Source organism: Camellia sinensis, chromosome 6 (genome assembly GCF_055761805.1).
Source record: "Camellia sinensis isolate YWXY chromosome 6, ASM5576180v1, whole genome shotgun sequence".
NCBI classification, from domain to species: domain Eukaryota; kingdom Viridiplantae; phylum Streptophyta; class Magnoliopsida; order Ericales; family Theaceae; genus Camellia; species Camellia sinensis.
Window position 1 is genome coordinate 28,058,567 of NC_138966.1, and position 72,089 is coordinate 28,130,655.

Below are 72,089 nucleotides of genomic sequence, written 5' to 3' on the forward strand. Positions count from 1 at the left end.
TGGCCATCATAGAAGTATCGAATAAATTGATTTAAACAGATCCATATAGGCTGTAGCTCCCCAAATAGGGGATTTTTGTGGTTGGATGCCTCAGAAAATGAAAATGCTAAAGACTATATTGATAATTTTTTTGGAAGAGCCCCATCCTAGTTAATTTAGTTATGGGAATATCAAATTTCCAACGAATTCTTTTCAATTTGTAACTCAATTGGAGTTCTATTGCTTCAAATCAAAATACCCACTACACACAATTTCCATTAGAGTTCTTCAAATTTGATTTTAAATCTGAATTACATGAACACAGCACACAAAGGGCAGAGGAAGAGTAATTTAACTCACACAGAGATATGATCTAATCAATCACATATACAGATAGATAGATTATAGAGAGAGAGTACCAGGATCGAAGGGGGTCTGCACAACCGACTCGTTTTTCTTTGTCAGAGAGATGGGAGACGGAAAGCCCTTGCGAGATTTAGGGGCCAAAGAGCTGCCTCTGCAGATACCATTCTGCCTCTGTAGATTTAGAGGCGACAAACACTCACCTGAACCCAAATCACAGAGGGAGACAAGAAGACAGAGACACATAGAAAAGACCGAATAGAGAGAGAGAGAGAGAAACAGAGGGCGATGGCGAGTGTGGTCTGAGGATATGAGGATCAACGAGAGATCAGTGTGGTCGTCGGTTGAGTGTGGTCTGAGGATCTGTGTGAGAGAAAGACAGTTGGCGATGGCGATTTACGGCGGTGGCGATGGCGATTTACGGCGGTGGCGATGTGCGACGGACGTGAGCAACGGTGGTGAGGGACTTCGGTGAGCGAGAGAGTGGGCACCGATTGAGAGAGAGAACACAGAGAGGGAGAGAGCGGATGAACATACACAGAGGGAGAGTTGGAGACAAAGAGGAGATCAGGGTTTTTTTTTAATTTTTTTTTTTTTGTTTTCCAGGTACAAAACGACGTCGTTTTTACTTTGGCGACCAAATTTTTTTTGTCGCCAAAAAATTTCATTTCCCCCCTCCCTGTTTGAAATTTCCCTCCCAAACACTTTTGGCGACCAAAACACCATATTAGTCGCAAAAAAGGTACCTTCGGCAACAAATTTTTTTAGTTGCTAAATCTCAATCAATGCCGACTAAAATATTAGTCGCTAAAAGTACAAATTTGGCGACTAAATTTTTTTGGTCGCCAAAATGTAACCTTTGGCGACCAAATTTGTAGTTGGTCGCGAAAAGCATACCAATTTCTGCGACTAACTCATTTTTGGTCGCCAAAATGTGACCTTCTGCGACCAACTCATATTTGGTCGCCAAAAATATTGATCATTCGCGACTAATTAATATTTGGTCGCCAAATGTCATTTTTTTGCGACCAAAATTTTTTTGGTCGGCAAAAGTGGTCGCCAAATGTGTAAATTCTTGCAGTGATTGCATGACTTTGCTTTTGCCCATGTCTTGAATACACACATTGCTCACAATCTTCTTGCACTTTTGCCACTGTTCTTGGCCTTATAGCCTTGCACTAATTCTGGCAGAATGTTCTTGATAGTTCATCACTGTTCTTGATTTTGAAACACATTCTTGCTTTTATGTTTTCTGTGATTTTTCCATATTCGTGCCTTCAATCTTCGTTTCCATAGATTTAGGTTTGGGATTTGTTTATAAAACCGACGAATCTTAGGAAAAAACTGAAACGATTCTCCATAGATTCTGTGTATTTTTGGGTTTTAGCCGAGGTCCGTTAAATCCTCCAAAACACTCTCATCTGAAATCCAACTCCTCTAGCTAAGCCGATATCATGGGTATGTGGAAGTATAGGGTAGACACCCCGACCAAATTAGAGCACTTTAGGCGAGAGTTTGACATCCCAGTCGACGTTCATCTAAGGTTGGCTGGGGTGGATGACTCTATCATGCCCACCGCTGATTCTATGCCTTTCCCTGTTGTGGCCTTTATTGAGTGTGGTCTTAGGCTCCCACTCAACATCCTTTTTCGAGAAGTCCTCCACTACTATAAGTTGAACCCGATTCAGCTCGCCATCAATTCCTACCGAGTCATCAATGGCATAATAGCCTTAGCCTGACAAGAGAATGCTAGGGTTTCTTTAGCCGACATCCAGTACTGTTGTACTATGTGCGGCCTTTCACTGAAAGAGAAAGGTTATATCTATTACCTCAAGCCGAGGTCCACAGAGTATAAAATCGTGGCCGACCTCCCAGACTCCAACAAGGGAGCTAGGGATGATTACTTCATTACCTCGGGGAACTGGGAGTTCGCTCCAGACGAGGACCTCCACCTCTACCCTCTTCCTTAAATAGTTTTTGTAGAGGGTAATGGTAAGCGCCCAGTGTTTACATTTACTTGTTTTCTAAAGTCTCCAATACTTTGATCTAATGTTTGCGCCATTCTTTTTTTTTTTGCAGTTCTTCCTTAGCCGCCAAAGGGCTTTCGCCAGTCTTTCTTTCCCAGCAAAGACTTAAGGAAACTATTGGATCTGCCAGTCCACAACAGAAGAGCCCCTTTGGTACTCAATTTCATTCCTACGTACAAGTCTGTTCTTCCCGACGCTCCGAAGAAGAAGAAGAAGAAGAGGCTGTCTCCTCCTTCCGCCACAGCTCCTCAAGCTGCCTCTACATCTCGGCCAAATCAAGGATCGACTTCTGATCCCGCGAAGCAGCCGTCAACTTCGGCTCCATATCTGATCCCAATATCCCAGCGTAAACGCCGGCAACGAACTGTTTTTTCTGCCGAGATGGGCCGCCAGAAAATAGAAAGAGAAGATTCCGGCGGTGGTTCGTCCACCCAGGGGCACTTCGACGATCAAGTCATTTATCTCTCAATGATAAATCAAGTGCTTAACTCACTATTCAGAATACAAATTGCGTACCTTAGACCCATGGAGGTGCCTCTCTTTTATAGCCATCACTTACCTAATCCCAATAGAAGCCTAGCTCCAGTTGATTTATGATTACTGCTAATCTTGGACTCCTAGTAGGATTGGAATAAACTCTCTAAGAGTCTTATTTTTATCCAGACTGAAGTCCTTCCTCATTGTAGGACTCTTGTCCCTTATCCGCTTATCTCGGATTCCGATATCTTCGGAGATAACCTCGGTATCACGAACAGGACACGTGGCACCTCGACTGACACGTCGACGTCCCCTTCCACGTGTTAGTATCTCAGAAAATATATCCCCACATATTTTTTATTAACTAGCATAATTATGTAAGTAATATCACATAATACTATAGGATTATTTAATAATTTTGTATTCACATTTGAGTAACTTGAATGAAGATGTTATTCAATATTATAACTACTGAATGTTTTAATGGGATTGTCATTTGAAATTGTCAAATTTTAGCATTGGGATTCTTACTGCCAAAATAAGTTTTGACAGATTATCAAAATTTGGCGTTATTATCAATGAGTAGATGGATTTTATAGAGATCCAAAGTTAGTTAGATAGATCAAATGATGATTGTGTTAAAAAATAACACAAACATTGGAATAAGATAGCCAAATAATTCAAAAAATTCACAGAATTCAAATATAATAAATTCTAATTTCATTTTATTTAATCCGTCCAATCAAACGCACCCTTTATTTACTTAGATCATCAATATAGCTAAACCAAACTACCAATGACAGCAACGTATGAAGCAGAGGTCCCGCCCCCATTATTATTAGTTTTGTTTTCAGTTAGACTTATCAAATATTGTACAAAAATGTGAAGCAGGGGTCCCGCCCCTATTATTATTATTGTCTTCTTTTCTGTTTGACTTATCAAACATTGTACAAAAATGTAAAACACGAATTGCGCTAACGGTTATTACAATTTAAATTTTAATTCTTCATGTTTTAATTATGATATATTTAATTTTAAATTTTAAATTTTATTTTAAATAAAAATAATTAAAAATATTGTTACTTCATTTTAAAGATAAAATTATTAATTTGATAAAATATAAACTAGTTTGATAAAAATAAATATCAAAAAAATATTTTTGAATTTTTAAAAATTATTTCTAACCTAAAATTATATAAAAATGATAAATTTTTTTACATTTTTATTTATTTTTATTTTTTTACCAAATTAGTTTTTGGTATGTGCTTGGATGATGATCATATAATAAATGATTATTTTTGTTGATGTTTTTGGATGGTTATCATGTAATAGATGGTTGTATTTATTGTTAATAGATATTTTTTGATAGTTATCATGTAATAAATAGTTATTAGGCTTTAATGTGTAATTGATATATTTAATATATGAAATGTTTTCATTTTAATTTTTTTGATTTAGTGGATTGGTTTAATAATAATATCAAAATTGTCATCATGTTTGACTTTTGAAAAAATAAAAACTAATTTAACGAAAATAAATATAAAAAAAAATTATTTCTACCATTCCAAAACATAAAATTATATAAAAATAATGTGTTTTTAATTTATTTATTTTTCACTAATTTAATTTTTAGTTTCTTAGAAAAAAAATTTGAAAATAGATTTAGAAAACTAAACCAAACAGAACTTTAGAACCAAGAAAATTTTAACATTATTTATTAAAAAAAAGACCGTTACATTTCAAACAACATACAAGTTAACTAACACAAAATAAGTTGTACGAGGACTTTGCTCTTGAAATGGACCATTTGCAAATGAAATATATTTGATTGTCTTTATTTGAAATAAGATTCAAAATTTAAAATTAAATGTATCACAATTGAAAAGTTAATAATTAAACTGACACAAATTGTAAACTACAAAGATTGTTAGTACAATTTGCCAAATGTAAATGCCTTAGCCTAACCAAAATAAAAATAAATAATAATAATCTATTTGCATGAATAATTTGTGATCACTCATTTACACTTTCGTTTGAGGGGTCAAAAAATAATCCATGTGCATGAGTAATGTGCAATTATTTGGATTAGTACGCTTTTATTTTGAGGGTACATTATATAAATGATATTTATAATTTATATGATATGTCAATTTGATTTTTATTATTTTAATTATTTGATTTTATCATTTAATTTAATGGGTTATGTCATATTAACCCAATAAATAACGATTGTTACGTTTGGTAAACAAAAAGTCAAACGATGTGTCAATTTGGTCTCTATAGTTTACACGATATGTCAATTTAGTCCCTGTTAAAATTGAGTAAACTAAAATAACATGGATCAAATTGATACATTGTGTAAGATATATAGACTAAATTGACACATCGTTTGACATTTCGTCTACTAAATCTAGCAACTGTTATTTATTAGACTAATATGACACAATCCGTTAAATTAAGAGACAGAATCGAGCAAATTAAAACATGGACCAAATTGATATATTGTATAAATTACAGGGACAAGTTCCATAATTTACCCTTCTTTTTATGGGATGATCACAGTACAATGATTTTTGCAAAAATTGATTACTAATTAATGGAAAAACTTATGGCATTCTACTTTAATTTATGTAAAGTTTCTTATTATTTTGAAAATACTTTTATACATCTATCCCGAAATAATATTTTCCCTATTTTTATTGAGAGGTTAGGAAGTCAATCATTATTAAAATTAAAAATTTTGCTTGAATGTTTGCTATATACTTTTTTGTCATTATGGAGTTATTTGTTATAGTGGTTGCTGATGTTAGACTTTCTTATATAATTGATCGTCTACTTTAATATAATTATCTTGATTGTTGTATACATTCTCCAATCAATCAACCCTAAAAACTATGTAATTAGCAATTTCTTTTTATATTAAATTACATCTATAGTCTCTATACTCTACCTCTTATATTAATTTGATCATTGTAGTTTTAAATGTTTGAATTTTAATTTTGAATTTTTAATATTATTTCAATTCAATTCAATTGATAATGTCTTTAAAGAAATTAGACTAAAATGAATGGCCAAAACAATCAATAAAACAACACATTAATGTGATAAAAGGGGAGGCTCTATTTGCATTCCAAAAATTAAGAGGAAATTCTATTTCCACACACTAAGTTTCCTTACTCCACACATTTAATAAATTTTTTCAGAATCACAATTTTATCCTTTAACAAAATTACTATCTCACCAACTACCATCTCACCTACACATCTCACAATTTCTCCATACACATCTCACCCACCACCATCTCACCAGTCACTTCATCGCCAGCCACCAACGGCCATTGCCTCTCATGCCCAAACCTCAACCATACACAGCTTTATGAACCCCACAAATTTTTATTTATTTTTTTATTCTCATGGGAATATAATTGCGGCAATCCATGTTATACAATAACAAAACAGCATTTTAATTCTTCCTGTGAGTTCCTCATCATCAACAAAGCAAATTCAAGTTCAATTAGGTGCTCTGAAGCCAAACAAACACTAAAGAAATGCAAAGAAATCTTCAAAACTCAAACATAGACCCAAAAAAGCCCAAAAGACACTAAGCATGAGAAAACATATCAATGAAGTAAAAATTAAAAAAATTTCATATTTAAATCATCAATAGCAAGAAAAACGAGAGTAATACCCCATTCTTCGCCTCTACAATATGCTCATCATCGATATAACAACACAATCCAACGATATTGTAATACTCTGAAGAAAAAGGGCAAGGAAACTCTTCCATTATATCATCATCTCCAGCAATTTCCTCAAACCCCATGAACATATCTATACACAAAGCAAAGCAATCCCATTTCAATGAATTCAATAAACATAGCAGACAAATAACAAAGGGATTAGAGATTGAAGAATTTGGAGCTGACCAAATCGAGATTGAAAGGCTGATTTATAGCTCTTTGATGCAGAAGAGAGACGAGCACTGCGATGATCGCGATGGAGGTGACGGCAGCGTAAGGGGGTTGTGTGAGAATGACTGAGAGACTAGGAAAGGGCAGTGGTTGATGTCGTCGCTGCTGCCGTCACTGGTAGCTGGTGTAGTTAGGTTAAGGTTGTTGTTTTGTACACAACAGAATTTAATCGTTTTAAATACAGTGAAGATTTTCACTGTATTTAAAACGATTAAATTCTGTTGTGTACAAAACAACAACAAGAATATAAAGAAATAAAGAAAATGAGAGAATTTGTTTGATTACAAAAATCAAACTCGAAATAAAAATAAATAAATAAAACCACAGATTTTATTTTGTTACAAAAACAAAATAAAATTTGATTAAATAAACAAATAAAAAACAGAATAAAATTAAACAATTTACTTGGTTAATTTATTTGAATAACTTTTCTGATCAAGTCCAGTGTTTAACACTGTGTCCTTAAGACAGATTCGTCCTCTCCACGGTGCTTTCAGAATTTGAACGTCTATCTCCCAGGATGAAATGATCTTACCATAAACAATAGCAGCACTACCAATTGTTTGCCTTACGAACACACTAAGTGTTTACACTCTTTCTTTCAGAAATAAAATGCAGCAAAATGCAGAGATTTAAAGCAGATGATGGAGTATGAAAATTGGAGTTAAATCCAAATGGGAGGCTAGTCTATTTATAGATGTAAAGGTGACTCTTGGTTTTGAATTGAACAGGTATGAAACCTGTTAGTTTCAAATTTAAACAGATTTAAATCTGTTGGGTTAATAAATCAAACAGATAAAAAACGGGAAGGGCTCTGTTTGGATGAGCAATAAATCCAAACCAGTTTAATTCTGTTTGAAAATGGGAAGGGCCCTGTTTGGATGTACAGAAAATCCAAATCAGTTTAATTTGAATTCTGGATTTTATTTTACCAAAAAATAAAATTAAATTCAAATGTTTTTGGCCTAAAAAGATTAGAAGCCCAACCAAACCACGCACCTGCGCCCAAGCCCAGCCCGCCCGACCGGACGGACGGCGGCGGCGGCGGGCGCGCGCGTGTGTGGTGATTTTTGGGTCCAATGGGTCTAGCCCATTTTGCCCATAACCTCTCCCTCTAAACACTTGGGTACCCCTTGGGGCACACCCCAAGTATCTCACCCTAAGCCTTATAAACCCTTTCAAAACTTCCCACCAAATCAATGTGGGACAAGCCAATTTACAACCTTCAGGAATTTCCACCATAACTCCATTTTCATGGAGCACACTTTGGCTTCAATTTCCCATTCACTCGGTAATGGTTTTGAGCAACCAAATATACCACGTGAATCACAACGCGGCATAGAACGCGTTACCACTTTGACCCGAATAAATCGATGCTCGGGGCCTACCTAAAAAATAGACCAAACTTGAGAAAAAATTCTGGTTTTACCCATAATTTTTCTACCATTTCCAACAATCCCCCACATGAATGGAATTTGATGACAACGGAAATGCAACAATATGCAGACTTAACGAAAGAGTATAAGTCGAAAATATCTTGCATCAGGATAGGTAGTTTTCGGCCTTGAACCTTCCCTAGTGATAACCTATCGGACTTACTGGCTAACCAATGGACGCGATGCCTTGAATTGTTCAGCCGTTTATGTAAGCCAAGAAAATAGATTTCACACAAAATATCTTCTGACACATCGTGGTTCTCACTGTTGTGTTCATTTTTGGCCTTGAACGCGCCTGGTTTTCATAAGTGTTTCTAGAGAATTTAGCCTCTTCATTCTCATAGAACCGGCCCCAGTTCGACACTCATATAGGTGATTCTTATTGTGAGTATCTCCTTATACTCGTCTTGATTTTATACCTTAATCAAGATATAAGTAATCATTAAAAGCAAAGCTTATCCTTATAACCCTGCATACAACATATGTTGCAGATATCACTCTCACCATAGGAATGGGTAGGGAATTTTTAATCCCTTGGTGATTTCTGGTGAGCCATACATAACTTAGTTGTCCCTTTGAACTTAGTTCTTGGGATCTCCAGTCATATAAGTAGGGTTACCATTATGACGACTCTTATGTAATAGGCTTTAATCCCATCCCCTTCGATGAACTATACACTAGCTCTTTTGTCAAACCTTTTGTTAACGGATCCGCGATATTCTCTTTAGATTTTATATAATCTATTGAGATTATTCCGTTTGACAACAATTGCCTTACGGTATTATGTCGACGATGAATATGTCGTGACTTACCGTTATACATGTGATTCTGTGCCCTGCCTATTGCAGATTGACTATCACAATGAATGCAAATAGCTGGCACAGGTTTTGGCCACATTGGAATGTCTTCTAAGAAGTGACGAAGCCATTCTGCTTCTTCTCCTGCTTTGTCCAAAGCAATGAACTCGGATTCCATTGTGGATCGTGCGATGCATGTTTGTTTGGTGGATTTCCAAGAAACAGCAGCGCCTCCTAAAGTAAAGACATATCCACTTGTGGATTTTGAATCTTTAGTATCCGATATCCAATTTGCATCACAATAACCTTCAAGTACTGCTGGATATCGAATAAAGTTCAAACCATAATCACGGGTGAATCTTAGATATCTAAGAACTCGAATGATCGCTTTCCAATGGTCTTCTCCGGGGTTACTAGTGTACCTACTCAATTTACTGATAGCATAAGCTATATCAGGACGAGTACAATTCATTAGGTACATTAGGCTTCCAATGATTTGGGAGTATTTTAACTGAGACACTGCATCACCTTTATTTTTCGATAAATAAAGACTGATGTCTACAGGTGTTCTAGCTAAATTCAAATCATCCTTGATAAATTTATCAAGAATTTTCTCAATATAATGAGATTGAGATAATGCATATCCGTCAGATGTTTTAGTAATTTTCATTCCTAATATAACATCTGCGACCCCCATATCTTTCATATCAAATCTTTTGTTAAGCATTTGCTTAGTTGATTTGATCATGTTTTGACTGCTTCCAATGATAAGCATGTCATCCACATAAAGACAAACTATGACATATCCTTGGTCAGTGTTTTTAACATAGACGCATTTGTCACATTCGTTTATCTTAAACCCATTAGTAAGCATTGCATGATCAAATTTTTCATGCCATTGCTTAGGTGCTTGTTTTAATCCATAAAGGGATTTTACAAGTCGACAAACTTTCTTTTCTTGCCCTGATACTACAAACCCTTCGGGTTGTTCCATATAGATCTCTTCATTTAGATCACCGTTTAAGAAAGTTGTCTTAACATTCATTTGATGTATTTCTAAATTAAACAACGCTGCTATAGAAATAAGCATGCGAATGGATGTTATTCTTGTCACAGGGGAATATGTGTCAAAATAGTCCAGACCTTCCTTTTGTCTGTAACCTTTAACAACAAGTCTTGCTTTATACTTGTCAATTGAACTATCTGCTTTCATTTTTCTCTTGAATATCCATTTATATCCAAGAGGTTTAGAACCTGGTGGAAGATCCACCAATTCCCAAGTATGATTTTGCATAATGGATTTAATTTCATTATTAACAGCCTCTTTCCACAAAGGTGCTTCAGGACCTATCATTGCTGCCTTAAAGCTTTGAGGTTCATTTTCTAACAAGTATGTTAGAAAATCTGGACCAAAGGATTTTGATGTTCTTGCTCTCTTACTTCGTCTAGGTTCATCATTAGTTAAATCTTGTTGGTCGAGACTATTACTAGTCTCTTGTGTTTGATTGTCATTAGTCTCTTGACTTTGTGTACAATCATAAGTTCTTTTCTGTGAACTTAATTCCTGTCCTTTCTTGTAAGGAAAGACATGTTCAAAAAACACAGCATTCCTTGACTCTATAATAGTGTTCACATTTATATCAGGTATTTCTGATTTATAAGTCAGAAACCGATATGCACTACTATTCTGAGTATAACCAATAAACACACAGTCTATTGTTTTTGGTCCAATCTTAGTCTTTTTAGGAACAGGAACTTCAACTTTTGTCAAATACCCCCACACTTTTAAGTATTGTAGGAAGGTGGTCGACCTTTCCACAATTCATAAGGAGTGCTGTTGGTTTTCTTGTGGGGTATTCTATTAAGAACATAATTAGCAGACAATATTGCTTCCCCCCACAAGTTCTGTGGTAAACCTGAACTTAGTAACATGGCATTCATCATTTCTTTTAGGGTTCTATTCTTCCTTTCAGCAATTCCATTTTGCTGTGGAGAATAAGGGGCTGTAGTTTGGTGAATAATGCCATGTTGTGCACAAAATTCATTTAATGGTGCATCATATTCACCACCCCTATCACTTCTAACCATTTTAATGGTTTTACCAAGTTGATTTTCAACTTCTGTTTTGTAGAGTTTAAACATTTCTAAGGCTTCATCTTTACTTCTAAGTAAATAAACATAACAATATCTTGTGCAATCATCGATAAAAGTTATGAAATACTTTTTGCCTCCTCTAGTTTGAATAAATTTTAGATCACATACATCAGTATGAATTAATTCTAGAGGTTCGGTTTTCCTTTCAACCGATTTAAATGGAGCCTTAGTTAGTTTCGCTTCTACACAAATTTCACATTTATGATTAGGATTAATTTCAAACTTTGGTATATGATCTAAACCAATTAATCTACGCAAAGCATCAAAATTCACATGTCTTAATCTACCATGCCATAAATTTGACTCAAGAATATAAACAAAAGATGTGTTATTCTCATTTATAGCAACTTTCGGTACAACTGTCATTACATTCAACTTAAAGAGACCATCACTCATGTATCCCTTACCAACATACATACCACTCTTTGTTAATACAAATTTATCAGACTCAAATACAAGCCTAAAACCATTTTTACTTAACAAAGACCCAGAAACTAAATTCTTCCGGATGTCAGGTACATGCAGTACGTTGTTGAGGGTCAGTTCTTTCCCTGATGTCATCTTCAAGATAACTTTTCCTTGTCCAGCCACAGTAGAAGTAGAAGAATTTTCCATAAAAAGTTGTTCACCATTTGTAGCCTCATTGTAGGTAGTGAACATTTTCTTGTCCACACATATGTGACGAGTTGCTCCAGTGTCAACCCACCACTCTTTGGGATTTCCAACCAAGTTAGCCTCAGACACCACAGTAGAGAGGTTGATATCATTCACTCCGTCAGAGATGTAATCCAATTCTGTTACATTGGCCTGATTGGTGGTCTTCTTACTTGTACTTCCATGATCCTTCTTAGGCCGGCGGCAGTCAGAAGCTCGATGTCCAGTTTTGCCACAGTTATAGCATTTTCCTTTGAACTTCTTACTACTATTGCCTTGTTTAGGACCATCTCCAGTAAACTTTTTCTTTTTGTTATGTGGTTTATGAACTTGTTCTACCACATTAGCCTTGGACTCAATGGGATTTTTCCCATTCCTCTTTTCAGCCTTTCGGTTATCTTCTTCAATTCTTAATCTTACAATCAATTCATCCATAGTCATCTCTTTGCATTTATGTTTTAAATAATTTTTGAAATCTTTCCAAGCCGGTGGTAACTTTTCCACTAAAGCAGCGACTTGGAATGACTCGCTAAGAGACATACCTTCTGAATGAATATCATGCAAAATTATTTGAAAACTTTGAACTTGAGATATTACCGTTTGGGATTCTACCATAACAAAATCCAGAAATTTACCGACGACAAATTTCTTCGTGTCGGCATCTTCTGTCTTGTATTTCTTCTCCAAAGAATCCCACAATTCTTTTGTTGTTTTCAGAGGACTGTATACATTATACAGCATATTGTCAAAGCCATTTAGGATGTAGTTTCTGCACAGGAAATCTGAATGTTTCCAAGCATCTACAGCGGCAACAACTTGCCGATCACTTTCACCCTCTTTAAGTGCTAGAGCCTCTTCATGGAGAAACCGGGCCAAATTAAGAGTCGTAAGATAGAACAGCATCTTCTATTGCCATCTCTTAAACTCGGTACCGTTAAATTTTTCCGGTTTTTCTCCATGATTGATTGGCACATAAACATGGTTCTGGATAGGGACCGATGTAGGTGTAACAATAGGAATACCACTGCCAGATGCAGTTTCAGTTGTAGTGGCCATAATCTCTGATTACAAAAATCAAAAAAAAATAAAACACAAATTAATTTTCTAGTTACTAAAACCAGAAAATAAATTATAACAACAAAATAATTTTATTTTCCTTGTTACTAAAACTAGAAAAATAAAATATCACAAGAATTTTCTGTAATACCAAATAATATTCTGAATTGTTAATGACACCAGTATCGTACTACTAGTTGTTGTCAAAGAAAAGAGACAGTATATTACTACTATCTGTCAAATAGCATAAATCACTATTTGTTTTTCCAACCAGAATATTACTTTGAAAACACAGAAAATTAAATACAATGAAGATACCAAAAAAGGAATCTGTCTTAAGATTGTTGGACAATCTTCACTGTATTTAAAAAGATTAAATTCTGTTGTGTACAAAACAACAACAAGAATATAAAGAAATAAAGAAAATGAGAGAATTTGTTTGATTACAAAAATCAAACTCGAAATAAAAATAAATAAATAAAATCACAGATTTTATTTTGTTACAAAAACAAAATAAAATTTGATTAAATAAACAAATAAAAAACAGAATAAAATTAAACAACTTACTTGGTTAATTTATTTGAATAACTTTTATGATCAAGTCCAGTGTTTAACACTGTGTCCTTAAGACAGATTCGTCCTCTCCACGGTGCTTTCAGAATTTGAACGTCTATCTCCCAGGATGAAATGATCTTACCATAAACAATAGCAGCACTACCAATTGTTTGCCTTACGAACACACTAAGTGTTTACACTCTTTCTTTCAGAAATAAAATGCAGCAAAATGCAGAGATTTAAAGCAGAGGATGGAGTACGAAAATTGAGTTAAATCCAAATGGGAGGCTAGTCTATTTATAGATGTAAAGGTGACTCTTGGTTTTGAATTGAACAGGTATGAAACCTGTTAGTTTCAAATTTAAACAGATTTGAATCTGTTGGGTTAATAAATCAAACAGATAAAAAACGGGAAGGGCTCTGTTTGGATGAGCAATAAATCCAAACCAGTTTAATTCTGTTTGAAAACGGGAAGGGCCCTGTTTGGATATACAGAAAATCCAAATCAATTTAATTTGAATTCTGAATTTTATCCACGCACCCGCGCCCAAGGGCGCGGGTGCGTGTGTGGTGATTTTTAGGTCCAATGGGTCTAGCCCATTTTGCCCATAACCTCTCCCTGTAAAACACTTGGGTACCCCTTGGGAAACACCCCAAGTATTTCACCCTAAGCCTTATAAACCCTTTCAAAACTTCCCACCAAATCAATGTGGGACAAGCCAATTTACAACCTTAAGGAATTTCCACCATAACTCCATTTCCATGGAGCACACTTTGGCTTCAATTTCCCATTCACTCGGTAATGGTTTTGAGCAACCAAATATACCACGTGAATCACAACGCGGCATAGAACGCGTTACCACTTTGACCCGAGTAAATCGATGCTCGGGGCCCACCTAAAAAATAGACCAAACTTGAGAAAAAATTCTAGTTTTACCCAGAATTTTTCTACCATTTCCAACAAAGGTTTTTGGAGTGAGAAATGATAGAAGGAGAGGATGTGCACAGAGAATGTGAGGGTATATTTGGAATGTGAAGTGTGTGGACTGAGATAAAGTAGTAAAAATTAAATTACTAAATGTGTAGATTGAAAAAAGATGTACACAGAGATAATTTGGTGTGTAGAAATAGAATTTCCCGAAATTAAGTTGGGCACTCCAACTTTATGAAACTTTTTTTGTTACTAATATATTCGTATTTAAAATGACTAAAAGGTACCTAATATTGAAAAAAATATACAAATCAAAGTGTTTTGGACACCGCATTCATAATCAAACTCAAATGTTCTCTTCTCTTCTCCTCATTTTGTATTTTCATACTCAACCCTATTTTACTTGAATTCATCAATTTTCCATTCTATTTCATATAATATTGAAGTTAATAATGAACAATGAAGAAAACGTTTCAAAATAGTTTTTTATTTTTAATTTTTTATTATAGAGAAGTTAAGGTTGTGTTTGGTTTGCCTTTTGAATCATGATTCCAAAGGCAAAATTTTCAAATCACTTCAAAATTTATAACCAAACACACAACTCAATATTACTCAAAAATTCATTTTAAAACTTATAACAAAACACACAACTCAAAACTCAATTCAAAACTCTTTTCAAAACTTTTTTGATGATATAGTGTTGAAGAAGGTTAGTGATGAGATTGTTAAATTATTTTTATAAAAAATCTAAAAAAAATAATTTCTATATTTAAAAAATATCTAAATCAAATATATATATATATATATTTCAGATAACAGGTTGCAATTGCAAAAATAAAATAAAAAAATTGCATTGTTTCGGTCAACCAGCCGGACGTCCGGGAGGATGTTCAAGCAGATGACCGAGTAAATCCAATCTGCTCTTTTCAAAATTAAAATTCAAAAATTCCTTTCAAAACACTTTTCAAAACTCATAACCAAACAATTTTTCTCTTGTCAAAACTTAACTCACACTTCCATACTCAAATCAGAATTCCAAAAAGCGAATCACAAATCCAAAACTAAACCAAACGCAACCTAAATTTTCTATTCATCTTCATTGTTTTCGGCTGTTGGATTTATGAAATTTGTTTTGAAATTCAGCACCAAGCAAATTACATTTGTTCGGAAACTTGTTTCTAAATAAAATTCATATATTCGGTAGTGTGTTTCCAAACTAATGGTCAATATTGTTTAGTATTTAATATCTGAATATTTAATTTTTGAACTTATTTATATTCCAATTTTGAACAAAAAGAACTATATGATATTATATCAGGTATTAAATATGTTCTAATTTTCTATCGTTCGGACTTGAAGATCATTACATATTTAATTTGTTCGGTAGCAAATATTCGAAGCAATTTCATAATTTTGGGATTAAGTATCTAGGGATATTTAATTTGTTTGGCATTGAGTATTCAGATGGAATAACTGGAGCCAATTTTTTGTTGTTCGAAACTGAGTATCCGGATGAAAAAGATGGAACCAATTTTTTGTTGTTCGAAACTAAGTATCCCTGTCATATTTCATTTATTTGACATTGAGTATCCGAATCAAAAAGTTGGAACCAATTTTCTGTTGTTTGAAATTGAGTATCCATACGAATTTCATTTATTCAACATTGAGTATCCTAAAAAATTGTAGAACTCACTTTTTTCAAAGAATCAAAATCGAAAAATCCCCAAATTGATGGAATTCCAAAGTAGCTCAAAATGATAGGGGTTGGAGATGACGAGTTGGAGATGGCAGGTTAGTGACGAGGGTGTTGGAGATGATGGGGTTGACTCTACTGTAAAGGATGAGTTTGTTCATCTATTGTAACTATTAGATTAATGGGGTGTAGAAAGCAGGTTTCTAGTATATTTTTAAGGTTCTTAAGTTTTTTAGAGACATAATAGGTATTATTTGGAGTATTCAAAAAAATAAATAAATATTTAAATTTTCAATTGGGGTGTTCAACGTAATGAAGTGCCCAAGGATTAATCTTATATGGTAAAAAGGACATGTGTTGAAAAGTCACTGGAAAATTGGCCAGAAAAGTTCTTAGAGGACGTGGTCACTGGTGGTGGTTGACAGTAGTAGTTAGTGCAATGAGCTGAATATATATGTGATATTGAACAGATAGATAAATAGATAAGTCACACGTGTACACATAGACATTTGAATAGATAATTGTACATGTAGGTGACACATGTATACATTAGAACAGATAATTAGACATTTGAATAGATAATTAGACAGACAAAAAACACGTGTGCATATAGATTTATTTGAATAAACACTACTAGAGAATATACTTTTTGAGTTGGCAAAGTGCTGTCGCAAAAAGCATAATTGCCGTCGCAAAACTTTTGCCACGGCGTTTCGACGGCATGGTGAGAGACGATAGTACTGGGGTCACTAAAATTTTTTGAGTCAGCAACGATGTCGTCATAGCATATTTGCGACGGTAAAGAGTATTAATTGAGACGATCTCCTACCATTGCAAAAAAAAAAAAAAAAGAGATCAAATATCACTTAGGTTAGTGTCTGTAGATATGCTGTCTCTAATACTATTATTGTGTTAGTACATTATCGTCGCTATAACTTTTTTTGCGTCTGTAGGTGGCTGACTCAAAAAAAAAATCATCTCTAAACATTTTTTTTTCTGTATAGGTTTTTGAGACTGTTAGTTGCCGTCGAAAAAAAAAATTTTAAAAAAATAATAATAAAAATAAATAAATATTTATTTTTCATAAAAAAGTTATTTCGTTTTTGTAATTAATACCTGTATTATATTTATTGAAATCCAGTTAAAAAATTGCATTCAATCAATAGACATTCATTCATTCATTCAAAAACCAAAAATGTTTATACAAATTAAGTCATCATCTTAGCTTCATTGACATCAAAATATTAAAAAAAATTTGTTTAATCAATACAAATCATAATATAGCAATATGTTGTAAATATTAAGTACAAAAAGCTCGACATCTAAAATCATAATATAATATGTCCAAAAATAAAATTAGCTTCCATGCCACCATTAATTCATCAATTCATCAGTCATTAATTAGTTAGTCTTTATGCAAAACCTGAAAACAAAGACAAATTAAATCAAATATTAGGTTATATATTATATATATAGCTTCACCAAGTCATAAATTCAATGATTTACAATTTTAGCAGGACACTCCCTAGCTAATATTATTGGGCCTCACTGAATATAATCAAACTTTCTAGATTATATTGTAGGGTACCCTACAAAATGTGGGTATGTGCTGCCCTTTTGCAGCGAGCATAAAGGCGAAAAAAATTTCACTGTAAACTCTTTCATGTAAAACTTTTAAATAAAGTCAACTAGCTTTCATATTGTAGACACCCCATTTTGATCGCCCTTAAGACTTGGACACTTCCTTCTGAACACTTGATGATGAACTATTATACTGTGCAATCTTCCTAATTTTTAGTAAAAGAATTTAGTTTTGAACTTCAAACCTAAACCTTGTATCCCATTTTTACCAAAACCTTAATTTTCTTCCCTGACCACTTAGAGAACAACATACCAAAAAAATGATCGGCAGGCCATTTTTTGTGTCAAATGTGAAGTGAGGATGCGCATGCCACATAGGCATATGTATGATGGGTGAATTGAGAACCAGAGTACTGTAGGTTAACTTTGAGGGATCTGGAAAGATTCAACGAATATGTGAGGTTGTGTATAGAACTCCATTTTGGAGTTAGTAAGGTTAGGCAAGGTGTTGGTGTTGGTGTTGGTGTTGGTGTTGGGTTATGTGAAGTTAAGTGGTATGTCGGTGTTTGGAGATTGGTACGTGATAGTGGTGTTGGATAGTTGATTGATTAGTATTTGGGTTGGTTGACATATAGTCACCTTGGAAATAGGTTGAAATTGAGGGTTGTGTAATTGAACGGCATCATGGTGTGGCATGTAAGTCCTGTATGGACAGTTAGGAAGTTGTTCTGAGTTTATGGCAACCGGTTTGGGGTTATGGTTGGGAACTTTGGTCTTATACTGTGCTTTTGCGTCATTATGTGATTGGTGAGTGTAAAATTTCTTTCTCGTGTTATTGCGTTGCTAGCATTTCGAAATTTTCTAGGGATTCTCATGGTGGAAGTTTTGTTTTGGTATTGTGGCATTACCGTGGTTGTGATGGGTTTTGTTGGGTGGCTGTGTTGCAGATCACCACAGAAACGCTAAGGAATGATTTTGAGGAAAACAAAGAAAAAAAATATTTGGTGTTGTGGCCTTGAGTAGTTTTCTTGAACTGAAACGGTTTTGATTTGAAATGTAAGTTTTTGGTTTAATAAAAAGCTAAATCCAACAAATCGAATAATAATAATAATAATAACAATAATAATAATAATAATGTACGAGCGCGAAATAATCTTCTCGTATAATCCTGTTGATCAAGTTTGCACTCCTCCAAACAACGTTGCTTTGCCACCTGAAAACACAAACGTGAGCTAACCGACGAGTATGTGCCGGAAACCCCTCTGATGCCTAAGTCAGCAAATAGACAATAGACACAAAAGCTCTATGTATTCTAGAGTAAGAATTGAGATACCTGTAAATAGGTCTTACTATGAGCTTTTATAGATTCTGCCTGGCCCAATCCTAGTAGAATTCCAACTCTCCTTATAAGATTCCTCCTAGGAATCACACACCCTACTCACTACCAACCAAGTGAGATGGTTTGCACAATCCTAGTAGGACTCTACTCTCCTTAGTAGAGTCCTCCTAGGAATTACATTCCCAAGGATAATGCATATTCTGATAACTTCTTACTCACTGCTTGTCTAAGTGAGATAGTTGCAACTCTTACTCTGGCTAGCACAAGACATAACTGTGCTTTCACAGCTCGGTGTTAATTAAGTCAATTTAGTCAACCTAGTCTTTGGAATGACCTCCTGTCGAGCTATCTTTTAGCTCGGTTCGATTCCCACAGATACCTCGGTCTACGACTGCTAGACCAGGCCACTGATAGCCCACATTTGACCGAACTAATGCGACCAAGGACCAAGGCTACCAAGATAATTACCTCGATCCGTGGCTCGGCCCAAGACTATATCTATCTCGGTTCACTCCGACGAACTTACTTAGCTCAACCTAATTTCTGCATAAATTACCCTCTCAATTGCCCCTTAATTCCATCTGTGTAGCATGATTGGGATTATTTTCCTCCAACCGAGCTAAGAACGCCCGACTCTGCTGAGCTAGAAAACTTGTTCGGTTTCAATAAGTCTTGTCAGTTGCTCAGCACATCCTTCCATTAATCTAGCATATGGCATGCCCTTATTAGCCCCATTCTCCTGTTGCAGCCATCATGCCAAAAACTTGAATAGTCTTGCCTTTTTTCCTTCAACGTATATACCATTCGAGTTTGCAATTGTACGGCGAGTCGTTCTTTCTGTGTAATCGAGCTATATGTCCCACCTTTTGTAATCATCTTCCAATTAATGAAAATTTTTGATCTCTTGGCGCGGTTACTGTGTTTCTTTTTCAATGTTTTGCATCATTCCCACTGCATGTCTAGCCAAACTAATTGGCTTGGCCTTACCTGATCTTGCCGCCCTTCTTTGGCCGAGATGTGTATCTTGGCTGAAGAATTCAAAAAACTTGTTGGTCAAACCTGCCAACCCGCTTTGGCCAAGGTAACTATTATCCCAGCCAAAGAGTGCAAAAATTTTTTTGGTCAAACATGCCAACCTGCTTCGGTCGAGGTAACTGCCATCCCGGTCAAAGAGTTCAAAAATTTTGTTGGTCAAACCTGTCAACCTGCTTTGGCTGAGGCAACTGCCATCCCGGTCACAGAGTTCAAAAAAATTTTGTTGGTCAAATTTGCCAACTACCTTTGCCCCTCAGTTGTGCAAGGAGTCTAAAAAATTTTGTTGGTCAAACCTGCTAACCGCCTTTACCCCCCAATTGTGCAAGGAATCTAGAAAGTTTTGTTGGTTAAACCTGCTAACCGCCTTTGCCCCCCAGTTGTGCAAGGAGTCTAAAAAACTTTGTTGGTCAAACCTGCCAACCGGCTTTGCTCCCCAATTGTGCAAGGAATCTAGAAAGTTTTGTTAGTCAAACCTGCCAACCGCCTTTGCCTCCCAGTTGGGCAAAGATTTTTGCGTGGTCGGTCTTTCTTGTCGACCATGTTAACTTTTGCCGAAGGTGTTTCGTCCGACCTCGCTATTGTGTCAGACTCTGCCTTGGTGCGCATCCCATCTTCCTCTACCAAGATGTGTTGGTGCACTCGCTCCATCAGGGCTTCCATAGTAAAAGGTGGCGTCATTGTCATTGAATCCCTTAATTTATTGCCAGCCAACAAACCTTGTTTGTACTGTGCGATAACTAGGTTTATAGGGCAATCTCTAATCTGATTAAAAGTCTCCCAATACCGGTTATTATAAGACCTCAATGTTTTCTTCTCGCCTATGTCTATGGAGAGAAGTAGGTCAATCTCCACTGGCGTCTTGGTGTTTGTTCTGAATCTGGTCACAAATGCTTTCGCTAGTTGCGCTTATACAGCTATGCTACCTTCTGGCAACCTTTCAAACCATGTTAAACCCATGTCGCCGAGGCTAGAAGGAAGCAGGATACACATCAGAGCCTCGTTTCGCCGATACACGGCCATAACCTGGCTCAAGTGACTCAAGTGCATGTAGGGGTCTGACTTCCCCTCATAAATAGTGAATTTGGATTGGTGGAAGCCTAAGGGTAATGGTGCATTCTCTATCGCCAGAATGAACGGCGAGCTCTGCAACCTTGCTAACGCTTTGTCTACTGGTTCAAAGGCAAGGCGTGACTCTGGCATCCCAACCTGGACACTCTCATGTGCTCTAAGAGCCAATCGTTGTAATGTGGAGACTCTACGGGGGTCACGAGCCTGAGTGTCTTCTCTCCTTTGAGCCTTTTCTTCAAGCACTGTCTGCAAGTCCGCCGACCTAGGCAACTTTGTGTGCCTAGATGCTGTTTGGTGTAAATGTGTGGGCCGATAGCTGCTTCTTTCTGTGTAAATTTTTTCATTCTCTTAAACTTGGAGTAACAAGTCCTGGAAGTCCTCGATTGTGTATTACCTGACCTAAGGCTTCTACTTTTAGCTTGTGATGGTGTGACTTGTCTATCACGATCTTCTGAGTGGCGAGGGTGCTCCCTGCTCTTGCCCACCTCTTCTTTCGCCGCCCCTTTGCCCTTTATCTGGCGTTTCATAGTCTCCATGTCTGCCGCCATCCTTTGTATCAATTTGTCTTACTCCCTTACCCGATCTTCTAGAACTTGAGGATCCAACCTTCGCCTCTGCCTTTCAGGGCTTTGGAAACGACGAGGACTGGGGCCCCATCTTTCACGGTGTGGACGCGCCCACGGGCTTTATGCTTTTCTACAGTTCAGTTTCAAATGTCACGGTTCTTAATCTGATCCCACAATGTGCGATGTGAGATTGATAAATCACCAAAGAGTCCAAATCTGACAAATCGTTTTGGAAAACTGATTTTTAAGAAAAAAGTGCCAAACAAGCACTGCTTTGCCAGATACAGAGTCGCCACCTAAATATTTTATTTTAGGGGAATTTAGGAAACCCTGACTCGTGCCTAAGGCCACGTGTCCATCATCACCAAAGTTACCTCGGCTCGGGAACTTGGGTACGATTAGGGAAGGTCATCTATGAGCACCCCCGCTCGCCCAATCCGAAGATCGGCCTATACTAAGCATGATATCGAGTTTTGAAAACATAAGTGTTCTTATTCGGGTTAATTAGCTAGAATTACTATGTGATGCGCACAACACATAAGTATAGACTAGATTACCTAATTTGGAACAAAGCATCGCATATCCGTTTGTTTGGAAATGGTTCGAAGTTTGCTACTCGTAAATAGGCTAAAATACGGATTTGATGAATTGTTCCAATTCAAGTAATCCAACCTTCACTCACAGGCATTCAGGCAGCTATATCACATAAGCAATTAGCCTCATGGCAAGCATGCTGTTATGTTAACACTTACACACATGCAAGATGCTAAAGCATAAACACTCACAGTGTACTCCGAGCCAAAACAAGGAACATGTTAGTAATCAATGCATGATCCTGGCTATGTTAAGATGGGTAATGCAACGCATGCAAAATGCAACTAGAATAGGCTCGGCCAAGCTAAGAATGGCATGTGGAATGCGACAACTCGATACACGTATTCAAGTTGGAATTAAAATACTATGCAGTTAGCATGATGCGCCGAGCCCGGTGCATGCAATACAGATGAATGATGCAAACATGCGAGCATAAGTATGCTAATTGAAACATGCCCTAAACTAACTATCAAAAGCTAGTAAATAAAAGGGAGAAAGACGTGGGGTTGGAAGACATTCACACACGCACGCACACTTATTACAAATTCGCCCTCTCGACAGAGGGTCCGAATAAATAATACAGACCGAATGATTAACCAACTACCCTAGCTAATTAAATATTACAAAGCCCTTAATTAATTAATAAATTAATTACAAAACAATCTAAGTATAAAATTAAAGAGGCCGCCGCAGCTCCGCCTCGAAATGATTGGATGATGCATGCTCGATTCGCCTTGCTCGGAAACCCATTACCATGCCTCTGTTGCCTCCGTTTGCACTGTTCTGCACCTCTGAGAATTGTGAAAATCCTAAGGTTGCTTTCTGAACCACTCCCTGAGTACTTTGGAATGCCACCGGCCAAGAGAAAACACCACCGGCTATAGAAATATGGTCATCGACCAAAAATGGAATCACCGGCTGGATATTGGTAGTCGGCTGGCACTGAAAGTTGCCGACCGGCCATTTCTTCCTACAAAACACTGGTTTTGCTGCAACAAAGAACAGACAGTGCATGGCATGGAATTTGCAAGCCAAATGTATGCACGACCACCCGCCCTATCATGCTATGAACTCAAGGGAGTATGGCTTTCGACCCTCGGGCCACCAATCGCGCATTTTGACGCATGATGGCCAAAGATGTCAAGTGTGCAAATCAATATGAATGAATACAACAAAACAAATGAATGCTACACACTCTATCATGTTGAATCAAGAGTGTCGGCGGCCGAGGATTGAGGTACGTTTCGTCACTTCAAGTACAAACATCCCTCATTCCTCATGTTTGGTTTGACACCCCCAAACCAAGCACAATGCAATGCATGCAAGTATGCCAAATGTAGTGCAATGCATGCAAACAATGCAATATGAGCATGCCAACTCAAAGTAATGCAATGTAACATGAACATGCCAAATGCAACATGGCTCAAGTATGCACACGAAGGCTAAAGTAGCGAGCATGCCAAATGCAAAGCAACCTACACAAGCATGTGGCAAAAGGTAAACTAGCAAGTATGCAACAAGATGTACTATGTTAAGCATGCGGCTATATACAAAGATGGACTTAGACCAAAGTGGGAAAACCTCAGCCATGTCCAAAACAGTAGCCAAAGTGATGAATTAAGGTGCCGAAAGGGCAAATCACGCATGTTCACACATTGATCCATAAACTATGCAACAATGCACAATCCTCAAATATGAGTGAGATGTGATAAACATGAGAATATGATAATGCAATAAGCTCTGAAATCATGTTAAGAGTGATGTCAAATCAACTAAACAAGACAAGCATGGCATGCTAATGGACTTAAAGCTCAAAGCTAGCCAAAGGACTTGAACCATGGCCATATCAACCAAGTCCCAAAGGACCAAGGTAACCCAAAACAATCCCATGGCAGGCCAAAATAAAGCTAGAACATGCACGAGATGAGGCCAAAACATGCTAGGAAATGGGTGCAAAAATGAGGGACATTCAAAGCCACAAAGAGGGCACTCCACTACAACTACCTTAACCACACATGGCATGGATTATTCAAAGAAAAATAGAGCTACAATATGCCAAAAGGAGCTCCAAAACCCACTGATATGGCAGCCCAAGGACTTAAACAAAGAGGCATGCACAATGACCTATTTTAAAGCACAAAAGAACAACTCTTCAAAGCTTTGAAAGGATGGTAAATGCAAGCATACAAGCATGGAGCATGGACTGAAATAGCATGATAAATGATTCCAAATCACTGAAATAACCCAAATAAAACATGCTCATGACTCACACACTCAAAGCTAACAAGTTAGGATACATGGTGGCTACATGAAACATGGCAAACATGACCAATCAACACCAAACAAAGCTTAAACATGTCAAAACATGGATAAGAGCTTCATGAAGTCAAGCTAAAACATGCAAGTATGATGGTCTAAATGCATGATATATGTTATGACAATATAGGGGATTACAAAGCAAGTGCATGATGCAAACAATAGGCCATCGAACCAACATGAAACAAAGGTCTAACATGATAGACTAACACCAAATACCCTCTGAAATGGAGCCAAATAAAGCTATGCAAACATGCTACCTTTATGAGCCCTAAATGCAAGCAAATGTGTCACAAGGGGAGAGGGGTGTCCCTCCCCTATACAAGACCTCAAAACCACTTCTCCACCACTGAAAATCCTCTAGATTTCAGTGGTGAGAAGGTCAATACACGAAGGGTTCCAAGGCCCAAAGAGGAAGGCACAAAAGGGGTCAAACAAGGCTTAAGAGGGGGTAGACAACCCCTAACACCAAAATGACCTCAAGCAACTATAACAAGCATGAAAATATAGAACTTTTATCAGTTATACACTAAGCTCGAAACAATATGAAAATAGGTCTAAAACCTTAAGCAAAAATGGGGAATAAAAAGGTAAGTTCTCACCCTTGAAGAACACTTCAAGAACACCAACTCCAGCACCTTTTTTTGATCAAAAACCAACTCAAAACTCTGAAATCAACCCCTTAAAATCTCAGCAACCAAAGTATAGTGCAACACTAGGTGTCTTAGTGCAAAACTAAGAACAAAAACCCCTTTTGAACACTATTACACACACAAATATAGAGAGAGAGGGAGATATAGAGAAAGAGTGATATATATCATATATCACAGGTTGTTCAACCTCTGGAAAGGGAGGGGAGGCCCTCCTTTTATAGGAATTCAATTCTTAAGCTTCTTGGAGAAGCTAACACAAGGGAGCAAATCCTTCCATACACGTGTATGGAGGGAGTGTATTGTGGATGCCAGCTATGATAGCTGGCATAAAATATCTGCCAAAAGCAGATGGAAAGGGGTTGACTAGAAAATATGGCCAATTGACCAACAAAAATGGCCGGCCGACCAAAATATTTGGCCGGTAGCAAGAAAACAAGGCCGGTGGCCTCAAGCCAAGGCCGGTGAGGTGTGGGGATGGCCAACAAGCCATTCCCTGCCCTCAGAAGCAAAAACACAAGTGTTTGGCACACAACCAAGCACAAAACAAACAAGTCGAGAGGTCTTGAGGCAAGGCACGCGACCGAAGCCTCTGAGAACTCAAGACGAACACGAACATGGATGATCATCGAGTGTTCAAACGATAACGTCCAAGTCTTGAGGACGGTCAAAAATGGGGTGTCTACACACGGGTATCCCTCCGCGGCTTCCGTCGCTGGGGATCTAACTTTGCCATAGGCGGGATAAAAGGTAACCCTTCGCACCTTCCGCCCCCCTCCGGGGTTTGCCTACCAATGGCAGAGTGTGGCAAGTCTTCATTGTGCGCCATTGAAATCCGTTGAAAGAAAACTTAATCAAAAGGTTCATTCTTTGTGATTGCAATTCCCACAAACTGCGCCAATTGTACAAGCGTGAAATAATCTTCTCGTATAATCCTGTCGATCAAGTTTGCACTCCTCCAAACAACATTGCTTTGCCACCTGAAAACACAAACGTGAGCTAACCAGCAAGTGTGTGTCGGAAACCCCTCCGATGCCTAAGTCAACAAATAGACAATAGACACAAAAGCGCTGTGTATTCTAGAGTAAGAATTGAGATACCTGTACATAAGTCCTGCTATGAGCTTTTATAGATTCTGTCTGGCCCAATCCTAGTAGGATTCCAACTCTTCTTATAAGAGTCCTCCTAGGAATCACACACCCTACTCACTACCAACCATGTGAGATGGTTTGCACAATCCTAGTAGGACTCTACTCTCCTTAGCAGAGTCCTCCTAGGAATTACATTCCCAAGGATAATGCATATTCTGATAACTTCTTACTCACTGCTTGTCTAAGTGAGATAGTTGCAACTCTTACTCTGGCTAGCACAAGACATAACCGTGCTTACACAGCACGGTGCTAATTAAGTCAATTTAGTCAACCTAGTCTTTGGAATGACCTCCTGCCGAGCTATCTTTTAGCTCGGTCCGATTTCCACAGATACCTCGGTCTACGACCGCTAGACCAGGCCACTGATAGCCCACCTTTGACCAAACCAATGCGACCAAGGACCAAGGCTACTGAGATAATTACCTCAGTCCGTGGCTCGGCCCAAGACTATATCTATGTCGGTTCATTCCAACGGACTTACTTAGCTCGGCCCAATTTATGCATAAATTACCCTCTCAAATAATAATAATAATAATAATAATAATAATAATAATAATAATAACATTTTGAAAATGAAACTGATTTTGGTGTTATGAGTAATACTTGTGGTTTCGAAAAAACAAATTGAAAATCCCTGAGTTTTGTTGTGGACAGTTAAAAAGGTATTTGGGTTGTGATGGTGCGAGTTTGAACATCTTTTGGGAAAGCAAAGTGTTTTGAAACAAATGGAGAAAATAAGGTTTTTTTTTTTTTTTTTTAATAACGTAAATGGGATACCTTATATCTTGTATTGGAAAGTTGTGTTTTGACCTAACTTGAGTTGCTAGTTATATGTTGTATGTTATTTTTGCAAAGACATAGAATTGTTGAGCATTGGTGTGTCGTAACGTTGTTAGGTTAATCGTGTTTTGTTTTATGTTCTCGTGCTACGAGAGAGTTAATTAAGAGCTTTCTGTGCGACTAGCTTTCTTATTCTCCGTGTCCAAGCATTGAGCACTCGGTAGCAATTTGGGTATTGTCGGTGGTTGAGGCGTGGATAAAGCCTTTGAATCCGAGGAGCTCTTCTTTTTCTTCTTCTTCTTCTTCTTGTGGTGGTTGTTGTTTCTTGTCTTATAGACAACGGAGTCATGTGGATCGAAGAGTCATCTGTGAGGTTTTCTTATCATTCTTGGTGTTCAGGTGTCTTTGGGACCCCGAGGAGTTGGATCGAGATCCAGGAACTTATCCCAAAATGGATCTAAGTGTGAGGTGATGTCGTGTTCACCAGTACCGTTAGGTGGACTTTTTGGTTTTGGCGTTTCTTCAATTTCGGGGACGAAATTTTCTAAGGTGGGGAGGTTGTAACACTTGTATCCTTTAAGCTTTTGGAAGGTGTATTTAATTCCTTTATTTTCATTTTGGGAGTCTTTGGAATTGTTGTATTTTGGTTTTGAAGGAGTACAATTCGATTTAGACATGTTAGGATTGTTCGTTCGTACTTGTTTCCGTTGAAAAGTTCTTTGAGAACTTGGAAAATTTGTTTTGGTGTCGACACTAGTCTTCTTGGGGGTTGACACTGCCTTGTTGCCTTACTCTTGGTGTTTTTACTGTTTTTTGGAGTCGACACCACAAGCTCTGGGATCGACCCTTGTTTGTTGCTGCTATGTTCTAGGTGCTGTTATTGGTTTATAGGATCGACACCACGAGTTCCCAAGGTCGACCCTTATCTATTGCACACATTAGTGTCTCAGCATTTTCTTCTTGAGGGTCGACACCACTGTCTTGAGGGTTGACCCCTATGAGTTATTTCCAAATTTTTAGTTCGGCTTTGGGCCCTACTTTTTAGGGGTTTTTACTTATTCTTTTCTTTAACTTTAGGGCTATTATTCTACTATTATAAATAGACCCCAAACACACACACTCTCTCTCTCTCTCTCTTAGAAACTCAACTTTTCTTACACATATCTCTAGATCAACCTGGTTAAAGACATCTTTTTACATTGGTCCTTTAAGAAAAGTTGTAGATCTCATCAAAGGCTTTCTTTTGATCTAAGAGTTTCGTAGTTCCATCGACTTTGAGTTTTTCCAAGTTCTCCTCTTCCCTTCAAAAGGCAGGGTCTATTTCCTAAACTCAATATAAGTTCAGTAGTGTATTTGTGGCATATTTTGTTATTTATATTTGGTAGTCATTTGGTTGATTTTGAAATGTTATTTTGGGCTTGAGAGTTTTGAAGTTGGTGGTCGTTGGGCTATAATTTTGTTACTACAGTTATTTTCGATAATCAAAATTGCATATGGATTTCTAAAAGTGGAGAAGCTCCAATTTATTGAAAAACCCTAAATGATATTGTTTTGGGAGTTTGATTGATATTTTGGTAAATGGTTTGGTTGGAAAGAGATGGAAAGGAACCGGTTGTGGGATTTTGAAAATGAGTGTTGTTATTCTTTTGGAAAAGTATATCTGTATTGTTATCTAATAATTATTGCATTAGAGATAGCTGTTTTGGTTATCGATGGAGGATAACATTGTCGTGTGTTAGAAATTGCATGTGGATTAGGCAAATTGAAATCATTCATATTATGGAGCATGTAATGGATTTTTTTTATTTTTTTTTATTTTTTTGAGAATTTAAAACCGTATGTTTGGAAAGGGGTTTTGGAAATTCTCATATTATGTTTTGGAACATTTACATTGTTTGGAAAACAATATTTTGAATCATACGTATTATGCTATTGAAAAAAGGTAAATAAAGTGATAAAGCTATGAGGGGGTGTTAAAGCAGAATTAAGTTGGTATGTGTGTCCATGGTGAAAGACCTAAACCAGTGCGGTAGGTGTCGAGTCTTTCGGTTAGCACCGATAAAAATGACCTTGTGACTTATATAGTTACTCGTAGAACACTTGCCTTGGAGATTTACCTATTTTATTTATTATTGTTTTGGCTTGAAAGGATGTTTTGAAAAATGTTTTAGCAATGTATTTGATGTTGTTTAGCGATGTATTCGCATTTGATTTAGCAATGTATTTGCTGGTTGGTATTGAGATACCTGGATTGGTTTTTGGAAAGCAATTTTATATCAAACAGATGTTTTGAACTCGGAAAACGTTTTGATTAAACGTGTTTTGGTAATTGGAAAGAAATGATTTTTCTTAAGAAATCAAATAGATTTGAAAATTCATTTGGGCATATTGTATATATGTATTGCATCATGATCATTTATGCTTGTGGAGCATATTTAGTTTTTGAAATATTCTCTACTGGGGTTTATGCTCACCCTACGTGGTTGAAAATATTTTTCAGGTGTACATGTTGACTGAGGCCGAATTGTACAGAACTAAGACCGATAACTAGGATCTCTTAACTTTACTTGCCTGTCAAATTATATATTTTATGTTTGTTTAATGTCAATCAAGTTGGATACAGTGGGAGCATAAAATGCAGAAGTTTTAGAGAAAAATGCTTCCCACACGTACGGAGAACCGTTCCCGCACGTACAGCCCATCTATCGTAGCCAAACAAAGCCTAAGGAAATCACACGTGCAGAGGCCCATTTCCGCACGTGCGAAACTCTCGCCGCGCTGTGGAATTTCCCATACATGCGGTTGTACCTCGGGAAGCATGCCTAATGTTTTGAATGTGGGGAAAATTGCAAAGGTATAAAATGACCAAAGAAAAAGAGGCTAGATTAGGGTTCTAAAAAATTCCAAAAGAGAGAAAGGGCTAAGGTTTGGAAAAAGGGGATTCTCAAGCTTGAAAATCAATTTTCATGGGAGTTTCTGCTTCTTCTATCTCTTCCCACTCCTCCATGAGTGGCTAGGCTTCTATTTCTAGAGTTTTGATGAAACCCTAGCCAAGAAAATAGGATTTTTTATTTTGGTTTTCTTTTATATAATGGTTTGAACAGGTCTATGGTATTCAATAAGTTTTGAAATATATTTTTCATTATTTCTTCAAGTATTCTGTTTTCTGTGATTGTTGAATATTTTCCATGCAATGATTTTCTTTTCTTTCATGTTCAAGGTATGAGATGAGTCATACTACGAGGGACGAGTCGTGTAGCTACCCTAGTTTAGAGCGAACGACTCGTACTATTTGAGATGGTTCGTGCCTATACATTGAATGTGTTAATTCTCTTGATCAACGCTTCAAGCTTGTAGTTGCAAAGTATTATTTGATTCGAACCGTAACATAATTAATTTTCAAATTGAAACCTTATTTATATAACTAGTCGTAAATTCATTACCATAGGTTTTTCTAACAATCAGTAATCCTAATTTCATTCTTAATTAATAGTTTAATCTCTTAGTTTATTTTATTTATTATTAGATTAGTTTATAAATCAATCATTTCTTCGATCAAAATTAATTTAAAAATTTAACAATTAAATTAGTTTAATTTCATATTTGTCCCTGTGAATCAATACCTAGACTTACCATTATTCTAAAGAATTTGGTACAGTTTAGGGTGTATGTGTAATGACCTTTGGGTTTTGCAATGCACCAGCAACCGTTGAAAGGTTTGTCATAGATTTTGTGTACCTATGATAATAAATATTTAGATCACAGATTTTAAATGTGATTAATATCTAATAAAACATATGATTAATAATGAGATAAGATTACACGTTATATGCATTTCTCATCACAATTAATGTGTGATAATTAAAAAAAAAAAAAAAATCGACATATTTGAAGAATAATCAATATTATATTTGTACGCACATTTGAAGATGTAATACACGCTATATACTATCATTTGAATCACAACCACATATTGAATGGAATAACATCATATATTTCATAAATGAAAGTTGAATGCTCAAAAGTATATACAAAGAAATTAATAAAAAGTTTTTCACTGTGATTACATATATTAAAAAATAAAAGAACTTGAAGCACAAAGTTCGTGAATTCTTTGACCATATTTTGCATCTCTCCAAGCAATTTTTGACCTGAAAAATAAAAACACAAATTAATTCTAAGACTTCTAGAAGCATATGAATAAACTTACTATTTGTAGAAACTATTCTAGTCTTACAAAACAAACAAATTTTTTAGGATTTCATAATCTAATCTAAAAGCACGTGATTTTTTACAAACAATAGCCAACAAATTTTTTCATCACAAATTCCAAATCAGTTTTTATACGAAGACAAAAAATTTAATGACAAATAAAAAGTCCTCTAAAACAATGAAGAAAATTCATCCCTTTGAGAAGAAGAGAAGATGGGAAGAGAACAAAAGAGGGAGAGAGGAAGAGAAAACCAACTTGTTAACGCCGCATGAATAGAACATAGAAATCAAAGAGAAGAGAAGAAAAGAAAATAAGCAGTTAGGGTTCAGAGGTTCCAAACCAATCAACATGCTGTGAAGCTGTTAGTATATTAAAAAAAACACAATTAATAAACAAGTTTAGTTTTCTTACTGCTGACAATACTGATTAGACACTAGAGTCAAATATAAGGGGTCTCAACCTAATCAAAAATGAGAAAAGGTAAAAAGTGGGTGATGTGGGTACTTATTTCCTTCTGTTTTTTTCTTCTTTTTTATTTTTGTTTTGTTTTGTTTTTTTTTTTTTTTTTTTTGGTGCTGTGGTGGTGCTCCAGGGGTCATTTATCTGTGTTTGTCAAATGTTACTTGTCTACCTATTTCTGGCTTTACTGCACATATGGCAAAGAATCTTAGGAAACAAAAAACAGACATGAAATGGCACACACACAATTGCAACATCTATCAATATTAACTTAGCAAAGCATGCACTAGCAAAAATTTATATCAATGAGAATCTTCTTTATTACCAATTGCATATTTAGTCAGACAAGCACTTACTCAGTAAAAGAAGATGGGTTTAATATCTCAATTAACAATGAATATTGGCCTGGCTAAAAATTAGTATAATTAAATCAATTAGACAGGAAAACCATACTACAAAAATTGTACAGAGAGAACCTGGAGCAATTTCCGCAGTGCGGGGGTAAGGATAATGAAGTTTACATTCCTTTTCATATAACCTTTTGCACATTGCAACCTATCCAAAGCATAAAAAGAAAAAAGAAAAATATATCACATGGCATTAGAAACGATATAAGCCCAAGCAGTGCTTGTGTGCAAGTCTAAGCCGTGGGGAATGCTTAAACGAAAGAACAATACCCTTGACCGTGATAACATCACAAACCTTCAATTCCTGATGGTCCTCCCCAAATTAGTCTGTTCAGAAAAAGAATGCTGCAGTTTTTGGTTTACAACAGAGTATGCTTCAACCAATCTCTCATGTTCCACTGTGTAAGTGACAGCAATGCAATGGAAACATCAATATGCCACTAAGAAACAAATCAAAAGAACAAAGTTTACATCGCATAACAATTTTGTATATCATATTGCTTTTAGCTAAATAAGAACAACATTTCTTCTGCTTCACCCATTTCTTCTTTCTTATAAGCAACAAAAATATTATTAAAAAATAAAAAAAGAGCAAAATGAGGTACAATGAGTTCAATGGTGGACAAGAAGTCCATCAAACATGAAAAGAAAATTACATATCACACACCACACTCCAATCTCTACTACTCAAAACAACGGAATCACCATAGAGGAGACACCAAAACCAAAACAAATGCCAAATAAAAAATTTTATCCCACAAACCCTAAATATCTTCTAATTTATCCTCAATTCTTCCATTTCTTTCTAACCATAGAATACAACACCACAAAAACTACACATCTTCAAAAAGCAAGAGGCCTTCCTACTAAAACCAAATCCCCAAAAGTCAATGACAAGCAGGTGAGCAAAAGGAGGGATGACCCAATCAACCTCCACCAAATAAAATAATCTCCACTATAAGACCAAAGTCAGATGACAATGCAAAAATAGGTCGTCAATTGTAACGCCCCAAAATAATTACTATAAACCATCCACAACATCAAAATATGTGATAGCCGTGATAAAGTGATTATCTTTCTTAGATTTGCAATTAAGCTTTACAAAAGAGTGATATACTAAAGAGACAAGATGAAAGTAAAACAAATAAGAAATACCTTAAAGGCTTACATCTTTCCAAGACGATACTTGGTTACAACAAGGGTGGACTTAAGTCCAATACAGTTAAAGTCCTCGGCTTATACAAAAATAAATACAATCAATACACAAAAGTAGCTCTCGCTCCAAGTCCTCCCAAGCTATTGCATTGACGGAAGCATATCATCAGCACATAAAATGTTTTTTCCACATAGGGTTAGCTAAAGCCCAGTAGAAATAATCTAACACAGTATATGAATCTTAACAAAGCTATAAGGTGAATGTATATGTAATGCTCGTGCCAAAACATTTTATATCTCTTTTCGAAACTATCCAATGCCATAATAATATCATAAACCACTTCCTTTGGAATAAAAGATAGGGCAGTGAATTATGCTCTAGAAATTTCAAAACAATACAACATTTTCCTGAAATTCCGTTATAAGGAAACCGTAAACCAGAACCCATGTAAACGTAGGCTATAAAAGCATTACTATTGCCAATTCACAAAAATTTTGTCAGCGGGATCGGCACCCATGTATACGCGCAATTTTCGTAACTTTCACCCTAGACACATAGGTCAACTTATTTGATGTAACAACAAACCTTTTCTCAAAACAATATACATTTGCAATGTATAAATATGAAATAATGACCGATGCAAGTGAGTGAGAAAAATAGTTTCAATTCTCCTAATTCTCATGCAATTTCTACAACAATCATAACTATCCTCTACCGATAGCCCAAAACAGATATTTTTAAACAGATATACAATTCTCAATAAAGATACACTTTCCAAATTTCAAGAGGTGAGTGATAATACATATCCAACTCTACCATCCTCATCAATATCAATCCAATTTCACAATTTCAACATCAATTTCATTATTTATACAAAACCAATATTTAAGACATATAGGGCAAAATTCCTTTTCTTTCCAAAATCAACTCCAAGTATCAAAATCAACAATTTCTTCCCAACTCAGTATTTTTACCAACATCTTAGTCATTTTCAAGGATCCATTTGAAAACCCCTCTTTTGAATTTTTTTTTTTTTTCCCAAAACCCTAGATTTGTTCCAAATCTTCCAAAATCCCAATATTGTTTAAAAATAACAAATAACTAAATTAAAACTCATAAAAAGAATGGAGACATCGCTACCTCGAGTTTAGAAGACGAGAGAGAGAGAGTAGAAAACTCGAAGACGCTGAAAATCAACTTTGCTCTGATTAAAATGAAGCCTTCGTCAAGCTCTATCTTTTTAAAAAAGGAACAAGGATGAGAAGATCAACGGATCTAGATATATTTGAGTAAAAGATATGAGTTTTAGAGAGAGAGAGAGAGAGAATAGGGTTTTGCAATATTTAGAGAGAGAGAGAGAGAGAGAGACTCAAACAACGCTGTTTATGAACTGATATACACACAGTTCGCTCAAGTGCAAGATTTATCGCTCGAGCGATCAGACACAATAAGTTTTATCGCTCGAGCGCAAGAAGCTTCGCTCAAGCGCAAAATACAAACTCCCCGTAGTTTTACAGATAGAAGACCGTCGCTCGAGCACAAGAATTGTCACTCGAGCGAAGAATACACACTTCCAATATTTTTGCAGACTTGCAAAAGTACTGGAGGTTCATAAGGACCGCTTGAGTACAAGAAGTGTCACTCGAGCGTATGAACAAAATTCTGGGTATCAACAACTTAAAAAAAAAAAGGTACCAACCTGTTCCAAACATACACAATATGTCCCAAAAGCCAAACTCAAAGAAAGATAAGGGGAAACATGACATGAACAACTACATAAGACAACAAAACCCGGATCCAAAACATACAACGGGTTAGGTCTAAACTAGAAACGCTATATCAATACTCTTTTCATCCCATATACAAATACGACATTTCTGTGGAAGAAGATAGCAATTTGGCCTTTTTCTTTCAATCATATCCTTAGTATTGAGTTTCGTGTGAGCCATAGGTCAAGCAAAAACATTAACCACAAGTAGCACATTACCCATTATCTTTGTAATTGGTTAAAAAAATATATATATGAACTCAACCTAAATCTTTTGTTTGCTATTTCTTTGATTTTCCCCCAAAATCAAACTAAACTAACCCCAAAAACCAAAGGGAGGCTCATTTTAACTAAACCCATATAATGAAACACCAATACTCAAAATTTTTATAGTTTGATTGATTTTTCCTACATTTCTTGGCACCCAAACAAAAATAGCTATCAATATAAAATGAGAAAATCTTCTTACCCCATTACAGACTGAAAATGGAAACACACAAGAATATATTTGGCATAAGGATTGCTAGGAAGTAAAAGCATATGGTCAAATATTTGAAAGGGTCACAATTTATTTTACAGACATAAGCATAAATCTTTTTTTGGCTACTAGTTGGTTATTTGGTAAGTTTGACAATAAAGGGAGGACAAAACATTTTTTCATGACATTTACAAGTCCCCTGTGTAATTATCCACTAAAGTTCCACAACTATCTACTTTTGAGCTTTCATCTCCACTGAATTCAAATAGTCCCAGTTTTTCTGGTCATTGTGCTTGAAAAGGTGTTAATATTTCTATCCGAACAACAATGAGATTTGTTCTTTCTTGGATATCCCTTAACCAGATATTATTTGATTTTTCCTTTAAGTCATCATGAGCAACTTGGAATTCATAAATTATGCAAAATTATGAATGCATGTTGTTTCTTGCTTCTTCAAGGGAGGATATAAGCTCTCTTCTTTGTGGACTTGACAAAGCAAAGGACATGACTCTTAGTCTCTTTCAACTTCGTAACAAAAAAAATCAGTGGAATATGGTCATGTTAATTGGCAGTGTCTTCAAAGGGCATCACAGTTTCTCTCACTTGACTCACTAGTTTCCTTTTCTTTGCAAGGTCATTGACCAGATTCCCCATTTAATAAATGGGTAATACCATTATCCTTGGGCTAAAGGGTTGTGTCTTCCCTAAGGGATTATGTACGTAATAGCTTGCCGCTGTAAAATTTTGCTATTTTTACAGCCTTTCTCATAAATAGTGCCTTCCTCCTTTTTCGTCACAATAGGCCAATTTTTAGACCTAGATTTTGATGACTTGCATAACTATATGTTCAATGGACCAAAAAAGTAAAATTTATATAAACAAATAAGACTCTGAGGCCTAGTTTGGGAAGATTAAATAAGTGCACTTTTTGACTTTTTATGAAATATGAGTTGGGTTTGGGTTAGGTTTGAAGTGATGTATTAGAGAGGTGATGTGACTTAAATAAGATGATATGACTTAAATAGGATAGTGACTTTTTGACTTTTTGTCTTTTTTCAATCTTCCCAAACTAGGCCTCAATTTCCTTCATATTGATAATTTACCAGCAGGAAAAACAAGAACAGAGTGAGTTAGTTGCTGAGGATAAAGCACTCACCGCTTAGTATCCTTTCCATAATATTTCTATTTTGTTCATAAACATAAATTACACACGAGTTAGTCAACAATTTTTATTACATTAGACTAGTGAATGTTTGTACATCAGAAAAACTTAAGAGGGGAATTTTATTTTCATTAAAAATAATAATAAATAAATAAATAAATTTGAAAGGCACCAAAACATGGAAGCAGTCTATGTATCCGATGCAAACATGAGATATTCAAAGCAGAAACAATGAGAAGGTACAAGTTTTTTTAAAAACTATACGACTTTTTGTTTTCATAATAATGTTCTTATGTCGTAGACCTTGTATAGTATAAAACATTCAGAGGAATACATATGTGCAATGGCAACTTTGACTCGGAAAATCTCAATGACCATAAGCAATAATCAAAAGCACAAAAGTGTTTCTATGAAGAATACAAAGAGAAGAAGAAAAGAGAAGAGAAAAATATACCTCAATTGTCGCCACCGCTCGCCGATTGCTGCCATTGCCGCCGCTAGCCGATCGCCTCCATTCTCGCTACTCGTCACTCTCCGCCGGTCGAAGAATGGAGACAGTGCCGGCCGATCCAAGAATATACAGAAGACTAGTGTTAGGGTTTGGAGAGAACGAGAGACAGAGGATTGAGAGATAGGTTTGGTATTCACCCAAAAAGAGAGAGGTTATTTGGTTTGGAATTTCAAAAGATAAAAATGATTTGTTTAGTGTAGTGGTGGGCTGCTGCAAGCAGTTAAAAAAAAAAAAAAAAAAAAAAAAAAAAAAAAAGAGTAGTATTTTTCTGATTTGTTTAACAAATTTAAAAAATATATAATCACTTTAATTAAAAAGTGTGATTAAAAAAAAAGGAAGATATAATTATATTTAATTGAAAAGTGATATAAAAATAAATATCATCACACTTAATTAAATTAGGTGTGATTAAAATATTAATTTGATTTTTTTAATCACACTTTCATTAAAAGTGTCATGTTTTAATTTTCTTAAGCGTGATCTTTAAGCATTTTTATAATAGTGAAATGAAGTTACATATTTTGTGGTAATGTTAAGTATTACTGTGATAATATTACATATTTTTCATCCAAACATTTTCAAACTGTAAAATGGATAACAATACCACAAAAATACATACACTACCATAAAATACGTAATTTTATTTCTTAATCACAAATTTTTGTAACTCCTACTAGAAAAATACATAATATTTATCATAAAAATACACCATATTTATTATAATAAAAAAAAATGTAACAAGGTGGATATAGCAGAAGGGTACGTACCATGGAATTTTACATTACGTGTATATATGTGGAAGTTATATTTTTATAGAAGCATGGATTTTTTATTTATTTATTCTGAATAGAAGGATGGATTTAAGATTATTTTATTTCGTACATTTATCTTAAATAGAATTAATCAAGTTTTTAAATATAAAATCTACAATTTAAATATATTCATTTCACGCATTTTATAGATTACATCCGTAAAGAAGATGATGGTCCCACATGGGAAAATATAACAGGGAAACTCACCGTTTCATTTTAGTTTATTGTTTATGTAACTGTTAAATACACGTGACAAGTTATTAGTGAAACATGTAATCAATCGGAAGTGATCGTACCTAGCTGGACACTAGCAAAACCACAGTCCTTTTTTGTGTTGGGCTTAAGTGAGTGTCTAACTTGCCTAAATGGTCAAGCCAATATTACCGATGGTGTGTACACTATTCAATCTCTAAAAATTAAAAAATACATATTGAAAACTCGACAATTGTTCTTAAAAATGGAAAAATCAAACAGATTTTTTTGTTTTTGTTTTGGGAAAATTATGCAAATAGTTTGCACGATGTGTCAATTTGGTCCCTATAAGTTCAATTTGCTCGATTTTGCCCCTTAATTTAGCGGATTGTGTCATTTTAGTCCAATAAATAACAGTTGTTAAGTTAATTTAACGAAAAGTCAAACAATGTATCAATTTGATCCCTGTATTTTTCACAATGTATCAATTTAGTCCCTGTTAAAATGGAGAAAATTGAAACTATAGAGACCAAATTGACACATCGTGTAAAGTATATGGACCAAACTGATACATTGTTTGACCTTCCGTTAAATTAATTTAACAACCATTATTTATTGGATTAAAACGACACAATCCATTACATTAAGCTATAAATTTGAGCAAATTGAAACTATATAGACCAAATTGACACATCGTGTAAATTATAGGGACTATTTATATAATTTATCTTTTTGTTTTTTGGGTGGCTGTAAAAATATTCAAGAGATAATTGATGGTTGAAACTCAGAAGGCAAAGACCTTATGCAGGATGTGTAACCTTATGCAGGATGTGTAGGGACATATACACCAGCTGAGCAAAACGCCAATGGATATAACTTTGTATTTATTTATTTATTTATTTTGTGTGGTAATGTATTTGCTTTTGGAAACTTAAAAGCTTGGACCACCAATTATAGATAACTTATATGTATATGGATTAGAACTGGGCATTGTAACAGCCTAGTCTGATGGTGATGGAAGTCGACAATGACCTTATCTTTTTGGATTTTCGATTTTTTGCGTGACATTCACACTATGTTCCATTATGGCCGGGATTCGCATTATGTACAAGGAAAAAGATAAGTTCACTGAAGAAAAAAAAAAAAAAAAACCAAAATTATCGATCCTTCACAATGATTAGTGGATGGTTTTCTCACTCAGTGGTGAAGTTAAGGGAATCAAATGAGTATTTTGGTGACATCCCTCTCTCCTTTTGTGTTTTAACCAAAGATATGTAAGATTAGTAATTTAACGTTTTGTTTGGTTGCAAAATGTGGAAAAATAGATTTGGAAAGAGAAAAGAAAAAAGTAGATAAAATATAAATAAAGTATATTTACATTTCATAAATTACTAAGGGTACTCGCGGTTTGGCGGTTCGGTTACGGCCAAAGGAACTTCAAATCCGCCATCCGTCTGCCAAATTGGCGGATTGGAGAAAATCAATCCGCAACCGTCCGCTCGTCATCACGCATCCGTCCAAAATGCGGCGGATCGGTTCGGTTCGGTCGGTTTTGGCGGATTGGTATATCCGCTGCTCACCCCTAGTGGAAAGAGATTTGGAAAGAGAAAAGAAAAAAGTAGATAAAATATAAATAAAGTATATTTACATTTCATCTAATTTTACACACGTTTTCTCTTTATTTTTCCAAATCTTTTTTCAAATTTTTCAACCAAATATAGCGTAAAGTCCTTTTTTTATGATATTTTTCATCAATAATATTTCCTTATTCTCACACAAAAAGAAGGGGGAAAAAATAAAAGATTTTAAACAAAAGACTCATCCTTTTAAATAAAACAGAAAATGTATATGTAATTTTACATTAGAATGATGTGATAATATTATTTTTGAAAGGATTGTTTTGGAATTTGGCTATTTAGTTGACTTTTCTTAATTGTTTACGAAAAAAATGTCTAAAAAATAGAGAGAATAGTTATTTTTTTGTAATATTTTTTTGACTTTTTGACTATTTTAGTCTACTGTCAAAACAATCCCAAGTCAAAAAATTGATGGATTTTTATTTAAAAATGATACGACATAAAACTACCACATCATTATGGATTAGAATTTAAGTTATATTTTTTTTGTTTGTCCTACTACTCTTTAAACAAAAATAAATGCATTCATATTTAATAGTGAGTAGTTTTATAGAGTTAAAATCACTACACACCCCAAAAGAACCAAATTGACAACATTGTAAATAAAAATAAGAAAGAGTGGTGCTATATTCCGTAATATATTTTAATCTTTAATGAGATAGAAAAGAGAGAGATAGAGAGAGGAAGAATGAGAAGTGATGAGTGAAATCCATTCCACATCATTAGAGATAAATTAAGGACATTCAATTAGAGCTCCAAAATATTTTTCAATAAAAAAAGTTTACCATAGCAAAGGTCTAGTGGTACCATATGGGAATCATACTCTAAACATTTGAGTAGAAAGATTTCATATTTCCTTCCTGCAAAGCAATTAAAATTGACTTGTACACCAAATGTTTGCTAATCACCTTTGTGCTTTGTGTCTATATTTTGTGCTCTAAATCTTGAGTTCCTGATTTATGTAGTAATCATATCTTGACAAGCAAACATATTAATTGGATTTCATCACTACATTTAGCTATGAATATATTTAATGTTCATATATACAAATCCATAATGTCACTTTTTGCATGCATGCAACTTATTTATTCATGCCTTTTACGTGGCTTAAAATAATAATTTTTTCAACACAACCAACACAATCCTCATGGAATTGCTAGTTCCTTCTTTGGAGGGTATCACTACAAGAAAATGCATTTTTGTCGATCATTTTTGGCTACCAAAAACAATTTAGCCTCCAAAAGTCACGGAATTGGCTATCAAAAATAATATTAGTCGGCAAAAGTCAACTTTTTAGCTACTAATTTTTTTTAGTAGGGGAATGTTGATTATTGGCGACTAAAAAAAATTTAGTAGCTAAAAATATTACAATTGGCGACTAAAAAAAATTTTAGTAGCTAAACATATCACAATTGGCGACTAAAAGAAAATTTAGTAGCCGTAGAGGTACCTTTAGCTACTAAATTGTTTGGTAGCCAAATGAAAATAAAAAAATTAATTTTTAATCTTTGCCGACCAAAGTTTTGGTCGCCAAATGTTAAGTTTCGGCGACAAAATTCCTTTTAGTCGCTGTAGACCTACTTTTGGCTACTAAATTGTTTGGTAGCCGAATGAAAATAAAAAAATTGTTTTTTCATCTTTGCTGACCAAAATTTTAGTCGCCAAATGTTAAGTTTCGGCGACAAAATTCCTTTTAGTCGCTGTTGACCTACTTTTGGCTACTAAATTATTTGATAGCCGAATGAAAATAAAAAAAATTAACAAAATAGTTATTTTATTTTATTTTTATTTTTATGAAGAGGTTGTACACCCACCATCTAAAAATTTTAATATCTTATTTTATTTTTTATTATCTCAAAATATTAATTTTTAAAAAAAATTAATTATTAAAATAATATGAATTTCTTATTTTGTCCTTTTTTTAAATCCATTAATAATACAAAAAGTATAATTATGACAATTGATATTTCTAAAAAAATATACTATCAAAAGGTAATTTTGATAAATTAATATTTTTAAAATGTAATAATTGTATTATAAAAAGAAATTAAATTCTGAAAATAGACTATTATTTTGAGATGGAAGAAGTAGTCAGCTTTCATTTCGTAGGTTGAACACATCTTTTAATAATTAGACCCTCACGCGAAAGGTATGCTAAAATGGGCAACTTGTTATTGTCTGTTTGTCGATAGTTTTACATTGCAAAAATTTAAAGGCATAGTTACAAGTCAGTCTGATGAATTTAATTTTTAATATTAAATTTTTTATTTTTAAAAAGTACAATTAAACTAATTATACTTTTTACATCATCATATTTCAATAACACTAATAAATTAAGAATAAATCAAAATTCACAAATAAAAGACAAAATATCCCAATTATTTATCATTTTAATAAATTTTTCAATATTATTACTAGTACTAATGAAATAATCATTTCATAGACACAAAACATATATTTAAAAAGTTTGAAAAAAATTTCATTATCAAAACGAGGGCTAAGTGTGTAAAAAAAATTCACTCATGACTTATGAGTAAATTTATAAAATTTTAAAATATATTATTATATTTTTCAATAAAAAAATATTAGGGCAAATATTTAAGATAATTTAATATTTTTAATTTATAATTTTATTACTTATATTTTTATTTAAATATAATTTTAATATATTTGTTACTTTTATTTAAATTTTTTTTGTTACTTTTAATATATATTTTTAATATAGTTTTTACCGACTAAATTTTAGTCGGCGATTATAATTACAAAATTTTAAAATTGTGCTTCAGACTTCGGAGGGAAACTTCGAAGGGAAATTTCATTGGCGACTACAAAAATTGGTCGGGAAAGAAAGGTTTAAGATTTCCGATTTCATTGGCTTCAAATTTCAGATTTTGTTTTTCTGTCTCTCACTCTTTGACTCTCTCTCTTTCTCACTCTCTCACGCCTATGCCCTCTTCTAGCTCTCTCTCTCGCCTTTGTCTCCATCGTCGTCGGGTACGGCAGGTATGTCCTCTCTCTATTTTGCCCTCTCTCTATCTTTCAGTCTCTCTTCCCCTAATTTCAGCCTCTAGGTTTTCGTCTTCCATTTGCAGCTCTGTTCTGATAGCAGCTCTGTTCTTGACACTGGCGAGCTCGGACGCCCCTTGCTCAGAGGGGTCCAGTGGCGTATAGATTTGGGAATTTTGCCTTCTTCCTCCTCCATCGATGATCTTTGCCGAGTCACCACAGATTCACGTCGGAGGTATAAATGGATGTTTTCTTGATTATATATATTGGGAATTCTATAAACGTATATATATATATATATATATATGTCTTTGTAACTTGGAGGCATAATTTGTTGTTTTCTTGAAATTACTCTACGTAATTGTTTGTGTTTTGTTAATGGGTTGAAATGATCACCTGGGTCAGCTCCAAAATACTTGAAATTTGTTGTAAAAGTTTCCATGATGAGCTCGTTTTAGTTTATAGAATTTCCTTATCAATTTGATTCCGATTGCAGTTTAGTTATTTACATGTGAGTGCATTTATAGTGTGCAGTTTTTTATCATTACGATCCAGTGGCGTATTTTATTTATGGAAATTAAGGATTCAATGTCCTCAGGGTATAATCTTTTAGTGTATGTGTTTGTTTATATATGTTTTCGTGCTCCTCTTAGCTCAAAATCAGGGCAGACTGTGAACTTTTTGGGGCCCTAAGCAAACTCTCAAGATGAGGCTCTCTCTATATTTTCGTTCACTGAAAACTAAAGTTTGCTTGACTAAAATTACTAAAATTTGCTTACATAGTTTAGCAAAGTCTACTTTACTGTATATATATATATATATATATATATATATATATGCATGCATGTATATATAAAGCTATAATAGCAAAACAAATTGATAGCACCAAATTCAAATCCTCTTGGTAAACACTAATTGATAGCACATTTTGGGGAAGAATTATGCATTGAGCTCATTGAGCTCATGTGATTGGAACACTCTTCATTGCTCTATGGAGATGCAAACTATGCTCTTTATTTTTGTTATAGTTTCAGATGCTATCCTCTGATTGTATTTTGGAGCAGGGGGTCTTCCATGCAAACTAGAGGGTATAGTCGAATCACCACTTGTAAATGGATACCGTAACAAGTGTGAATTTTCAGTTGGATATTCTGTACAGGGAAAACCAACTGCGGGGTTTATGCTTGGGAACTTCAGGTAGTTATTGAATTTACCTTTTGGGATTCACTTCTTTACATTTTTCTCTTGTTTATCATAAAGAAGAATTATTTATTTCAGGGAGGGTGTGACAGCTGTTGAAGAACCTACGAACTGCCAAAATGTTTCCACATTGCACATTGCACTTTGATGATGAGTTAGTAAACAGTGAATTTGAGAGGATGGCTCAAGCATTTGCTGTGACCTTCTGCTGATTCTCCTTTGCCTCTAACATCATTGGTAGTTCAGGTACTAACTCTACGTACATGTACTTGTTTGGGTCTGATATTTTAATTTCTTTATTAGATGGGCAGTTGCACTCTATAATCTGTCTGTTACCAGGATTCATGAAAACCTGAGCTTTTAAAGACCCAGCATGCAATGGAAAAATAAATGTACATGTATGGTGGAACCATTATTCAATCAATTCTTTTTTTTTTTTTTTACATTCTAAGATTATATACTGTGTACTTCATAATATACTGCTTGGATTTCTTGGATTGAGTCACAGATGAAAATTTTATACTGTGTACTTCAAAATATGTGAAGTGTGTATTTTGTTTCCATAACCACATACTTCACAATAGGATGGAGAATTCTTTGCATTTCTTGTTAATTGGTTACTTTATTGACATCATTTTTCATATTTTCATTGTTACCACCAAGTGATAATCTGGTTGAACAACAGAATATAGTAGTGTGAATTGTAGCTTACATATTCTTCATGTAGAAAATGCTACACTATGAAGCTTCTTTATGATGTCAAATTCTAATGGTCGTAGAAAACAAATTGCATCTAGATACCTACCGTTCTATATATAGGTTGGTGAAGTAAGTTCGAAAAATTGAGTTCTATAGATACCTTCTTTTTTTTTTTTAGAAATGAGTTATAATTGATAATGTAAATAGAGTCTTAATGTTGCATTAATCTTCTTGGAAAAATTATGATGGCACAAAACATTTTCATTAATTTCTCTCCCGAGCAAGCAGTGTAGTAGTAAGAATTTGATAATCAAGTTTATTTTTCACAACATATACTCAACTGTTAGAGTGAGTGTTTTTGTTGTACTGTGCTATTTTAGCACTGCTAAAGCTTACACCAAAATACTTCATTACTGAAGAGGCTATGGTTTGTATGCAGAGACTAGCGTATGATTTCCTTTCAAACTACATATTCTTAGCTGTTCAAAGCGTTGGTTTAAGTACTGATTTGATTGTTCAAAGAGTTGAATTTGTTCTTGACTCTGACAAGAGAAGCCACCTCATGGACTAATTTAGTGATAGTTTATCTTCATGCTGCCTAAATATGCCATTGCAGCTGTGTGGTACTATGTGATAGTTTATATTCTTGTCTTCCCTCAATTATGTTCATAGGAACTAATTTAGTGACAATTGGTTGGTTACAAGTTAAAACTGGAGATGTGAAAGGCAATGCAGAGCTACGGGTGGAACTTCAAGAACGTCGAATTGCTTGTGAACATCTCACACAACGCACTGTAGATGCTATTCTCTGAGATTCAGCGAGTAGGTTCAGTTTAAATAACTGGCCAAGCAAGTAATATGAGGATTTTAAGTTGTGATTGATTTTATTTATCTTTTGCTGTCTCAGATATACAATGAACAAATCGGAGAATTAATTGATCCAACCCAACGAAACCTAGAGGTGGGTATTACTCTATCTCTCTCTCTCTTCAATACCTTTTTGGATTACTTTTATGTGTGCTTAATGGTGGTTAAACTGCTGCAGATAAGGGATGATACCAAACATGGATTTTATGTTGAGAATTTGACCGAGGAATATGTAACCTGTTATGAGGGCATAACCCAAATATTAATTAAGGTAGCAAATAACAAGGCATTCAAGTTTTGTTCTTTTTTCCATGAGCATGTTTCTTGTTGTTTATTGAATTAGTGCTACAGATTGCTACTTGTTGATACTTCATGGATAAAAAAATAGTGTGATAAAAAATCCACCAAAGATAGTGTGATAATATCATTAGTTGCATCATGTTGTAATGAAAAAATAGTGTGATAATATCATTAGTTGCATCTAGATTAGGTGCATTTAAACATATAAGAAAAATTTGATTAAAATATGAAAAAAAATTCCACCAAAGATTAAAAAATACGAAAAACAAAATTTCGTAAACAAATCTCAAATTTTATTTTTTGGTGGTGGTGGTGGTGGTAGTGGTGGTGGTGGTTCACAGTTCTTAAATTTTTAACTGGTGGGGAACATTAAAGTCCAGGAATGAAAATTTATGAGTTGCTGTTAATGATCAATTTGTGGTGTTTCTTATCCCTTTGGTATTCTTTACAGGCACGAAGCTGAGCTTGCTGCAACGGCTAGCCATCCCCTTCCTGATGATGATGACGATGCATTTGACTAATGCTCATGGCTTTGGCTTTTTGCTATCATTTTTCGTGCTCCTTTAGTTAATATGAGCAATGCAAAAAAAATTTCAACGCTATCAAAGGATTTGTGTATGAGAGGTGAATGTATCACGAAGAAGAGACCATTTTAGTTATTCTTTAGCCATTGTTTCAAGTCTGGTTATGGTTGTGCTTTGTGGTAGAATTCTTTAGGCTGCCATATGGATGTTTTGAGTCACTTCAAGTATTTGCTTCAAGATTTTAAATTATCTATGAATTTAAATTATTGACGTTGGATTAGACTTGGACTGTATGGAATTTGTAATATATATAGAATTGGACGTTGAAGATTACTTTTTTGGATGCTTGGAACTGAAATGTGTGCACGTTGTTGAATGCTTTAATGGTTGATAATATATTTTAGTGTTGATGGATTATATTGTTTTATACAGGGTACAGGTTGTAATATAAATGAATACAGGTTGTTTACAACTTTTTTTTTTTAAAAAAAAAAACAAAAAAAAAATTATTTGGCCACCAAATGTTTTGGTAGCCAAATAGGTAATCAAAAGTTTTGGCTACTAATAATTTAGTAGCAAAAACATAACTCAAAATGTTTTTGCCACCAAATAATTAGTAGCTAAAAGATTTGAGAATGAGAGAAAGAAACTATTGGCGACTAATACTTTAGTGGCCAAAACATACCTTTTGCCGACTAAACTAAGATTAGTAGCCAAATGTGTACTTTCAGCGACCAATTATTTAGTAGCTAAAAGTGATACCTTCCCCGACCACAACAAGTTAGTAGCCAAAAAGCCTCATTCGGCGACTAATACTTTAGTGGCGGAAACATACCTTTTGCCGACTAAACTAAGATTAGTAGCCAAATGTGTACACTTTCGGCGACCAAACAAATTTTAGTCGCCAATACTATCGTCGACAAGGTAAAGGCGACGAGCTTAGCGACGAAAAATTTTGGTCGCTAAATCGTTTCGGCGACTAAATAAGTGACTTTTGGCGACCAATATTTTGGTAGCCAAAAGTGACATTTCTTGTAGTGTATTAATAGTCTCAAGAGACTATTAGTCCTAAGAGTTTTAGTTCCAATCAAACACAATTTTTGTGAGATCTATGGAATTATTAGTCTAATCCCATGGCCTTTGGACTAAAATAAACGGCCCGGATGCCTTTGCTAATTCCTTCCTCCAATAGTCCCTTAAGACTATGAACCCCCTTCCCAATTTTACAAATAAACACAATTTTAATAAATTTCACATCTATCGTAATTCAATTTTGTTCCCTATAACCCAAAACAAACAGGGCCTTAGTTCACATTCATTTATAAAAACCAATAAATATTATTTGATACCGGACATGACGAAAATAAGTTATCGTTATTAATTTACTTGATATTGTTAGATTAAATTCTTTTTACATCTTCAAAATGAGTATTTTGTTGCATATACAATGTATTTGATGTGAAATTATGTCTTTCACATGCTAGTTACATTAAAAATTAGATTTCTCTCATATTTACATTTTAATTTAAGAGAATTTGAGAGGTCTGTAAAAGCCTATCATAGGTCCCAATTCAATTATTCGAACCATTCATTTTGTAGAGGTCTTAATATATATCTATCATGAAAAAAATTAACTCGATTCGATAATTGTAACTTTTTCATTTTATCGATGTATATCTCTAAAAAAATAAACGATAAATATATTTTGAAAATAGATCATCAAATTTTTTAAAGAGAAATACGATAAAATAAAAAATATACTGTTATCGTATCAACTCAACTTTTTTATGGATGAAATATACGGATGGTCCTACAATATGAACGGTTCATATGATTAAAATAGGACTCATGATGAGGCCCTTCAAGTCGAGATGTAAACTTGAAAGAAGTCCAACCTTGCAAGCTTCTAAACGGCATCAAAGCCAAATTTTCTTGTGTAAACTATAAATAAGTCTTAATAGTTAGACTTAATTCTCATCAAGTCCTATTAAAAATAAGTCCTAATAAAATTGTCGCTAAAAATAATTTTTTATACAATTTTTATATATGTCGCTAAAAATTAACAATTAGTAACTTTTTTATCATGTTTTTTTATAAATTGTCACTAAAACTTACAACTAGTGACTTTTTTTGGACGAATTTTTCAAACTATCGCTGACAGTCAAAAATTAGTTATGGTTTTTTGTGACAATTTTTTTTTAAATCGTCTCTAAAACTTATAATTAATGTCATTTTTTGTGACCAAATTTTCAGACTATCGTTGAAATTAACAATTAGTAACTTCTTTTTAATAGTGTTTTATGAAAAACGCTATTAATTATCATAGGGTCTATTGGATAATAAGTCCACATAGTAGAACCTACATCTAAATCTCTTAATTTTCTCATAGGATAGATATAGCGACCCATATTTTTACCCCAACTTTCGTTGTGTTCTGGACTCAGATTCTATGATTGTATACTGTTGTCTTTGTCTTGTTTCCTTCCTTTAACTCTTTGTATTTGAGTTTTGGATTATGTTTGGCGTATTTGGATCAAGTTGGTTATTGGTTGGTCTAGAATGTTATTGCCTAGATTTTGGCTTCTTCGCTCGAGCGAGCCTTGTGTAATCTGTTCTTCGCTCGAGCGAGGCTTCTTGCGCTCGAGCGAGCCTTGTGAAATTGTTTATTCGCTTGAGCGAGACTTCTTGCGCTTGAGTGTGCATCAACGTTGATGGCAGACCTGAAGCTCTGCATTCTACGCTCGAGCGACGCTTCTTACGCTCGAGCGAGGTGACATTTTTGTGTCTGGTCTCTCGAGCGAGAACTCCTTCACTCGAGCAAGCCTGGTGTATATTAGTTTCCAGCAGCGCTGTTTTGCTTCATTTTTTATCTCCTCTTTACTCAAAAATCCTAAATCTACAGCTCCTCTCTCTAGAAGCCACCATCTCTCTTTGATTTCTTCAAATCCATTGGGATTTTGGCCTAAGTTCTTCACCAAAGTTGGTTATCTCCTTGAGGGCTTTGTGGTGTGCGGTGGAGATCAAGGTTCGACACCGTAAATTTTGGGGTTTCATTTCAATCTTTCTTTAAAACATGAGGCAGGGATTTTCTTTAAGTTATATATATGTTTTTGCAAGATCTAAATGATTTTTGAAATCAGCCTTTGATAAGTTTTGAAAATTAATTGTTGATTCAAGAAAAAAAGTAATTTTGAAAGTGGGTTTACTATTTGATCATTTGAGATAGAAATTGGGAGTTTTGAACTATGTTGATTAAAGAAAGATGTTTTTGGTGAAATTTCTTCAAATGTTTTGGAGATGGATTGTTTGGTAAGAAAACCTAGAAAATAAGAGTTTTAAAAAGATGTTGAGAAATCATGGACGATGATGTTATATTTATTTTGTATGTCCAAAATAAATGGATGTATGAAAATTTCTTATTTATATTTATATAAATGATATTTTCATGAAATATGGGAAATTGTTGAGATGGCTTGAAATGTGAGAGTTATGCCATCCCTTGGATGAATTGAAATAAATATATTTATTCATCTTGTGAAATTGTAGCAAAAGGAGAAATGGAAATTTTAATCACAATGGAAATATTGTGTGGAAGAATGAAAAATGGATAAAATGTTGCATTGTATAAATTGATACATTGGCATATCAATTCATTGATAATGAAGAGCTTTGAAATTCGATTTGAAAACTTTGTATTGAGAAAAGAATGCTAAGAAACAAGTTTTCATGAATTGGTTTTGGGGTAAATACGGTGGTAAATCTTGACAGGTGGTGTAAATGAAATTATAGGTGTCGAGCCTTCTAGTTAATACTGGTAAAAATGACAAATTATAGGTGTCGAGCCTTCTAGTCAATATTGGTAAAAATGACAAATTGGCAGTACTTGTATAGTCTACTTGCAGACACTGGCCTAGGGATTACTAGAGTTGTATTTACCGCCCCCTTAAACTAAATTGATAAATTTTGAACAGTTGAAGTTGCAAAACATCATTGAGTATGATGGTTTTCAAAAGATGAATATGTATTTTATTTTCTAAAGGCATGGCATGGCATGTGCATTCATCTCTTGAGAATTGTATAAAACGTATATACTTTGTTAAGAATTTTTTACTGGGGTTTATGCTCACTCTATGGGATTCTTGTGCAAGAAAAGATGTGGTGATTCAGTCCAACTGAAGGCGTGGAGGTGTGTGCAGAGAGCATAATGTGCTCATTTGTTGTGACTCTAATTGTAAGCCAAGGGCTTTGTATGTGTGGGTTTGAATAACCGTTTTGTGTAACCAGGCTCAAATCTTGGAAACTTATAAACCCTTGAGTGTATTTGTTGTTTAATTAATTGTATTATCGCATGAAGAATATTTACATCATATGTAATACAAGTATGAGGATTTATTATCAGTTTTACTTTAAAAGGCCATAATTATTGTATTACTATTTGGACATGAAAATTGGGGCATTACAATAATCATTGGTAGGTTGAATTTTTGTACGGATGTAATTGAGATGTTGTATTGTCATTGGATTGTGATAAAGTAAGACTCATTATTGTCTAATGAAATGTTGCCACCTCTCATGATTTTGAACAAAAATTTGGTCGAAAAAGCCTCCCCCCCCCCTTTTTGGTTTAATTATAAGTGATTTTCTTTTTGATTGGCATCAATGAAGGAAAAAAAAAAAAAACCAAATTGATGTAATCAAACAGGTATAATGTTAATAAATAGTAAAATCTTTTACATGTATACATGCTTTTTTAATGTGTATAAATGTTCAAGAATTTTATTAGAAAGTACATGTTAATATGATGCATAGATCATAACATATCATATACTTTTTGACAAAAACAATCCAAAAAATTATATGGAACAACAATTCTACGAATTCAAGAAAAAAAAAAAAAGCTCAAAATTTGAATTGTGTGGATGAAATTCATTGTTTATAGGGGAACTCACATCATCAAGTTCAATCTTCACCCCATACTTATTTTTAAAATAAATTTGTGAATATTATTTTTGAATCTTTATCCATTTTATATGGAATCCATAACAACACCAAAACATTTTCCACTTGAATGATTATTACTAAAAGTCAATAAGAGGCTATGGATGATACGAAACGTTGCCCAGTACTTGTCAATTGACATAAAAGGTACGCACATTTCATTGAAATTATATTGGTTACTAGATATATTTTATCATCATATTTCATATATTTTTATAAAATAAATATTATTTATATTTGTAGCCCTTGACTTGTTATATTTAAAGAAAACAATAGAAGTCATTATAATACATGACATGAAAAATTACATAGATAATAAAAAAAAATTGATAAAAACATTCCACTAATATATAACAACCATCTTTTATTAATTAATGTCATGGAAGAATTATCCATGTAAAGTACAATTCATAACATGAAGATCCAGCTTTTTTATTTAATCTGTAAATACAATTTTGATGACATCATAACCATCCTTGCAAGAAAAAAAAATTGTCAAAACAACCTACTTTTACTATGTTTTGATCTTTGAAAAGAAATAGTGAAAATATTTTATATACTACAAATTCAACACTAATTTTGAAAGAAAGGGAAGTTTCACTGTATATGGACCCAAATGCCGTCACTGGGTATTTGTTGATGGACCACAAATAAAAGATAGTATCCGGATGGGGCAAGTTTACCCGAACCCGGTGTCACCACCCCAATTTCATATGTGGATTTTCCAATAATTCTCACATTTCCGCCACCAAGCACCAATATTCTTTGGTTCATGGAAAATGAATGTGTGTTAAATGATGGTGCAACCATGGTTACGGTGACCAAATTTCCATTTATAGTACCAGCTACCGTAAATTGAATCGTAATTTGTTGACCATACCCAAACTTGATTTGAGAAGCGGGTGAAATAATCTTTGGACGCAATTTAATAGATCCTGGATCCAAATAGGATGGCAAAAAAGCTTCCAATCTTAATTCAGTGGGAAAAAGGACACCTTTAAATTTGTAAGCAACATGAGGATTACTACCACCAACAAGAACTCGACCGTCACGAAGCAAAATTGCCGAGGAATGGTACATCCGGGGTACAGTGCTCGGGTTTTGGACATCAAATCTCGACCCAATTGCCATATCGGGATGGTAAACAACCGGATTTAAAACCGGGTTCCTACCATATTCCCATCCGGCTGTCCCTGCCGACCCACCATTAATAATCAAAACATCACCGTTTGGAAGCAATACCATGTCACCCATGACCCGAGCCAGAGGCATAGTCTCCATAACCCACTGGGGAGATGGGTCGGTTATTTTGATCCGCCCGCATGTTTTCAAGGCTCCGACAAATTGACCCATTCGAGCGCTGGTGTAGGATCCTTTTGGTGCACCTCCACAAACCAGCACTTCAGCTTGAATTGCTCGTCCTTGCAAGTTCTTCAATGGCAGCAAAACTGCCGAACCGGTGCTCGGATAACTCCGAGGATTGCCATCTGGCATATTCGGGTATCTCTTGACGACAATACCCTTCGAATAATCGAACAGTACTGCACGATTATTCGCAAAAATAAACAAATTCCCATCAACGTTAAGAAACACAAATGGGTACAAGTTGTTCTCAATTTTGGGCTCATTAGTCTCTACTAAAATGGGTAAACTGTAAGCTCGGTTAGTCGAGCCGGTCTTCGGATAAAACTCATAGTTAAATTGCCGGCGACCACCGACGATGATTTGTCGACCGTCCGGCAATATATGATTGGTGGCATACCATCTTTCCATATTCAACCCATATTTGATTTCTTGCCAGTCACAATCAAAACCATTACAGGGCTTGAAAAATCTGACAGCACGATCACCGTCGTTGAAACCGCCAGTCTGAATCAGACGACCGTCAGGGGAGAGAGAGCCGGAGGAGCACCAGACGTCGGTGAGGACGGTGAGAGGGCGGAGGGAGTTGGAGACGACATCGTATTCAATGGAATGGGCAGTGCAGTCGGATGTCAAAACGATGTCGTTGGGATCGTGTCGGCATTTGTGGTTGGGGAGAGAGATGTTGGAGGGGCCGAAGTCGGTGCGGTCGAAGATTACGACACGGTCGTTGGGGAGGAGCTGCATGTGCATGGCGGTTATGCCAATGTTGGGTTTGAGGAGGGTCCACCTGCCTCCTCCGGTGGCGGCATGGGTCAGATTCCGGCACAATGGTCCAGCTAAGAGGAATGCTAGGTGGTGGAGGAACAAGGAGAGAATGAAATATGGAGTCATGTTTGTTTTTGTTTTTGTTTTTGTGAGTTCTTGTGGAGGCCTCACAACTCAGAAGTGTATGGTGAATGGAAGGGTGGGGATGTGTGTGCTTTTAAATTGAGTTTGAAGATGTAGGTGTGGGATTGAGGAGTTAGATTACCACACGCAATGTTTCAATAATTAAAAACGATAGGGTTCACTCTTTGGGCCTCGAAATGTACTCAGAAATACGGATATGTTGTGATGACGTGTGAAATTCGTATATGTAATAAATTTGAGTTATTGATATGAAATTTTAGATAATTTTTTGAGTATTTATGTCTGAATCTGTAACATTATTATTCAATAATTATACAAACAAAATGATTTGAAAATAATGTAATGCTAGAATTTTGAAAAGTATAAATTATTTTAATAAGTTTTTTATTTAAAATGAATGGATAAGTATTTGTCATTTATAATTTTTGTGTATAAATTATCTGGTTGTAAACTCACCATACAATTTTGTTGCGAATATTAAAATTAAATTCAAAATGAAACACAAAATAATTATTAATGGATAAGATTTTTAATAATTTGTTAATAGGACTTCCTTTTAAAAATAATATTGTGATTGGCATATAGATATTCCTTATTAAAAAGTGAGATGCAGTTAAATTAATATAACAGTATCAAAAAAATGTTTTTTTGGATTTCTTTTTTGGATAAATTACAAACTCCTGAGATTTAAGTTTAATATATATCACCGACTCACGTTTGAGAAATTACACTAATTTTCTTGTCATTATAATTATTTAGATGGAATGAAAATATTGAAGGGATATACTCTCTGTTTTCTTACTTTGCTTTATTTTCTCTGTTTTTTTTTCTTTTCCTTTCTTTTACTTTTTTTTTCAATATAATTTCTTCTATTTTTTTTACTAAAAATTGTTGTCTTTTATATAAGTATGGGAGTTATAAAATGAGACTATTAACCACATATGTGAGAATATAATTTTTAAAATGCCAAGAGATGAGATATAATTAAACAAAATTTTAAAAAGTATCAGTGTAATTTAACTTTTTTTTTCTTTTTTTTTTTTTGATAGAAGAAAAGTTTAACACATATATATATATATATATATATATGTTTTACCAATTGCAATGATATAATTTATTATGTCTGACAGTAGGATTCCATTGATCAATAATAAGCCTATGATTGCGTATGTGCGTATTTATTCGGACCAAGCCTCCATGGCTAACCCATTAGATCGAGGTTGGTCGGGACTTGCAAATTGAGAGTTGAACCTAGGCCTAGGGTATGCGTTAGTGCGGTTTGCGAATATTATCAAGAGAAGTGATAAAGAGCTCTAATATTAGAGTTTTATTATGAGTTTAAATGAGGTGTTAAATAAAAAAATAAAATTAAAATTAAGTTAAAATATTACATCAACATCATCATCATCATGTGAGATTTGTCATTAGAGCTTTTAAATTAGAATTTTTAAACATTATTGTATTATTAAATTGTGGACAATGAATATTGATAAATTTATTATTTATAATTAAATTGTGATTTGGCCTATTTTAACATGTTAGTTAATTGATGAATAATTTTAAATAATTATTAACTATTTATATAATATATAATATTAATTTATATTATTATATATATAATGCTAATTTGTACAAATTTTACAGATATTTTTCACATTGATTTTTACTTTAATATTTTATTAAAAGTAAATATATATATATATATATATATATAAATTAATTATGACAGGGCAATGTGATTTAAAAAGTAATTTATAAATTTCAAATCGCAAATTAAACTAATCCGTGATTAACAGGTGGATCAATGCAAATTATGTAGTATTTTGAACCTTCATATATATTCCCCTATCAGAAATTATAATATTCAATAATATGGTTTTTGGTGTTGATGAACCAAAAATAATTAAAAATAATGAAACAACTCTCGAATTGCAAATGCAGTGGCTTATGAATGAAAGTTGAAAAAATATTCAAAAGGTTAAATTATGATTTTTGTCACTTGCGATCAATCACTTTAAAAAAAAAAAAAAGAAGTTAAACTCGAGATTTTCTTTAATTAGGATTCACCTTTTGAAAAGATAAAAATGAATGGTCTAAAATAAAATTGACTTGATGGTTTAAAATTATTGAATAATTTTTCTTCTTTTTAGTGACATTTTTTCATAAGTTCACACTCTAGTTCTTATGCATCAATTCATTTAACTTTTTTTTTTATGTTCTAATTAGTCCATTTAATAGCCAATTGACAGTACTATCGTCATGTATTAAGTCGTGTTGGAAACGTCGTTGGATTGAATTTTTTTCCAAATTAGTGCCCTAGCTTCCTTGTTCTTATCCTACTCCTAATCAAGTATTGTGCCATCGGTTACTTCACATTGTTCCATATCCAAATACTCATCATCTTAACAATGAAGAACAAAACTAGTGGCCATTATAGAATTCCACATCGTTTTCGAAGAAGGGCAAGAAATGTAAGTCATTTTTTGAATTTAACATTGTTTTGTGAGATGTAATCGAACTCTAACATGTACAATACTTTCGAAAAATCATTTTAAAAAAAAAATCCTATTGAAATTCACATTCTCGGTTGGCAATTTTTAATTTTAGCCAAAAAGTTAAAAAAATCACTATAAGGGTTTGTTTGAGGTGCCCTAAATAAGTATACTTTTTGTCTTTTTAGACTAAAAAGCTTAGGAAAAAAATATGGATGTTTGGATTAACTTTTTGAATTTTTATGAAAAAATGTGTATTAAAAAATTGTATAAATAAGTGTGTAGGAGAAGATAGTGAAGTAGGCCGCACTGGTTAGGCAGTGCAGTCGACAAGGTAGGAGATGGAAAAAGATTGCCTCCTTTTTGGGCTTTGATTGGACGGTGTTGTTCGGCCTGTAGGGACCCACCACGGGTCCCGTTTTTCTAACCGGAACCGTTGAATGTGAATAAATCATCGAGTACTATATGTTTGTAAAAATCACGTTGATTGAATATCGATAGCTATCTGATCGTGTTAGTTTTTTTTGTCAACTGTTACTATAACACCATTCATTTTTTATACAAAACTGATTTGATCATGTAGTTAGTGATATCCGGTAGACGTGATTTTTTACAGACATATAGCACTAGATGAGTTCTACATATTGCACGGTTCAGATTATCAAAACGGGACCCATGGTGGGCTCCTATGGGCCTAACTTTACCATCCAACTTAGTGAATATACACATATAAATTTTTAATTTTTTTTTCATTTCATTGCCTTTGCATTGACGTCAGTACCAGGTTAGCGCAAAAATGCTTTGTATTTTAATATTTATATATTAATTTTTTATATATATATATTTTTTTGTGAATAGTGATAACTTCTTAATTTTTTTTGTAACTTTTTGATTTTTTTTGAAGTTGCTAAATCAGGCTTAAGTTGTCACATTATTCTTTTTATTTTTCTACATATCTTTTATAAAAAATTAAAAATTACTAAAATGTATACGGCACGATGTACACATGTAGGGTTTTGAAATATAAGGTCTCTTGTAAGCATTATCGTGAGTTTAAAATCAATCCGGTGTGAATATGATTGTGTTTCGATTGTCACATCCCTAACGGTGTGAATATCCACCATGTATTTGAAGAGAAAGAGAGATAAAGAACTGAACTGATTTTATTTAATGAAATAAACTAACTCTCTTGGAGTTTACAACAATGCGTTGATATATTTATATACAAAAGGACAACATCTAACAAACTAACAAACAATTGTTAAGAGGATTTTCTAACATATACTGTGGTGTTTGTTGTAGCTTTTCAGAATTAATTTATAACTTTTAGTTTTAAAAAAATTATTTTGGATTGTTTGATTAAACTTATTTCAAACAGTTTCTGATTGTAACAATTTATTTTAACTCAAAAAAAGTTGATTCTGAGAAGCTGCTCACCCCTTACTTCTGATTATCAGCTTCTGCTGTGGACATGTTAATTTATGGTTATACTCTTAAATTTTTTTATTTTTTATTTTTTTAAAAATAGAAAAAAGACTTAAATGGTCTATAGATTATTATTATTATTTTTTATGAGAAATGTAGACAAACAAAAAATAAAAATTAATTGAAAAAGTTATTTCACAGCTTATTTAACAAACACTACTCAGCAACTTAAATCTAGGGGTGTACACGGTCCGGATTGGTTCGGTTCTGAGAAAATCCAAGAACCGAACCGATCTTAACGGTTCTGTGATTTTGAGAACCAGACCAGACCGTTACACTTGTAAAACCGGACCAGAACCAAACCGAAAAAACGGTTCGGTTTCGGTTTGGTTTACGGTTCCAAAAATTTCTATTTATAATAATAAATTATTAATATTAGCAAAATAATTACTCAAACTAATTACATTTAACTCATGATAAAAACTAATAATATTAAGGCATTACTTAATATTACATATATATACTATCGTAATATCATTAAAATTATAAAAAAACTAATTAATAAAAATAAAACTTGATATTATATATATATCTTTTAAAATTCGGTTCGGTACGGTTCGAACCGCGGTTTTTTCATAAAATCCATTAACCGAACCGTTTTTACGGTTCTCATATTTCTTAATCCGAAACCGAACCAATTCTTAATAGAACCGAACCAAACCGTATGCTTCGGTCTGGTTCGGTCCGGATTACCGGTTTAAACGGATTTTTGAACAGCCCTAAATCTATAATCCAACAGCTACACCAAACAGATTAACAACTTCTGATTAAAGTCATAATCTATAATCTGTTAAGTTATAATCTATAAACTGTTTTAACAGTTACACCAAACGGGACCACTATTATTTTGCTAATATGCACTCGACCACCTTTAGCAGGCCTTGAAGCATTGTCACTGTTTTGGGCTAGTGTTTGGCTAGCATTGTCATTGTCTGAGCTGTCTAAGCTACACTGGTCATTAGTATTATGGATGGTCATATTGAATTTGTAAAATGTTGCTTTTGTGTGAACATTATAACATTAATAATTGAATAGGCAGTATATTGAAGGGGTTTGTAAATATGAGGTTTATTGTTGAAAGATAAATTATGAAAGATAAATTGAGAGAGTAATATTGAAGGAGAATTTGTAATCTAAACTCTGTATTGAATCAATATTGAGGCTCCATTATATAGGAGTTTGTTACACAAACATTATGATGATACATTTGAATATAATAAGAAAACGTGGCCGAAAGCTGGTGGCGCACCGAAAGCACTCTGACAAAGGGAATCCTATGCTATAATTGGTGTTGACTCTTATACTATAATATATTATCAACAGGTATAGTATTATATTATATTCAATTATATTATATTATATTCAATTATATATTAACATATATTAACAGCCCCCCTCAAACTCAAGGAGGATGAACATCAACCAACTGGAGTTTGGAGACAAGGTCAACGAAGCGGCCAGGAGAATGGGCTTTGGTGAAGATATCAGCAGGTTGATCAGCAGAGGAGATGGGATGGAGATGGACAGTACCATGAGTGACGTGTTGACGAATAAAATGACAGTCAATCTCAATGTGTTTGGTGCGATCATGAAAAACATCATTGTGAGCAATTTGAAGAGCACTTTGATTGTCATAAAAGAGAGCAGTAGCGCCAGAGGGGGAAACACCCATGTCAGCAAGAAACCAACGAAGCCAGAGAAGTTCTTGAGTAGTATCAGCAAGAGCACGATATTCAGCCTCAGTACTGGAGCGAGCAGTAAGAGATTGTTTCTTGCTGCGCCAAGAAATAAGAGAATCACCCAAGAAAAAGCAGAACCCGGTAGTAGAGCGCCGGTCAGTAGGATCCCCAGCCTAGTCAGCATCAGAAAAAGCACGAAGTTGGAGAGAGGAGCGGGCGGAATAATGAAGTCCATGAAACAAGGTACCTTTGAGATAACGAAGGATACGAACTAATGCAGCATAATGAGGTGTACGAGGAGCGGACATAAACTGGCTGACAATATGAACGGCATAGGCAATATCAGGACGAGTAACAGTGAGATAGACAAGGCTGCCAACCAGCTGACGATATAGGGTAGCATCAGAGAGAAGAGTGCCATCAAGAGGTGTAAGACGACTCTGAGGCTCCAGGGGAGTGGAGGCAGTCTTGCAATCCGTAAGACCAGCGCGGGTGAGAAGATCAGAGGTATACTTAGCCTGAGAGAGAAAAGACCCCGTGGAATCATGGAAGATTTCAAGACCCAGGAAATAGCTGAGAGGACCAAGGTCTTTCATCTCGAAATGATGGCTAAGAAATTGTTTAAGGCATACAATACCATCAAGATCGTCACCGGTGATAATCATATCATCCACATAAAGGAGAAGCAAGGTGGTCCCTTGAGCAGTTTTCCGGATAAAAAGAGCAGTATCATAAGAACTGGAGGTGAAACCACAGTCATGAATAGTAGAGCTGAACTTGGCAAACCAAGCGCGCGGAGCTTGTTTGAGACCATAGAGAGCACGCTGAAGTTTGCAGACTTTATGAGGTGGACAAGTAGACCCAGGGGGAGGTTGCATGTAGACTTCCTCAAGAAGAACACCATTAAGGAAAGCATTTTTCACGTCCATTTGATAAAGATCCCAGTGTCGGGTGGTAGCAACTGCAATCAGGCTGCGAACAGAGGTGAGACGAGCAACAGGAGCAAATGTCTCCTCATAGTCAATACCATATTCTTGGTTGAAGCCTTTTGCAACAAGGCGGGCTTTGTAGCGCTCAATAGTACCATCAGAACCAGTTTTGATTTTGTAGACCCATTTGCAACCAATGGCAGTCTTGCCAGGAGGAAGATCAACAATGTCCCAAGTGTGAGTTTTGTCTAAAGCCTGCAATTCATCAGTCATAGCTTGCTGCCAAAGAGGATTAGAGCGAGCCTCACGATAGGAGGTCGGTTCATAAGTAGAAAAAGCAGTAGAACCAACAATAAAGTCACGAAGACGAGTGGAAGGTTGTATTACCCGGTGTGGTCGAGTAGAGGCAGGAGGAGCCAGAGGGAGAGACTCACCAGGAGGGGAGGATCCCGAGGGAGCAAGAGCAGGACCATCAGAGGGAGCAGGTGCATGGGACAGACCAGAAGGCAAGGCAGTCTCGAGAGGGAGTGGAGTAAGCTCATCAGAGGACTCGAGAGGGGCCGGCAAGGGCGGTGAAGTAAGCTCATCCGAGAACAGATCCGTAGAGGGGTCAGTAAAAAACAGAGAGGGTGAGGGAACGGACAAACGAAAGAGAGAGAGAGAGGAAAACATTTTGTGTTCCCAAAAGATGACATGACGAGAGATACGGAGTCGTTGGGAGAGAGGATCCCAACAACGATACCCCTTGTGTTCAATACCATACCCTAAGAAGCAACAAAGGCGAGAACGTGGTTCAAGTTTGGTACGTTCATGAGGTTGAAGAAGAACAAAACAGGCAGATCCAAAGACCCTAAGGTTGGTGTAAGGGGGACGGGTGCCATGCAGTCGTTCATAAGGAGTGTGATTATGAATGACAGGTGTAGGGATACAATTGATAGTGTAAGCAGCAGTGAGAGCTGCCTCTCCCCAAAAATGTTCCGGACAAGAGGAAGACAAAAGGAGAGCTCGAGTAGTGTCAAGAATATGTCGATGTTTCCGTTCAGCACGTCCATTTTGTTGAGACGTACCGGGACAGGAACGATGAGGTTGAGTACCATGACTCTGAAGAAAGGAAAGAAAGTCAAAATCTTTATATTCCATGGCATTGTCGGAGCGAAAAACCTTAATATTTTTAGAAAATTATGTTTTAACCATTGTAGCAAAATTGTAATAAAGTTGTTTGAGCTCAGAGCGATTTTTCATAAGAAACAACCAGGTAAAACGGGAAAAATCATCTATAAAAACAACAAAATAGCGTGCACCTCCCATAGTAGGAGTAGGAGAAGGTCCCCAAATATCAGAATGAATGAGATCAAATGGTGCAAGAGAAACAGAGTCACTTTTATTAAATGACAAAGCAGGTTGTTTGGCAAGTTGACAGGACACACAATCTAAAACATCAGAACTTACATGACCTAAATGACCACTGGAAATTAGAGATTTTAAACGACCAACAGAAATATGGCCTAAACGACAATGCCAAAGCTGAAAAGAAGATAATGGAGGAGCAGTGGTAGCAGTGGTAGTAGTGGTAGTAGTGGTAGGAGCTGTGATCTGAGAGGAATCTGGAACATGAAGATGGATGAGTTCGTAGAGACGCCCATGCTTACGGCCTATCCCAAGAGTTTGCCCCGTCCGAGGGTCCTGCACCAAACAACCAGTACGGGAAAAGGTAACAGTTAGACCATGCTCACATAATTGACTAATGGAGATAAGATTTAAAGTAAGAGCAGGCATAAGATAGACATGGGATAAAGATAAGTGAGAGGTTGAAACAGAACCAACATGACTTACAGACAGAAGAGATCCATCAGCAGTATGGATAGAAGGAACATGAGGAGTAGAAGAGAGAGGAGTAAAAATAGTAGGGTCAAATGTCATGTGATTACAACAAGCGGAGTCAAAATACCAAGAAGTGTTACCTGCGGTGACAGATAAAACAGTAGATGGAGGAGTACCGGAATTCTGCCAAAAATGTTGAAACATGGCTGCGATGTCAGTTTGAGAGAAAACTGGAGTAGAAGGGTCTATAGGGACAGAGGAGGGTAAATCCTCTGAGGCAGCAGCAGCAGTTCGTTGGGCAGGCATTGGTTTAAATGGAGTCCCAGAACGGTGAGAGTGGTTGCGAGAAAAATTCCCGATGGAAGGACCATTGCGAGAGGCACGGGCTGGATTGCGGAAGCAATCTTGCTGGAGATGACCAGGGCCAGTCTTGTTGCAAAACCGACAAAGACGAACTGGACAATTGACCAGAAGATGAGTTGACGGAAGATTGCGGTTGTGACAGTAATTGCAGGCATTGGACTTCTGTGGTGATGGTGAGGATGGAGAACTTCGAATCTGGGGAGTGGCAAGAACGGTGTCCACAGGGTGTGGATGGAGAGTACCAAATCTGGTTTCCTCGGACAAGAGTTCAGAAATTGCTTGCTCAAGAGTGGGTAAAGGAGTGCGATGAAGGAGAGATGCGCGGACTGGCTCAAATCGGGGAGTGAGAGCCATGAGAAACTGAACTAAGCGCTGTTGGTCACGGTAGGCAGTAAACAAGGTAGCATCCTTAGTACAATCCCACGGAGGTTCAGAAAGAGCGAGCTGATCCCAAGCATAATACATTTGGGAGAGAAAATCATTGATGGTTTGAGTTGTTTCTTGACGCATACCGTGAAGATGACTCAGAAGCTGATATTGGTGAGCAAGGCCAGTAGTCCGATAGCGTTCTTGTAAAAATTCCTAGATTGCTTTGGCAGGAGAGGAAGCAGAGTCAAGTTGGAACCGACCAAACTGAAGGCTGATAGATGTAATAGAAGTATTGCGAAACCAAGTGATGATCTGATAGTTTTTACTATCCCAATCTTCCAGTTGATCGACATATTTGGCGGCGGAGTCCGTGCTGGCGGAATCTGTGGTCCCTTGAACGGGTTTGCACACATCCCCAGTGATGATGCGCCAAAGTTTCTTTCCTTTGAGGAAGCCAGACATAGCTTGTGCCCATAAGACATAATTAGTCCCGTCAAGAATAACGGAAATTGGGTGATTAGAGGAATCCAGGCGATCCATGAGGGAAAAATAGCACAATGGTGATAGAATCTAAAAAAACCGAGGTTACCAGTGAATTCAGAAGGCCGAAATTAGTGGGAAAAGGAGTGAAACGACCCAAAATATGACCACAGAGGCACAAAAATGAGAGGCAAAGGGGCGCGGCGCACGTTAGCAAGAAAGGCGCGGCGCACGTTAGCAAAACGGGCCAAGCAGTGCACGGTAGCAGGAGGGCTGACGTGTGCTGACGTCAGAAACACGCGGCGCACGTTAGCAAGAAAGGGTGCGGCGCACGTTAGCAAAACAGGCTAGGCAGTGCACGATAGCAGAGAGGGCTGACGTGTGCTGACGTCAGAAACACGCGGCGCACGTTAGCAAGGTAGTGCGCGGTGCACGTTAGCACGGGACAGTGTGGAGGACGCGTAGAGCGTGTGTGAGGCGGAAGGCGGAGGCAGGCGACGCGCCGTTCACAGAAGTGGCGCGTGAGAGCGCGTGTAACGTCTGATTGGCCTGAAATTGGTGGCGTTGGAATCGTCCGGAGGAGACGAAGGCTCTGGTGTGGTGAAAACTGTATTTCAGAGATGGACAAAAAAAAGGGGATACAGATGAAATGCAATTTGCAGAAAAAATATTTTGGAAGAAGAGGCTAGGCAGAAAACCTGTGCTCTGATACCATGAAAGATAAATTATGAAAGATAAATTGAGAGAGTAATATTGAAGGAGAATTTGTAATCTAAACTCTGTATTGAATCAATATTGAGCCTCCATTATATAGGAGTTTGTTACACAAACATTATGATGATACATTTGAATATAATAAGAAAACGTGGCCGAAAGCTGGTGGCGCACCGAAAGCACTCTGACAAAGGGAATCCTATGCTATAATTGGTGTTGACTCTTATACTATAATATATTATCAACAGGTATAGTATTATATTATATTCAATTATATTATATTATATTCAATTATATATTAACATATATTAACAATTGTATTGTTGAAATTGTTTTTGTGAATGTTCTCATTATGAAAACAATTGAAAACGTTATAAAATGTTAAATGTGATTTTGTTTTGATTGTCCCAATCTTAAGGGTGTAAATATGCACACTAAAAAATCTTGAGAAATCGTAACATAAATCGCATCTTGCAAACTTTGGGACCTTCGACAAAAATCACAAACATGCCAAACATAACATGTAAATTACCCGCAATATGTGAAGATATTATAACAAAAAGTATTGAATAACCAACTAGAAGGGTAAAACAATCAAACAAAAAAAAATACTACAAAATGGAAAATAGAACCTTCTGGAATAAAAGTCTCAATTGATAGAATTTAATAGAATATAAGAAGGAAAAAAAAAAAAACTGAGTTAATTAAAATACAAGCATCTTGAGTAGGATTTTTCAATAAATTCTCGTATATTTTTTAAGGAGTTGGCTCCTTTCCAGTCTATTATTGGACTAGATGATACTGTTGGGTCATTTCAGGCCCTAATCTAAGCCCATTTCGATAATCTAAACCGTTCAATGTGTAGAACTCATCGATTACATCATCTCTATAAAAAAATCCCGGTAATCAGATGTTGATAGTTACTTAATTAGATCATATTTTTATTACAATTTATTTTGAAAATTATGCATGGCATTGACGAAAATGTAATATAATAAAATATCTATCGATATTCGATCAACGTAATTTTTTACAGAAATAATATACTCGGCGAATTATATAAATTAAATAATTTAAATTATTAAAATGAACTCGAATCAAAGCACACAATAATCAAACATGCTCTCCCGTCCGATGAGGGACCGGAGAGGAGCTAATTCCATTTTTTAACTCCAATAAAAGTGTCAACTTGTGTTTTGGTGAAGTTGACTGCTATCCATTACGAAGACAGAGGAAAAGAAGAGAATCAGGACCAAAAACAAAAAAAGAAGAGGAATTGATGGTGGCTGGCACACATTTTTAGCTGGCAAAGGGAATGGTGTGGAAAGAGGACTGACTTGCTTTCTCATTTTTTATTTTTTAAATTCTTATACAATATTTTAATTTTGTCTTTTTCAAAATAAGAATGCAGACAGCCCACTCAATGGGTGGTGGTTTGGTTTTTGGGTGCTGCTCTACTATATGTTGGATGATTTTTCTTTACTTTTTCATATCGTTCAATATTCTTTTGGGAAATATTTCGGTATTAAATGTATATTATGTGTAATTTTATCACAAATGGTAAATTACAAGCATATTTTTTGAGATTTAATTAAATTACAAATTGTTTTTTATAATTTTAAAAATTACATCATACTTCTTAAGGTTTCTAATTTCATAATAAATAAGTCATTTTATTAATAAATCATCAAGTTAATTAACAGTTTTTACTAATGTTAAAATTTTATTTCAATTAATAATTCAGATAATTTTATTATTGTATAGGTAAACAATTAAAAATTTCACTTTTTCAATAATTCTATTAAATAAAAAATTCTGACAGGGAGATATTTGTAATTTTCCAAACCATATGGGCAATTCGTATTTTAAATAAACTTCAGGGGGTGTATTTGTAATTTACCATGTGTCACTTTAGTCTCTGACTTTTGAATTGTGACAAATTTGATCATAAATTTTGAATTTTGTTTCAAATAAAGACAATTAAAGATACCAGTGCTTAATTTCAAGGGCAAAGTTGTCAATTTGATAAAATATAAATTAATTTGACAAAAATAAATGTCAAAAAAATATTTTTGAATTTTGTAAAATTATTTCTACCAATTAAAGATAAAATTATGTGTTTATTTATTTATACCATTACACATTTATTTATTTATTTTACCAAATTAATTTTAATTATGCGTTTGAAAGATGATCATGTAATGAGTGATTGTTTTTATTTTCATTAAATTAGTTTCTATTTTTTCAAAAGTTAAATATAGCGACAACTTTGATATTATTATATACTAATCCATTAAATTAAAAACTCCAAAACTAAAAATATTCATATATTAAATATATCGATTACACATTAAAAGCCTAACAACCACCCATTAAATGATCATCATCCAAACAAATAATAAAAATTAATTTGATAAAAAAATAAATGTAAAAAATATTTATCAATTTTATATAATTTTATCTTTGGTGGGTAGAAGTAATTTTTAAAAATTCAAAAATATTTTTTGACGTTTAATTGTGTCAAATTAATTTATATTTTATCAAAGTGACGAATTTGTTCTTAAAATTGAGCAATGGTATATACTAAAGTGATATAAATCTCAAAATTCAAATTTATATTTTTTGACAATATATTATCCTTATTTGGAACAAAATTCAAAATTTAAAATCAAATATATCACAATTGAAAAGTTAGAAACTAAAGTGATATAAATCTCAAACTATATAGGGACTGTGAGTGTAATTCGTCTATTTATATAAGTAATTTTACAAAAATACGCAATTTAAATATAAATTTACGTAAATTCGTAAAAATTTAAGACTTACGTAAATTTATGTCTAACTTAAGAATTTTTATGAGATTACTTAGTTAAGTTTGAGAAAATTTATGCAATTTTGTGATAGGATTGGATATAATAATGTGCATTGACACAAAATTTAGGACAAAATGTGTAATTTTACCACAATTTTCTTAACATCAACCACTAATTGCGTAATCTCGTTATAAATTGACGTAACAAAATATCTAAAATTTTGTAATTAATGTTGTAAATATTTATGACTTTGTTATAATATTTTTTGTTATGTTAATTTTTGACAAAATTATGCATTTTGTTGTTGATATTACAAAATCTGTATATTAATTAAATTTTTTCACATCAAAATCACTAATAACAGGGTTAATTATAATTTATTCATTTTTTTTTTTTTTGAACGAGATAATTTATTCACGTTGCTTGACCCAAAAACTAATCAAAAAAATTTGACCATGTCATTTAAAAGGTTAATGCCAAGATATGGGTATATATATCATGTTTTTGGATTTGCAAATAATTGTGAAATTTCTCATTTAAATGCAGTTTTCAATAATATAAAGTGTAAAAGTTTTATAAATAGAAAATGGTTTGGAATTTACGTTTGAACCATTATGAATACCAAAAATCTCACCATATAAATCAATCAAAAATATTAAAATTCATAATCTCGGCGTGGATGGCTTGTCCTTGATAGGATTAATTGAAGTGCGCGTAAACTGGTTTGGACAATCCTTATCGTTGAATCCAAAAAAAGATACATAGAAAGGCACCATATAAAATATATGGTGTCTAAGTACCTAATAGTTACTCTTAAGTTTGACTATGAAAAATTATTAGTTAGTTTTAGAGTGCCACGTGGCCATACCCCACACCAATCACAATTTATCAAATCATTTTTATGTTTATCAATCACTCAACACAAATGCGTAGGCTCCGCTCGTTCCACCAATCATAACGTCATTGGGTAGGAGAAGACTATCGGGTCATGACTCTTCTATTTCTGTGAAAAATGCTGTTTGTCATAATACTTTAAAATATATATATATATATATATATCTTATTTTATAAATAAAATGACATCTTAATATAAAAGACATATCTCATTAACCATGGTATAATAATTAGCTTTGCACAGCTTTATTTTTGTATATCAACACCAACTAAGATGTTTACTTTATAGTATAGATAGTATAAAATATTACAAGGAAATTAGACTTAGGCTCCGTTTGGGAAGAAAAAAGTCAGACTTTTTTGGCTAAAATAGCCACAAAAAACAAAATAAGATATTTTAGTCACAAAAAATAAAACATCAAATCCAATCCATAATCATTACAATCCTCTCTCACAAAAAAAGCTAAAAAAGTCAAAAAGTCAAAAAATCCTTCCCAAACTAGGCTAAAATAGCCAAAAAGCCGAAATGCCAAAAAGCCAACCCACTTCCTAAACGGAGGCTTAACCCATGTTGTTGGGTCAAAAAAGGCATGAATTTTTAAAAAATCGAAACTTAATAATTTTATTTTATTTACTATTCTTTTATAATAGTTTAGGACAGACTTTAAAAAAAATTTACTCAAAGTTGAAAAAAATAAAAAGATAAAAACATCAAAAAAAAAAAAAAAAAAGTTAATGAACAATTTAATTTTATAGTTTTCATTCATTTTGCACTTCAATTTAAATTACATGGGGGGTTTAATTGTTAATATTTTTGAGCCGTCATATGTTTTTGGGGTTGACTATCATGTTGAGGTTCGTGAAACTTATTTGTGATTCTCATTTTGATAATTTGAATAATTTATTTCGTAAGATTTTTTATATATATTATTTATAAAAAAAATTAAATTAATTTAATCATTGTAATTTTTATTTAATTTTATTGCATTGGTCACTAAAAAATGGATGGTATATTTTAAAAAACACAATTTTTTAGAAAAATGTGATAAATTAAAATGGTTATTATTATCGAATCGACATAATTTTTTTTATAAATGATACATACGGAGGGCCTCACAAAATAAATAATTTAGATTATTGAAACTAGACCCATGATAAATCTTACAGACCACCACGTGATAGTCAAATTCAAATTTAAACTTAACTTAACCCAAAATATAACGAGCACTCAACTCAGGCCATAAATCAATTTCTAAATATTTTATATCATTAGGCCCAAACTCTAATTTCTTTAGGTCAAAATTACACAATTTGCTTAAGAGGACAACTATCTGTTGAAATCAACTTATTTGTCTATTTGTTCGAATTTATCAAACTAATTATCTGTTAAAATATGACACATGTTCTTATTTTTTAAATATCACACATTTCTCTACCTTACCGCCAACACTTGCTGCTGCCAACTACTGCTGCCGGTAACTTTTTCAGCCAATCTTTTAGTGACTTTTTAATGCTTTATATCTCTTTTGGGACAAACTTTTTACTAATTTTTCCAAATATAATTACCGCGTTTATTATTGTTTTGATTATGAAAGAATTTAATTAATGCACAAAATAAATAGGGTGAATTACACTAATAGTCCTCATAGTTTGGGACTTGTGTCACTTTGGTCCCTGACTTTTCAATTGTGACACATTTGACCCTGAATTTTGAATCTTGTTCCAAATAAGGACAATTGAAGATATCATTAGATTTTTCAAGGGTAAAATCGTCAATTTGATAAAATATAAACTAATTTGACAAAAATAAATGTCAAACAAATATTTTTGAATTTTTAAACATTATTTCTACCCACTAAAAGTAAAATTATGTAAAATTGATAAATCTTTTAGACATTTATTTATTTTTTTTACCAAATTAATTTTTATTATGTGTTTGGATGATGATCATGCAAAATTAATTTTTTAAAAATTAATCATGTAATTTTTATTAATTTTTATCAATTTTATATAATTTTATCATTGGTGGATAAAAATAATTTTTAAAAAACTAAAAATATTTTTTTGACATTTATTTTTGTCAAATTAATTTATATTTTATTAAATTGACGATTTTACCCTTGAAATTAAACAATGGCATTTTCAATTGTCCTATTTAGAACAAAATTTAAAATTTAAGGTCAAATGTGTCACAATTAAAAAATTAAGGATCAAAATGACACGAGTCCTAAACTATGGAAACGTGTAATTTGCCCAAATAAATATACAATAAGAGAATCAAACAAAAAGGAAAATCATCCTATTTTATCTACTAGATCATCAATACAGCCAAACCGAACTACCAATGACTGTAACATATGAAGAAGAGGTCCCGCCCCCATTATTATTAGTTTTCTTTTCAGTTTGATTTATCAAACATTGTACAAAAATGTAAAGTACGAATTACACTGACAGTTGTTATAATTTAGAACTTGTATTATTTTGATTCTTAATTTTTTAATTATGATATATTTGTTTCTAAATTTTAAATTTTATTTTAAATAAGAACAATTAAAGATACTGTTACTCCATTTTAAAGGCAAAGCTATCAATTTGATAAAATATAAATTAGTTTGACAAAAATAAATGTCAAAAAATTATTTTTGAATTTTTAAAAATTATTTCTAACCACCAAAGATAAAATTATATAAAAAATGATAAATTTTTTACATTTTTATTTTTTTTATTTTTTTTACCAAATTAATTTTTGGTATGTGTTTAGATGATGATCATGTAATAAGTGATTGTTTTTGTTGATATTTTTGAAAAGTTATCATGTAATAAATAGTTGTATTTGTTGTTAACAGATATAATTGATAGTTATTAGGTTTTGTGTGTAATTGATATGTTTAATATATGAAATATTTTTGAATTCTTTGATTTAATGGATTGATTTAATAATAATATCAAAATTGCTGTCATGTTTGACTTTGAAAAAATAAAAACTATTTTAATGAAAATAAATATAAAAAAAATTATTTCTACCATCTCAAAAGATAAAATTATATAAAAATGATGCATTTTTAAATTTTTTTCACCAATTTAATTTTTAGTTTCTTAGAAAAAATTTATAAAAATAGATTCTAAAAACCAAATCAAACAGAACTTTATAACCAAGAAAATTCTAACATTATTTATTAAAAAAATGTCATCATATTTCAAACAATATACAAGTTAACTAATATAAAATAAGTTATACGAGTACTTTGCCCTTAAAATGAACCGTTTGCAAATGAAATATGTTTGATTGTCCTTATTAGAATAAAATTCAAAAATTAAGATTAAAATGTATCACAACTGAAAAGTCAATAATCAAAATGACATAAATTCTAAACTACAAAGGCGGATAGTACAATTTGCCCAAATGTAAATGCTTAACCTAACCAAAATAACTATAAAATAATAATAATAATTATTATTATTATAATAATAATAATCTATTTGCATTAATAATTTGTGATCACTCATTTACACTTTCGTTTGAAAGGTCAAAAAATAATCCATTTGCATGAGTAATGTGTAATTATTTGGATTAGTACGCTTTTATTTTGAGGGTAAATTATGTATTAATGGGGGTGTGGAAAGAAGGTTTCTAGTATATTTTTAAGGTTTTTTAGGGACATAATAGGTATTATTTGGAACATCCATAAAAATAGATAAAAATTTAAATTTTTAATTGGGGTGTTTAACGTAATGGAGTGCCTAAGGATTAATCTTATCTGGTGAGAAAGACACTGTTGAAAGTCACTGAAAAATTGGCCAAAAAAATTCTTAGAGGACATGGTCAGCAGTGGTGGCCGACAGTAGTAACAGTTTGTGGTAGTGAGTTGAATATATATGTAATATTAAATAGATATATAATTAGATAAGTGACACGTGTACACGTAAACATTTGACCAGATAATTGCACATGTAGGTGACACATGCACACATTTGAACGGATAATTAGATATTTGAATAGATAATTAGATAGATAAGAAACACATGTATGTATAGATTTATTTAAATAAATAAATGTCATTTGAACAGATAGATAAAAAATTAAGCTTATGAATAAATAGAATGTTCTTTTAGACAACCAATGTCCTTTTGACTCAATTTTTTTTTTTTTTTTTTTTAAATCTTAGGCATATTAACTCAACAATTTCAAAAATAAACTTCTAAACGAAGTGTCGT

General features: G+C 34.1%; 1 protein-coding gene and 2 long non-coding RNA genes across 3 annotated transcripts in view; all 3 read right to left on the bottom strand.

The window, feature by feature from the left end:
* Positions 1-897, bottom strand: part of LOC114272138 (uncharacterized) — a 5,879-nt gene extending 4,982 nt beyond the window's left edge. The window contains exon 1 of the long non-coding RNA XR_014332091.1: positions 399-897. This is a non-coding gene — a long non-coding RNA (uncharacterized LOC114272138). The remainder of the gene's footprint in view (positions 1-398) is intronic.
* A 30,248-nt stretch (positions 898-31,145) lies between these two features.
* LOC114269463 (uncharacterized) lies at positions 31,146-37,527 on the bottom strand. The gene is made up of 4 exons (XR_003631608.2): positions 37,270-37,527; positions 32,547-32,649; positions 32,321-32,399; positions 31,146-31,323 (listed from the first exon to the last, which is right to left on the bottom strand). It is a non-coding gene; the product is annotated as an uncharacterized LOC114269463 (long non-coding RNA).
* Positions 37,528-51,905: 14,378 nt separating this feature from the next.
* On the bottom strand, positions 51,906-53,979 carry LOC114269462 (aldehyde oxidase GLOX). The gene has a single exon (XM_028210779.2). The coding sequence runs from the start codon at positions 53,815-53,817 to the stop codon at positions 52,159-52,161; it is 1,659 nt and encodes a 552-aa protein (XP_028066580.2). The 5' UTR covers positions 53,818-53,979; the 3' UTR covers positions 51,906-52,158.
* Positions 53,980-72,089: the final 18,110 nt, after the last annotated feature.

Coding starts and splice junctions, on each gene's coding strand:
- LOC114269462 (XM_028210779.2), bottom strand. CDS start 53,817: ATGACTCCATATTTCATTCTCTCCTTGTTCCTCCACCACCTAGCATTC.